General features: G+C 36.2%; 1 protein-coding gene, 1 long non-coding RNA gene and 4 pseudogenes across 4 annotated transcripts; 1 reads left to right on the plus strand and 5 right to left on the minus strand.

Annotated features, from left to right (window-relative positions):
- Positions 1-19344: 19344 nt before the first annotated feature.
- LOC145112500 (uncharacterized) lies at positions 19345-20348 on the minus strand. Its single transcript, XM_079048668.1, has 2 exons — positions 19976-20348; positions 19345-19865 (listed from the first exon to the last, which is right to left on the minus strand). Exons 1-2 carry the CDS (start codon positions 20346-20348, stop codon positions 19345-19347), a joined length of 894 nt encoding a protein of 297 aa, XP_078904794.1.
- Positions 20349-20573: 225 nt separating this feature from the next.
- LOC145112501 (protein ROOT HAIR DEFECTIVE 3-like) lies at positions 20574-24515 on the minus strand (annotated as a pseudogene).
- Positions 24516-24539: 24 nt separating this feature from the next.
- On the minus strand, positions 24540-28161 carry LOC145112502 (glucan endo-1,3-beta-glucosidase 11-like; annotated as a pseudogene).
- Positions 28162-28340: 179 nt separating this feature from the next.
- LOC145112503 (glucan endo-1,3-beta-glucosidase 11-like) lies at positions 28341-30374 on the minus strand (annotated as a pseudogene).
- A 19062-nt stretch (positions 30375-49436) lies between these two features.
- LOC145112504 (glucan endo-1,3-beta-glucosidase 14 pseudogene) lies at positions 49437-55099 on the minus strand (annotated as a pseudogene).
- Positions 51709-53633, plus strand: LOC145112461 (uncharacterized). Of its 3 annotated transcripts, none has more exons than XR_013710530.1 (4): positions 51709-51917; positions 52044-52891; positions 52980-53070; positions 53360-53633. It is a non-coding gene; the product is annotated as an uncharacterized LOC145112461 (long non-coding RNA). The 3 variants fall into 3 exon arrangements; XR_013710531.1 differs by lacking the exon at positions 51709-51917 and having other exon boundaries at positions 51931-52276; positions 52364-52891; XR_013710529.1 differs by lacking the exon at positions 51709-51917 and having other exon boundaries at positions 51931-52891.
- Positions 55100-72089: the final 16990 nt, after the last annotated feature.

Consider the following 72089-nt stretch of genomic DNA (forward strand, 5'->3'; position numbering starts at 1 on the left):
CCGATCTCACAGCCTCTGCCTGGGCCTATCGAATAGTATCTAACATCGGAGTCATCACCGTCATCCTCATACATACATCTCGAATCGGGACACTCTCCGCCCTGCGGCTCAGAGCATTGGCTACCACGTTAGCCTTGCCCAGGTGGTATAGGATCTCGCAGTCGTAATCCTTTACCACATCCAACCATCTCCGTTGGCGCATATTCAGGTTGGGCTGATCCATCAGATACTTCAAACTCTTGTGGTCTGTGTATATGGTACACTGAACCCCATACAAATAATGGTACTATATATTGAGGGCAAACACCATTGCCTCCAACTCCAAATCGTGGGTGGGGTACCTCACCTCATGAGGCTTCAGTTGCCTCAAGGCGTATGCTATCACGTGCCCTCTCTGCATAAGCACTGCGCCCAACCCCGTTATGGACGCATCACAATATACCACAAAATCCTCCATTCCTTCGCATAGTCTCTGGCGAAGGGTCTCAAACGAGGCCTACTGCACTGGACCCCAAGAAAAAGCAACGCGCTTCTGGGTCAATCTGGTGAGAGGAATGACAATCTTGGAGAAATCCCGGATAAATCTCTTATAGTAGCCGGCCAACCCCAGAAAATTCCTGATATCGGTGGGGGATCTCGACATCGCCCAATTCATCACAGCCTCAATCTTGGCCGGATCGACCAATATCCCATTCTGATTAACGAGATGTCCCAAGAACTGGACCTCTCATAACCAGAAATCACACTTGGAGAATTTGGCATAAAGCCTCTCCGATCTGAATACTCTGAGGATCTCCCTCAGGTGCTCATCATGCTGCTCTATGGTCCTCGAATAAACTAGGATGTCGTCGATAAACACAATCACCGATCGATCCAACATCGTCCTGCATACTCGGTTCATGAGGTCCATGAACGCCACTGGTGTATAGGTGAGCCTAAAAGGCAGCACCACGAACTCGTAATGCCCATAACGAGTCCTGAACCCCGTCTTCTGGATATCCTCGTCACGCACCCTCATCTGGTGATACCCAGACCTCAAATCTATCTTGGAAAACCAAGATGCACCCTGCAACTGATCGAACAGATCGTCGATCCTAGGTAATGGATAACGGTTCTTGACCGTTAATTTGTTTAACTCCCGGTAATCAATGCACATCCGGTGTGAACCATCCTTTTCTTGATAAAAAGGATCGGCGCTCCACACGGCGAGCTACTCGGTCGGATGAATCCCTTCCCCAACAGCTCCTGAAGCTGCGAGGATAAGTCATGCATCTCCGGTGGCGCAAGGCGATAGGGTGCCTTGGCAATAGGTGCTGCCCCCGGAATCAAGTCGATGCGAAACTCCACCTGCCTCTCGGGAGGCACACCCGACAACTCCTCGGGGAAAACATCCGGAAACTCTCTCACTATCGGTACCTCACTGACAGAACTCGGCCTCTCTGCGGCAACTCGTGTATCCATCACATAGGCTACAAACCCTCTACAGCCCTGCTGTAGACTCTGTCTCGCTCTGGCGGTCGAACAAAATGCTGACCCAGATCGGGTACCCTCGCCATACACTGTAAGTACTCCCTCGTGATATGCCCCTCCTTCCCACAATTGTAGCACACTCCCGCTCTGTACGTCCCATCATGAGTCTTGCCGCACTTCCCGCAGGTGCGACCCTTCTGGCCCACAGATCTCGAATCAGTGGGCTTTGCCCGCTTGGCTGCCGGTTGAGACTGAACCGGCCGCCTATCCCTCCTCTGAGACTCGGCCTCCTTCCTGGCCTGAGTCTCCAGCTCAATCTCCCTCTTCCGGGCATTTTCCTGAAGCTCAACAAATGTCTGGTACGTCGAGTTGGCCACGAAATCACGAATGTCCCTCCTTAGTATGCTCAGATATCGACTCATACGTGCCTGCTCGGTAGACACGTTCTCAGGGCAAAACAACGCCCTCTCATGAAACATCTGTGTGATCATCGTCACGGACTCCGTCCCCTGCTTGAGGGACAAGAACTCCTGCGCCAACCGTTCGCTCTCCACCGGGGGAACATACTCATCTCAGAACATGGTGGTGAACCTCTCCCAGGTCACCGCTGTAATCTCTGCAGGAGTGAAGTGTGTCGTAACAAACTTCCACCAATCCTTCACTCCCAAGCAAAGCTGGTTCAGCGCGAATCGAACCCTCAGATGCTCCGGACAAGAACAGGTGTAGAAGCATCCCTCAATGTCAGAGATCCACCTCATCGCGGCTATCGGATCCTGAGTCCCATCTAACTCTGGTGGCTTCGTGTTGCTGAACTCTCGGTACAGCAACGAGTCACCCCGCTGTGACCTGGCAGCGGCGACGGCTGCGGTGGCTGCAGCAACAGCAGCCTCGGTAAGAGAAGCATACCCCTCGTCAAACGTCTCAACATATTAAAACTCCTAGAATATTCCCTGTTGGAGGTTTTGTAGACGACATTCCTGCCAGCTCCGCCTGTAACGACGTAAATTTTCAAAACAATTTTTCATTTTTCAACATATTAAAACTCCTAGAATATTCCGAAAAATCTCACGTATATCAAATGTCATCACAAATAAACAATCCCAGAATCTCAAATATAATCCAATGCCAGTGTGTACAAATCATGCCGACGCCTTCCCGCGATCCTCGCTGGTACCTAAAACACATAACACATAACACGGTAAGCATAAATGCTTAGTGAGTTCCCCAAAATACCACATACAGCACATAAGCCACTCGAGACTATAACTCGGTATGACCCTCCGGTCAATGTGTCTCAGCGGGACCCTCCAGTCCCGTAGCTCGTTGGACCCTCTGGTATGGTCTAGTTCGTTGGACCCTCTGGTGCGGTCTAAATCGTTGGACCCTCCGGTCCGGTCTATATAACACATAGCATACATATATCACAATGCACATAAACTCAAGCATACACATAACACATAGGGCCCTCCGGTCTACACATAGTTACCACACTAGGTAATGTATAGTGAGAAGACTCACCTCGGATAACTCGGATAAACTCGAACTCGAAATACTGATCTAGCCTCCGCCTAATCACACCAAATAATGATCTCTAATTAATATGTGTAACGCTCGTGTTTCTAGCCTAGGCATTAATATTGGTGTGATAGTCTAGGTTAACCTTTGTAACTCATTTTGAAGAAATGAAAAGGAATTATGTGAATATTATGTGAAAATTATGTGTTTTATGCTTAATTATTAGGGTTTAATTAATTAAGAATGAAAATGAGCGTCGAAAATAGATATTAGATAAAGCCGATATTTATTAAGAAAGTTGTAGTGGTCGTGACAAGGATTATGGATATATAAAAAATGCCGAAATCCGAGTTATAACGAAGAAGTTATGACCTGTCGAAGTTTCGCGACAAAACCGGCACGGTGCCGAATGTCGTAAAAAGTGAGTTTTTGATAAACTACTTTTTAGCCTTAGTGATCTAAACGAAAGTCGTAGTGTTCGTTAAACCGAGAGTAGGTATAAAAAGAACACCCAAATCTGATTTCGTATGAGGAAGTTATGATTTTTCGAAGTTTCAGCTTAGTAGTAGACAGCTAACAACTCGAATTTTAGATCGAGTGATTTTTAGCCGATACAACCTAAACGAGAATCGAAGGTCTCGTCAATAGTAGCACAATAGTAAAAAGACAGACGAAAACGAACGTCGGATGAAGAAGTTATGGACTTTTAACGGATTTCCTGTCCCGGTCTGTTAAAAATAATAATATAAAAATTAAAGTCAAAATTAGCCGACGAAGTCTAAACGAAAGTTGTAGAGCGTAATTTTACCTACGCGTGCATATAAAGAACGTCACCCTCGCTTAGAATGTGTCATGTGTCCGAAATTGTTGTGTCATTAGAAGCGTATCCGAACCAGAGAAGCCATCCGAAGTGGTCCAATGAAGTTGCGACGCGTGCCCCTTTCCTCGTGCATCCGAGCTTCGCAGGGTGCCACAGACCCCCCCCCCTCCTCGGACCCGGACTTCGGTCCACTTAGAAGCTGCCAGCGAGACCCTCGCATGCGCAGCCCACGTGACCTCTTCTCGCATCTGATGCCACCTGGAGGCTTCTCAACCCTTGGATCAGCAGCCTCGGCCTATAAATAGGAGGGTGTGAGACCTCCCGGGGAATATTTGAAAATTTGACACTTTTAGACCCTCGCAGAGCCCGGTTTCTGAATAAAACTCTCGGTTATATTAGAAACGAACGTTTTAGGAAACGAATTGCTGCCCGATTATCATCAAATCAAGTGAGTGTGTAGTTACTTTCACCTTACACATAGATATGAAGTATTTTATATAAAATACGTGCTGTGTGAATATATACTGTTTGTTTATTTGAGATGGATGTTGAAGGAATGATTTATACATATTTTTAAATAATTTAAACTGTATATGTATTTTTATTTACAAAAATGTTGGGTAAAACATGGGTAGATGAAATAGTGAGTATGTGATGAAAGGTGAGTTAGATATATGAGATGATCAGTGATATAAATCATGAGTTGAGAGTGAGTGGTGAAATGAGATTATGAGTTGAGAGTGAGTGGTGAAATGAGATTATGAGTTGAGAGTGAGTGGTGGAATATGAGAGAATCACTTACCCAAACGTGGCCCCTGTCATTCAGCAGAGTATGGATGACAACCATGGACTATTCTAGATGATCTGTGGAACACTAGCAGGCCCGCAACCTGTAAGTGTGTGAACTATATGTTCATCAGCTATACTCTAAAAACCCATTGACATGTATTGCGGGGAGGATTCCCATGTGAAATACTATCGATAAATAAGAGCTATGGACTTAGCACATGGCGACGATGTGACTTCGTGCCTATTTGACATAAATTGCTGAGGGAAAGCAATGTTGTCACCCCGATGTTTGTCTTATTTGACATAAATTGCAGAGGAAAGCAATGTTGTCACCCTATTGGTTGTTTTATGTTAGGTTGTCTTATTTGACATAAATTGCAGAGGAAAGCAATGTTGTCACCCTATTGGTTGTTTTATGTTAGGCTGTCTTATTTGACATAAATTGCAGAGGAAAGCAATGTTGTCACCTTATTGGTTGTTTTATGTTAGGTTGTCTTATTTGACATAAATTACAGAGGAAAGCAATGTTGTCACCCTATTGGTTGTTTTATGTTAGGTTGTCTTATTTGACATAAATTGCAGAGGAAAGCAATGTTGTCACCTTATTGGTTGTTTTATGTTAGGTTGTCTTGTTTGACATAAATTGCTGAGGAAAGCAGTGTTGTCACCCCGATGGTTGCCTTATTTGACATAAATTGCTGAGGAACCCCCGAAGCAATGTTGTCACCTCTAGTGAAAATCCTTAGGCTAGGTCCCTTGTGATAGTTGTTTTAGGGACGTAAAGTAAGGATAATGGGAATGGGTAATTAGGATTATTTTTGGTTGATGAAATTAATAAATTTATTGTTGATTGAGAACTTAATAAGTTTATTATTTATTGTGGGTTGAAAATCCTATATGCTCACCAGGCTTCCAAGCCTGACCCACTCAGCTCTTTATATTACAGGTAGTGGACCCCGAGCATAGTCGGATGATGATGAGTGATAGTTGGATTATAGGTCAGTAGTTGTAAATAACTGTTGTACGGCTTATAATGTCTTGTTTATGCTTTTGATCTGTATCGGAACATGACATCCTGAGGTTTGATATGAAATGAAAATATACATTTCTTAAAGAAAGGTTTTGATAAACTTCTATCATGTTTTGTTTTGGGAACAAATTCCGCAACATCTTTTAAAAGGATTACTCTGATTTTATTTTAAAAAGCATAAAATAAATCGTTCTTTTCTGGCCGAGAAATTAGGGGATGTCACAATACGGCTCTCAAAGGCTAGACTAGTCCCTCCATATATTCACTCGGAAGGGTAAAAGACCATTTTACCCCTCAAATGGCCCAAAGGTCCAAATGTTGGGAAAACCCTAAAAGTCAACGAAAGTCAACCTTCCGGAGTACGCGGCGCGTACCAGCTCTGTACGCTGAGCGTACTCGAAGGCTTCACAGAATCGGGGAGCTCGACCCCCTACGCTGCGCGTACTGGGATTACGCCTACCGTAAATCCCAGTTTCACACTACTCATGATTTTGGTCTTAAATGGTTAAGACATAAGCTCATATTTCAGATCTGGCCATTCTAATACCTCTTAACCTATAAAGTCGAAACCTTTAAGCCTTTGCATGGCTGTAAAGGTCACCAATCACTCCAAACACCTTTCATCTTTCCTTATTAAGCTTCTATCTCATGCATGGCTTAACCTTAACGTCCACGATTGAATTTTTATGGTTCTATAACACAATATACACTGATATGGACAGATCAAGGTCTTATGGAGCTCCTTTACTCATAAAGTCTCCACCTTTGGGGACAAAAACCCTAGAAATGGTCCATAAAGCACAAATCCAAAAAGACTAGGAAAGCTTTGAGCTTTTTACCTCCAAGTGGTGCTCCAACCTCTGTAGAGCTTAGATCCAAAACTTGCACTCCAACTCTAGCTTCCACAATGGCCCTCTCTTCTTCTTCACAAGCACACAATGATACTTTTAAGCCTAAAACACACACACACAAGCTTAGAACGAAGGTTAGCTTTCTAGGGTTTCACTCTCTGGAAATGGTGGCTGGGATGGAGGCCATAACATCCCTTTTATAGTGCTCATGAGTAAAATAGGGTTTTGAGCCTAGGCCCAGTACGCTCAGCGTAAAATAAGGTACGCCCAGCGTATTGGGTTGAATCTGCGTCAAAGGCATGCTAATGGGTACGCGCAGCGTACTCTTGAGTATGCCCAGCGTACCCACTTATCACCATTTCCTATTTTTGGGTAAATTTTGACAACTTGGAAAAGAAGAAGGATTAAAGAGATATACCTGCATTTTGGGGTGTTACACCGCCTTTCGACTAAGGGTATCGGTGACAACGTTCGTTCTTCCTGGCTTGTACATCATTTCATAGTCGAATTCGGCTAGGAAGTCTTGCCATCGTTCCTGTTTCGGACTTAAGCGCTTCTGTGTCTGGAAGTAGCTCGTGGCAATGTTTTCGGTCATGATGACGAACCGACTCCCCAACAGGTAGTGTCTCCAGGTACGTAAGTAATGTATCACTGCAGTCATCTCTTTTTCTTGTACGGTATAACGCCTTTCTGTCTCGTTCAGTTTTCGGCTTTCATATGCTATGGGGTGTCCTTCCTGCATCAGCACACCCCCTATAGCAAAATCAGAAGCATCAGTATGGACTTCATAAGGAATGGTGTAGTCCGTCAGTTTCATGACTAGCTCTTGCATCACGACTGCTTTCATCTTGTTAAAGGCACCTTCGCACTCCTCATTCCAAGTCCAGGTCCTGTTCTGCTTTAGTAATTCTGTTAAGGGAGTAGCTATGGCGGAGTACCCTTTAGAACATCTCGGACCGCCATGGGCAGCTCTTTAGATGGGCAACTTTTGGGTTCTTCGAGTGTCTCTCGGATTGCTTCAACATAACACCCTCCATCTTTCGCCCTCTTCTTGAATTGCAAATCCGACAACAAGGGCATGGATTCTTTGGCACCTTTCAACCATGTTACTTGGATGTGCTTCTTGTCAAGAAAAATAAGCGAGCTCACAGAGGGGATTGGGAATATGTTGGCTTTCCGAAAGAAGGATAGTCCCAAGACAACCCTGAAATCATCCATCAGAACAATGGTAAAAGTCAGATCATCTGCCCAATTGTCGATATGTACCTTGACAGTGGTTGTCCCTATAATTTTTCTTGCTCCCGAGTTGACTGCTTTGATGGTGCCACTTACAGGAAGGCATCGAACCCCTAATCTTTCTGCATCTTTCTCATCCAGGAAGTTGTGTGAGGCTCCGGTGTCTACGAGGGCCACCGAGTCTTTCCCGTTTATCGATACATCTACAAACTGAATACCTCTCTCTTCATCTTCCTCCTTTGATAGCAGCTTTGTCAAGGCTGTAAGATGTCTCATCGCGTCTAACTCTTCTTGGGTAGTTGTTTCTTTTTCGTTTTTGTTTATCATCTCAGCTACAAACGCGTTCATTTCTTTCAGATTGGGAGATTCCCGGGTCCAACGAGGACCATCACAAATAAAGTAGAGTTTGTTAGGGGTTTTCAGGGGATCGCGTCTGAATTGATTATCAAACTTTGGCCTATTCGTCCTTTGATACTCAAATTTTCTAGAAGCGTTACAGTTACCACCTGTTTTTGTGGCAGGTGTGTTCTTCTGCGTGGGTTTGTAATCCACGAGTGATTATGCCATTGATATTGCTTTGTCCAATGCTTGGACGTTCCTCCTGTTTAGTTCTGCCTTAGCCTAGACATGCAATCCGTCTTTGAAGTAGAACAGGGCGTCCCCATCCGAATGGTCTTCAATTTCTAGCATAATATTTGTAAATTCTTTGATATAGTCAGCGATAGTACCTCCTTGGAGTAACCGCCTTAGTTTACCCATAGCCTCTTCAGTGGCATTGTGTGGGACAAAGTGTTTCCTCAATTAAACTTTGAACTGCTCCCAAGTATCAATGCTGAAGGTACCCTTCTCATGTTCTGTGTACTTTGTCCTCCACCAGATTTGGGCAGACTCTCGCAGAAATGTTGGGGAATTTCTGGTTTTTGCAGCATCATCAACCACCCCACTTGCCTCAAAATATTGCTCCAATCCGAACAGGAAGTTTTCGACCATGGCATCATTCTGGGTTGTTGTGTAAACATCAGGTTTGGGAACCTTAATGCTAGGGCTGGGAGTATGACTCCCGAGTTTCCCTAACATAAGGTGTCGCTTCTTGATTTCCTGCTTTAGGGCCTCCATCTCTTCCCGTATGGAACGAATTTCATCACCAATATTCTTTTTATGGGCCAGCAACTCTTCCGAGATGGTGCCAAGTTCTTGTTTGAATTCAATAGCTGCATCATCGATCAAAGACTTGGATGCTTGTGACATTACTGCATTCTCTTCTGTTAACGCATCGATCAGTCCATACAGGTCACTGATTTGAGCATGCATGCCTTTTATGGACGATTCCACATTTTGGACACGATTTTCAACAGCTTCGTAAGAGTTGCTGGGTGGAATGGGAGGGGGTCTGGACTTGCTTCAATATTTTGATGTTTTGGACTTTGCTTTCTTAGCTTCCCTGCCACGGTCATCTACATTATCAGGAGTAATAACGAATTCTTCGCCTGCCACCGTGTTGCAACCTTCAAGGAAGTACCTAGGATAATCCTTCGCTATGATACCACCTGTCACGGAGTCGATTGCAGACCCATGCGACCTTGGCGATCCTGCTGTCAAGGAAGGCCAAGTAAGCCGAAAAGATGACGAGAGGTTACTAACAACAGTTGCAAATCAGAATCTGGGAACTTGTATTGATTGAAGAGAAAATTTCGTGATACAAATGAGAGGGAGAAGGACCTTTTTATAGGCTCCTCCTGGAATACAAAGGGTCAAGTAATCTAACATCCAAGCTAACTAAAAGACAAGGAAACTAAGAGACATGTTCTGGAAGGTACAATGAAGGGACATTTCCAAAAAATATCTAAACTATGGGCTGGACTATACCCATCATGATAAAAAACGAGCTTCCTGGATTTGGGCTGTAACAATTGTACCTCTAATGGCCCACAAACACACTAGGGAAACAAAATGAATATGAGAGAGAGAGAGAGAGGAGGGAGGAGTAAATTTCTCAGAGATTTGGCTCTTCTAGGCTTTCAAGGGGGTGCACGAATTCAAGAGCCAAGGGGCTCTATTTATACTTGTGGCTAGCTAGGGTTTTGAGGTAGAAACCCTAATTCCTTAGCTTAGGGCCTAAGTAAATCCATGGACCCATTCCTCAGGGCATGGATGAAAATATCTAGAACCTTCTAGGGATTTTCGGACCTCCCTATTAAGGGTGATCCAATGGCCCAAAACCTCAACTATCAAATATTTACAAAATAGCCCCTGCACTTTCAATCCGTTCCTTTAATCCCAAAATTATTTTTTGATTAAATACTAATTAATAATATTATTTATAATTAATATATTATTCTTATAATATATCAATACATCATTTTTATGCCCCAATTTATTATTCCAAATAATAAAATCAGCCTCTCTCTCCAATAGTCATCCTGTGTAGTTGTCAGTGTGAAGGCAACCCAAAAGGACAGGAACATTCGTTGCATTAGAGGCATGATTTTCCTTCATTCCCGACTCAGAAGTTTCCAACAAATTATTAAGCTCAGTCAATTTCTTCTCCGTATTGTTCTATTGAGAGGTCAGAACGAACTGATCATAACTATGAGGTAAGGAGTTCATGACCATATCAGTGGCCAACTCATCATCAAGTGACACATTGAGCTCATAAAGTAGCTCCACGTACCTTTAGATCTTTGTACGTCAGGGAACACAGGCTCTCCTTCCTCGAACTTGCACACCATGAAGGCTTTGACTACTTCGAATCGCACTTTTCATGCGTTCTTGTGGAACTTTCCAGCAAGGTCGAGATCCATCTCGTATGGCCAGTAGTCCTCATAGAACATGGCCGACTCAGGTGCCATAGTGGCCACCATGATGCAAGCGACCTTTTTGGCATCATCAGAATGTTTGTTTAATGAGGCAATCTCCTCAGGAGTAGCGGTAGATACATCAATTTCGACAAGAGGCTTTTCGAGTACATATTCATTGCCCTCATAACGAAGAGTCATCTTCAAGTTCCTCATCCAACCCTTGTAATTGGGACCACTGAGCTTCTCTTTCATAAAAATCGATAGTAGAGAGAAGTTTGAGTGGGAGGAGCCGACTTTAGTAGCAATGAGTTCACCGTTTCCACACATCTTTTTAATAGACATAGTTTTAGTTAGTTATATAAATACTTAATATTTTAACCCAAAATTAATATTTAAGGCTAGGATCCAAAATACAATTCACAACAAAGAAGAGGGTGTCGTAATCTAATTGTGAATTTATTAAGGTAGCTAATACAAAATTTACCAATTTTAATCTAGAATGAAACTCCTAGATCGTTTGAGCTTCATTGAATCTTATGAATGACAAGTTTAATCTCAAATTATGCTCTTCAAAATTATGACTGGGATGCCAAGGATCACAACTAAGATGTGAATAACAATGCAAACCCACCCGAACACCCTTAATCGATTTATGATCTCACATTGATGTGTCGATTAACCACACATGCTCCATCAAGAATTATAAACATGAGTTTTTTTTTACTATTTCACCTTTATAGTCCTAAATTAGTGTGTCGGTTAACCATACACGCTCCACTAACGACTTATAAAGAAACAATGTGTGTTTTCTTGATTTAGCATACAATTTCACATTTTTGCTAAAGTATCTAGTGTGGGAATTGTAAAAGGTTTAGTTACTTTATAATATCATACTTTTAGGAGGTTAAGTCCTATCAAATCCGTTCGGCTAATGACCCTCCACCATATAAGGGAGCGTTGGGTAAGAATGGACACCCATTCAACGATCATTTTATAGGCCACTTCCTTATACTCCCCTTAAAGTATGGCTTTGTGAATGAGGCAAACTAGCAATTTGACTGACTTATCTTATACATATAATATATTAGACATTTAATCATATATATCGTATAAGGTGTACTTTAAACCTTTTAAAATACTAAGGTTTAAAATTAATCTTTCGAATTAAACAATTAATAATAATTAATTTTAAACTAAATAATGATTTAATCTTTATCTTAATTAAACAATTAATTAAATAATTTAATGTCATGTATTAAATAATTATTTACCAATTAAACAATTAATTTAATAATTCATATAAAATCCTAATCCCTTATACTTCTTTTGATTAATTCATTTTAGCGCACAATCAAATCGAAAACCTATGACTCTGATATTACTGATGCGTTTTCTAGGTTCTAAACAAAAATTACATGTGGAGGAAAAACTTAAAGCCTTAAGTTCACATGCAACCTAGAAAGGATCTATGTTTTCTCTATTGATAGCAACTAACTGAATATCAAGAAAACCCTAGGAGAGACGCTATGAAATTGAAATTTATTCATAAAATTAGGGCTACATACATTTTGATTATTATTGTAAATAATCAAAGTAGAATACTTTTTTTTCTAGATGTTGGAAAGCTAGCACCAAAGGAATGGATGCCTCTAATGGCTTGTACCCAAAAACCTAGTAGTAAGAAGACTCGAGGAGAGAGGAGACTAGAGCATACATTCAGCTCTATGAAAGCAAGTAAAGGTTGGACGAAAATAGGCACCTATTTATACTTGCTTAAGGAAACTCCTATTGAAACCAAGAGTCCTTTGAATGATTAATTCTTATTAAACTTAGAATTAATTCCAAATCAATTCTAATTAATCAACTAATAATTACTATTTCCAATTAAAATATTAATGATATAATATATTAATAAATTATATATTTGAATTTACAATTAGTTTATCATTCATATAATAAACTAACAAATTAAACTCTATCTCCAACTGTCATTCTAATTAGTTAATAGTTTTGAGGGGAACCAAAAAAGGACTTTGCTTCTAATTCCAGAATATATCAATTTATTAATTGGCTTATACACCTTAATCCAACAGACGAAGCATCATGATCCATAGTATCACATCATGATGCAGAGGTGGTGCGTCAAGAACACTAGTGACACTTCATCCATCATGGTGGTGTATCAAGTTGTACTCCTTGAGCATCTTCAACTTCATGGAATCCTTGAGCAATATTGAGCATTATAAAGGACTTCATATCATACATTTCATTAAGGGACACCTTTCCATATCAAGGAACCAAGTGGCTCATCCTTGTATCAAGATGACACATCATGCATGTGGATGGCACATCTTGATTAGAGGATGACACATCCTCTGCTAGGATGGCGTACCCACTTCCAAGTTGGCACCCCTCCTTCATAATTGGCACATATGGACTCCTAATTGGTGCATCCTCTCTATAATGGTGCATTCTCCTCATTAATATCATATCCTGTCATTTGGTGGCATATCATGTCACTTGGTGGAATATTAAGTCACTGAGTGTCATATTAAGTCACCTGGTGGCTTATCAAGTTTATTCGTGGAATTTACTGTCACTTTGGCATATCCTATCTTTTGTCAGGAGATCCATTCCTTTTAGGAACAAAAATCTTTCCCTTTGATGGTAGCCAAAAGTATGGCTAAAAAAACTTTAAAGTACATTTTCAAATAAATTATCTTGAGAACAAAATGAGGGGTCAAGCTTTTTGGTATATATATGCCAACATCATTACTGCATAAATGTAAAATTAACATATAACTTCAAAAATTGGTGAGCTTGAACAAAATGCTAAGTTATAAAATAAAAAGAATGGGAGCATGCCACTGTATGTTTTTTATATAGATTTTGTTATTCACCTTTCATTTTTATTTAACAAATCCAGACAATTTGCAACATATATCCATTATATACAAACATTCAATAAATATTACCAACACATATTATTCAAATTCTAGTCAATTACATACTAACATGAGATACAATAAACTAATATTGTTCAAAATAACAAAAAAAAATCGTCATAATCTTCTCCCATCCCCTCGGGTTCCTCGGTCTCGTCTGTTTGTTCTAGGGTATTTCCTCAAAACATATTGGGATTGAATTGAAAGTTAGAAATTTGCGGTGGTTGGAGATTAGGAATTGCGGCCGCTAATGAGTCATCATACATTTTTTTGTGTTTGTTGCAAGTATTCTTGCACTTAGTGGGTTATTTCAACAAATTGGGAATCATTCGTATTTTGGTATTAAGATTGGAAGGATTTGGAAGCCCATTGATTTGCAAATAACTTATGTTCATGGTTGGATTCCTTCCCACTTCGTGAGTATCTTAGTGTCTTGTCCCGAGGGCACGAATCAGATATTAAAGCTCATTTATATCTTCGCCCTCCGTGACCTCTTTTTTCATTTTCGTATACTCTTGTTGAATCTTTTCGTAAAATAAAGAAAACAATGAACATACATTAATTAAAACAAGGAACTAAATTAAACATTAAAATAATAATAATATACCTTAAACAAAAACTGTAATAATAATAATAACATATTCAAACAACGTATTAATTTCGTTCGGTACTTACCCAATCTTTTTGTGCTCGACATGTACACCAACCCGAGCCTTCCTTGTAGAGCATCTGTCTTCAACTCTCAATATGTTATGGCTCCTGTCCTTTTTGTTCCTATAATAAGTCGAAAACAATAAATATAACCATATAAGTGTTAATAAAAATTTTATATAATACAAATAAATTTTGTTACCTTTAAATGACTTCTTTGAGCATATGAATTACAACCATGAGCACTTTTGTGTAGAAAATTCTCCCTACCACTTTTTTTTATAGAATATTCACGAGTATATAAAGAAATATGTACATAAGAAGTAAAAATCGGATAGAATGGATAGATTATTCAATATTGTAAGCTTTTAAACCCACTTTTTAAATACCTTGTCTCATATGTGAATGTGTATTGCATGATTGTTTGTTTGAGAAAAATTCAGCAACATTTCCTCTTAGCTCCCAAGTATATAAAGAAAAATATACCCGAGGAGTAAATAGAAAATGACAACCAAATTTTTCTTAAACAAACAATCATGCCATACATATTCATATCCTAAATGAGATAAAGTATTAAAACAAAACAATCCCAAAAAGGAGACAGCCCAAAATTAATTTCTAAATCAATTTCGGTTGCGTATTCCTGATGATTTATAAAGAAGAGAGTTAAACTAAAAATCAATGATTGAACGTGTTTTCATTCCTTTTTTATTTTCTATTATAACGTTATACTTTTAATAACAACATATTTTTATTAGTTTTTTTCTGTTATAAATATAAAAAAATGAAAATAGAATGCTTTAATAAACAAACTAATACAAGTACGTTGCTATTAATCACCTTCATAGTTAGGTTTGCTTTAATAGCAATGCACATTTATTAGGTTGTTTATTCAAGTTTTATCTTTTCACTTATTTTTCATATTTATATTATTTATAGCATCTTCTTTTTGTTTTTTCTATTATAACATTGTACTTTACATACTTTTTTGTTTTTTCTACTATAAAAATTTACTTTTTTTCAATTATAAGTTATAACATTTGTACTTTAAAAAATCATGTTACCTAATTAAGCCAAAGTTATAATGAGTTTAATTAAGTCATTAACAATATTAAGGGTTTTCAAAGCATATTATCATGAAAATAAAAACATATTAGGCAGTAACCTATTAAGTACTTTACAGTTCAAACCAATAGCAACAGTTCATTTAGCATTCAATTACAAAACAAATTCAACACTTTTCATGAAAATAGAAAGATATTAAACACTAATTAAGTAAGCACTTTTTCAATTTAACATTTTATCAATATGTAACTAAGCACATACCATGAAACTAATTAGAAACACTTTAAACACTTATCAATTAAGCACTTTATCACTTCATCTTATATGCACTCAAAATAGTAAACCTAAATAAATAAGACAACAATACATATTATACGTTTTATACATCCAAAACAACAACTTAACATCAGAATTACCTAATAAAAGATTCTAAATACATTAAAACATCACTAAATCGAAGAGAAAACGAAAACAAAAGTTAGAAACAATACATATTCTTCCTGCTGTGGTGCCCATATTATGGTGGTGGCTGGCAACGGTGGTCTTCCAGTGGTGACCCGTGGTCAACAGAAAAAACCAAATAAGAAAAAACTTGTGAAATAAAAAACGTTACCTTTTGTTGGCTGTAGAATTTGATAATCAGAGAGATGGAATAGAACGTATTTTTCTCATTATCACCAAGCCAATAAACAGTTCTTTAAATACAATCCAGGAAGGCAAAACTAAACTATTCTTAATAAAAGAAAATCATAAAAGATAAATACAAAAAACTGATAAATAGGATAATGACTATTCGCTAAGAAATATCCGTTCCAATATTCCCCCTCAAGTTGGAGCGTGTAAATCTTTCATGCCCAACTTGACAAGTAATTTTCGAGGGTGTTGAGCTCCCAATGGCTTGGTAAGAAGATCGGCTATTTGACCCGTGGTATTAATGTGCATAGGTCGTATTTCATCCGACTCAACTCGCGCTCGGACGAAATAACAATCCATTTCTACATGCTTCGTTCTTTCATGTAAAACCGGATTGTTTGCAATGTGTTTGGCAGCAAAGTTGTCACAAAATAGAGTAGTGCCTTCCGTAGGTGCTTCGCAAAGTTCCTTTAGCAATGATCGATCCCACAATACTTCGCAGACTGTGCTAGCCATTGCCCTATACTCTGCTTCTGCCGATGAACGGGAAACAACCGATTGTTTCTTTGACTTCTAAGATATGGGAGCACCACCGAGGAGGAGTAAGTACCCGGTGCGAGAACGTCTTGAAAAGGGACATCCAAGCCAATCGGCATCACAGTAAGAAACTAGTTTCATGCCTCCTTGGTGGGATACCAAAATACCTTGACCCGGGGTGGCTTTTAGATATCTTAAGACACGAGTAACCGCGTTCATATGATTTTGTCTGGGATCGGAGAGAATTTGACTTAATACATTAACAGAGTAAGTAATATCCGGGCGTGTAGCTTGCAAATATAACAATCGTCCAACCAGGCGCCTGTATTTACCAACATCAACCTTTTCTTCTTCTTCATTCTTATCGAGTTTTAGATTTTGTTCCATGGGAAACCGACTTGGACGACAGCCCTACAAGCCACTGTCCTCCAAAATGTCCAAAGTATATTTTCGCTGACTAAGGACTAAACCCTCCTTCGTGCGATCCACTTCGATTCCCAAAAAATACTTCAAGGTGCCGAGGTATTTAATTCTAAATCTGTGGTGGAGTTGAGACTTGGTGTATTGAATCATGTCCATATCATTGCCAACAATGATCACATCGTCAACATAGATCAAAGCTTCTAACAAAAACTGCATTTTTGTTGTATATGAACAACGAATAATCTGCCATGGATTGAGTGAAACCATGCTCTAACAGAGATTGGATGAACTTATGATACCAATTACGTGACGCTTGTTTGAGGCCGTATAGGGACTTCTTGAGGCGACAAACACGTGTATCATTGTCTTTTGAGAACCCTTGTGGAAGCTTCATGTACACTTCTTCGTTGAGATCACCATGTAAGAACGCGTTGTTGACGTCTAACTGGTGTATAATCTAGTCCTTCTTCACGGCTAAAGTAAGAAGAGTGCGCATCGTTACTAATTTTGCAACAGGCGCGAAAGTCTCATGGTAGTCCACTCCTTCCATCTGGGTGAAGCCCTTTGCTACGAGCCTGGCTTTGTAATGTTTGATCTCCCCATTTGGTTTATACTTCATCTTGTACACGCATTTAGAATCTATTGCTCTCTTTCCATCAGGTAAAGGTTCCAAGGACCATGTTTGATTTTCTTCAAGTGCCTTGATTTCACGTTTCATGGCATTTCACCAATTTTCATTTTGTAATGCCTCAAAGAAAGTCTTAGGCTCATCATGTGACATGATGGCCGCTAAAAAGATTTTGTGTTTGTTGGAAAAGTTGTCATAAGTTACATAATAAGCAAGGGGATGTACCGTGGAGGAAGCTTGATTGGAACTTGGGTGTGCATGATCGACCAACGGTGGGATGTTAACTTCATAATCCATGAACCGTGAGGGTTGAGTTTTGGTCCGTTGAGAAGTACGGCTTGAATTGTTCGGATGTTGAGGGTCACCATTATTAGGTGACGGATCGTTATTGGCTTCGTCAGCTCGTGTCATATCTTCTGGTGGGCCATTGGGCTCATTATTTTGCATGGGAGAACTTATGTCATCGGCCTCTTCTCTTACAATGGATGCGCTGAGATCGAGTTGTATGGGCTTTTCCTTATGGCATAAATAAGTTTCCATGTCGAGTCCAGGCCCGTCAGTTGGTTGAGGCTCACCAACGATTTCATTCTCTACCTGGTTCACATTCTCTTTGTGACTGGAGAATGGGAAGACGTTTTCCAGAAACTTGACATCACGGCTCACGACTATTTTTCGTTTTTCTAAATCATAGACTTTGTAACCCTTTGTACCAAAAGGGTATCCTAAAAACACCCTTCCGTTTCCTCGTGGAGCAAATTTATCTCCCTTTCTTTCGGTGTTCCAGAAGTAAGTCAGCCCAATACACGCATGTGCTCATAAGGAGGCTTTTTTCATATAATATCTTATATGGCATTTTGTATTTGATTACCTTGGAAGGTAATCTGTTGATGATATAGGCAGCTGTTAAAACACATTCCCCCCAAAACCTTATGGGTAACTTCCCTTCGAATCTCAAGGCACGCGCTATTTCCAAGAGGTGTCTGTGCTTTCTCTCCACAACCCCGCTTTGTTGAGGGGTGTGTGGACAGGTTGTTTCGAGCTCAATGCCGTGATTAGCATAGAAGCTTTGCATGTAATTGGAGGTGAACTCTCCTCCATTGTCACATCTGATTCGTTTAATGTTTTTCTAGAATGGTGTTTGGATGAGATTGTAAAAACTGATCAAATAATCACTTGCCTCGTATTTGTGCTTGATTATGTAAATCCAAACAGCCCTACTATAATCATCGATTATAGTGAGGAAATAATTTCCATGTGTAAGTGAAAATGTTGTGTAACCACCCCAAAGATCACAATGAATCATGTCAAAACAATCATTCATTTTTATTGTACTTGTAGGAAAGGGGAGTCTAGTTAATTTAACTCTCAGACATGAATCACAAAAAAATTCCTTAGAGTTATTACTAAAATCCTTACATAAAGAAATATGAGATAACTTTTCATTTGATGGGTGACCAAGTCTTTTATGCCATTGATTTGTGGTAGTGACTTCCATAGCTCGTCGGCCTTCTTGTATGATCCCCATCCTGTAGAGTCCACCAATGCACTTACCCAATCCAATCAAGCCCCTCGTCCTCAAGCCCTGTATGACAAAGAAATCCGGAAAAAATGTAATGGCACAATTCAAATTTCTCATTAGTTGGCTGACATATATAAGGTTGCATTTGAAATTTGGTATATAAAGGACTCCTTTAATTTTAATCCCTGATTTAAAAGTAAGTTCACCGTTTCCTTTGACGGGAACGGTTTCGCCATTGGGAATAGTGACCGGCAATTCTCTACCACCTGTAGTGAGGTTTTCTAGAGACTCCCGATTGTAAGTCATACATTCGGTTGCCCCTGAGTAAATTATCTAGTCACTTTCATCATTGAATTACCTGCCATGTTTGCATCCGGGGTGTTGTTGGATTTGTCGTTGCTGCTCTTGCCGAGAATCTTTAGAAGCATTTCATATTATTGGTCGCTCAATCCTGGCATCTTGTCAACGCACGTTTCTGCCAAAGCTGCCTTTGGCTTCACCATCTCCTTCTTTCCTTTCCCTTGCCACCGGTCTGGGTATCCGACAAGCTTTAAGCACCCGTCTCTACCGTGTCCATCTTTGCCACAAAAAGTGCAGTGTCCGGATTTTTTGTTAGAGCTTGTCTTGTTGGTCTTTTGCCAGCCCTTTTTGTGATTTTGATTCTCACGGCTGACTTGCTGTGAGGCTTGGAAGGCATCCGCATCCGGAGTGGTCGTGATCTTTCTTCTAGCAACAATATTTCGCTGTTGTTCGTCTTCCGCTACCAGATGGTAGGCTGTCCCGAGGCTTGGCGTCGGCTTGGTGGCTAGTATTTGGGTCCTCCCGACTGAAAATTCGGCATCAAGACCCATTAAAAACTCATAGAGTCTTTCTTTTTCTTTGAGTTCGGTAATTTTCTTTCCGATATTACACTTGCAGCCATCGTATTCACATCGAGGAGTCGGCAAAACGGAATCTATTTCATCCCATATATACCTCTGAGTTTGGTATAGTAGGCTGAAATAGAGGTCCCTTCTTGACGTGTCTATGTAATGGATTGCTTGAGTTCATATCCTCTTGGATCACTTTCCTTCCCAAATATTTCGTGTAAGTCATTCCAGATTTCGAGAGCAATGTTAGCATACTTCACACTGCTTCGTATCTCCTTGTCCATGGCGGTAGTGAGCCATCCTTTGATCATGGCATCACACCGCATCCACGCCATATACTTCTCGTTACTTTTGTCGGGTTTAGGGAGGGTGCCATCGACAAAACCAATCTTATTCTTTGTGAACAAAAAATTGGTCATCTCTTGGCTCCAATCATTGAAGTTGTTGTCGGTGAGACTCTCGTTTATTTGGAGCTGTTTCGGATAGTCAGAAGGATGCAGGTAGTATTCTGAGTTTGCATCGATCGGTTCTGAATTGGTTTTTGATTTGCCTGGGTCATCGCCTGCCATGACGACGATGGCTGTTTATGGTTTTGATGTTTCTGAAACCTGCTCTAATACCATGTAGAATTTGATAATCAGAGAGATGGAATATAACGTATTTTTCTCATTATTACCAAGCTAATAAACAATTCTTTAAATACAATCCAAGAAGGCAAAACTAAACTATCCTTAATCAAAGGAAATCATAAAAGATAAATACGAAAAACTGATAAATAGGATAATGACTATTGGCTAAGAAATATTTGTTCCAATATTGGCGGCGAAGGAGACTGGTCGGAAGGAGATGGTCATTGTTGATGTTCTTCCGGTGACAACCTTACTTCTTCCGGTGACAGCCATACTGAAAAACAAAGAAAAAACCAAAAATCATTTACCCAAATCTTAAAATCCAACCAGAAAAAGTGTGAAATCGAAAATGAGGAGTGGTCTAGAACTTACTTGTGGTCGCCGATGATGGAGAGTGGCTGAAGGGGTGGTCGTCGGCATCGATCGTCGTTGAGTGATCGAGAGAGAAAGCTTGGTGGGTGCGGCTATGCGGATGAACTTGAATGATCCTCCTTTTAAGGTTAAAACCAATGCCGACGACAAGTCGTTGATATAGGGTTAAAGAAAACTACGTCATATTGTATTTCTCGCAAATAAAAAAATGATTGATTTTTTTTGTGTCGACGACTAATCAATGGGATAGAGTGTGCGCGAATTGCCACGTTCTATGCCGACGACTTGTCTTGGGGATTGCTTTACAAAAACGACATCGTTTTTGTTTTTTTGCACCACATAATATAAATAAATGGAAATTATAATTTATGCAAAATATATCGACGACATGTCATCGACATAGGTTTTGAAAAACCACGTAAATACTTTACATTCCCGCGTCGACAAGTCGTCGGCATAGATACCCAAAGTTTGACAACCAAAGTTGGTGAACTCTGACGACTTGTCGTCTGCATAACTGTATTTGTAGCAACGACTTGTGTCGTCGGCACATGGGACAATTATTGTAGTGTATAATTGGAATTTCTCGTAGGAAAGATCAAAAAAAGTTCTTTTATGTAGCTTTTACATTCTAATGGAGCTGTCAATTGCATTATTTAAAAATTCATATAAATACGTGAAAAGCATACCAAAATACATAAAAGTATGTAAAAATACTTAAAAGTTCCTATAGATACGCAAGAATACATAAATACATGAAAAATATACCAATATACATAAATGTATATAAAAATACTTAAGAATTCGTATAAATACATAAAAAAAATTCATTAATACATTTAAAATTTATAAAAACGTAAAAGAAAAAAAAAACGTTAAAAACGTTAAAAAACTATATAAAAAAAACTTAAAAAGGTACATAAATACGTAAATGTATATTAAAATACATAAAAAATACATGGAAATACGTTTATATATTATATACAAATTTTGAAAACATCTATAGAAAAATCCAATTATTTTGGAAAAGTTAACAATTTCGTCTCATAACCTGTTGAACATGTTAAAAAGAGCTAAAATAATGAAATTAGCTGATTTTTTTGGGCATTTCTATTACAAAGCTTGGGTTTTAATTGTAAATTTTTCCAAAATAATAATCATAATAATATTTTTCTACATATTTCCGTACATATAATCTCAAAATGGATCAAAATTAAGTTTACACCAAAGATGTCAATCGATCTTTCTTCAAATTTCCCCATAAAAGGCAATATGTTTATTAGCTTCTTGTCCGTTGAATAGTGACGTAAACTTGTAGGTACTGAAATAACATACATTCAGTGAGTAATTGATATTGATAATTAAGGATTCAAATGCGCATAAATGTTTTAGAAATACAATGAAAACATGATGACGGAAAGAGAGATTCTTGTGGGAAACAAAAAAATCTTTATGAATCACATAATCAAACATGGGAGATGATTTGTACACAACAATTTTTCTCCATACACAACAATTGGTGTTTTAAAATGTTGTATTATACAACTCTATAATGCATAAATTATTGTGTATGGCAAAAAACTGTTGTGTACGAATCACTTCCCAATCAACATAGATAAGTACATTACATCAGGAGTAAGTACATAGTTATAGGTTGAAACCATCGCTTCCCATCATAAAAACGACACACCCTTTCAATGAAACGGCAATGCCATCTTTCTACAATGAATGTTAAGAAACTTATGTAACTGCCATAATAACTTCCAACTTGTAACTTCCATTAGCAAGAACCGTTACTCCATTGAGGCAAGCTTACATCTTCAGCAATAAATAGAGGGAACTTGTGTGCATGAAATAAAGAGAAAACTCTTCAGAAACATGAGGTCTTCTACAATTCATAATTTTTTCGCCTTTCTCATTTTGACTTACCCAATTGCTTCAATAGCATTTTCATGTCCGTTTACTACAAAATGGAATGTTAGCGTTATTAGTGCTCTCCGTGAAGATCTTGTTGTTCACATAAAATCAGGAGATGATGATCTTGGGAACCATACCATTCAATATGTAGGAAATTAGTCCTGGTCTTTCTGTGAAAAGGTTGGTGGTCACACTCTTTTTTACGGTTACTTCTGGTGGGGTTCAAAATTTCAGAGCTTAGATTTGTTTAATAAAGCCATTTCTGACAAATTAGCTTTAAATGCGGATCCTGAACATTCTTACTGGTTTGTAAAACCTGAAGGGTTTTTTGTAAATAATATTCCAAGTGGAGGTGGGCAGTTCATTAAAGGTTGGGACTAAAACAAATATATATCATCTTTTTCTTATTGTAGCTTCATACAATATATGATTAAAAATTAATTGATGACATTAGTATGCTATGTATGTGTTTATTTCTTCTGTCAGCACATCTGCAAATGAATACAAATGTGCTTTCTTAGTTACAATTGTGCAAGTTCACAAATACTTTATAACAAATGTTTGAATAGTAAAACAAAATCCTCCGTGTCATTGGTTTGCCACCCGGTCTACCAGGTAAAAATGTTGAACTTAGTGTCATGGGCGGCTGTCCACCTGGCGTGGATGGCAAGTAAACGCTTGAAGCATTGCCCGACTTTCCATCCTGCATAAATAAACGAGTTTTGCATATATATTAAAAAATCCATAAAATGATATATACATGTGTAAATAAACGAGTTTTGCATCTATGTGCACAAGTATGTGATCAAATAAATGAATGTGAGTGATAGGTGGAACATATTGCTCTTTGACATGTGTGGTGGGACTAGTGTACTTGGTTCTATTTCCATTTTCCATGGTTACACCAGATGAGCCAGATGACGAAACTACCCCTTGAAAACTCCCTAATACTTGTGGTTGGGTTGCAACAGGCTTTTGCCCCTCTTCGACTAGTTTTCTAAGCAGATTATTGACTGTAGGAAGAAACTTCATGGATAAAGACAGAATTCCTGGAAGCTGTAAGCATAAAAAAACGTATAAGAAACAGGAAAATGAATAAATAATAAATAAATAAATTGTCAACTAAGTGGGACAAATTGTGAAGTATGTTGCTATTATATGACTTTATGATTCGATATATTTAGAAGGAATGGAACTCACCATGCCATTGCTAAATAAATTCACCGGATTTGTCTAGTTGGACCCACAAAGCTTTGAAAAGAAGATAACCCACAAAAATAACAAGCAGCCATAATGGATTCCTGCAAAACAAGACAATGTGTATTGTGAATTTTCGATTTGAGTATTAACAAGTTACTTAGAAAGACAAGAAAACAAAGAAACCTTAAAAGTGTCATAAACTCGTTAAATCCTAGGATGAACATAACAGCTATTGCCCATGGAGGTGGTAACATATTGTTATTTCGGTTATTAGCTTCCTGAAGAATTTTAGGTAAGCCACAAACTAAAGCAAATAACAAGAATTAAAATAACTGTTCTTTCATAATATTTTCAAAGAAATTGGGATCTGTCAAAGGGACTGGAATTTAAAGGAGTTGATTTTTTTTTTAAATAAAAATAAATTCTCTCACATGTTCAGATAATTCACGAGTAAAAAAAAGAAACGCATACAGAGAGGCGATAGGCGTTTTATGCTTACCTGTTTTTCAGCATCTGAGCTGCATTCAATTCATAAGTTAATTGTGCATCTACTCTGGAGTGCATAGCAGCTAGCTCCTCAGGTGTTGCATTGGCCATCTTCTCACCAATCTCTGCCATCTCATCTGGTCTAGTTGACTTCAACTATTCTCCAGCATGCCTCAAGTCCTCAACTTTCATGTATTTCATGCTATCTGTCGCCATTCTTATCAATTCCGGATTCGACATCATCTGCAATCACCATTTTCAATACCACAAAAACAATCACTATTAAGGAGATTAATGGGTATCAACACAAGCATTTTCTAACATACAAAAATGTGTGTCCAATAGAGTTCAAAAATAAGAATATTGATGTGGAAAACTAAGCCAACCAACATTGCTTAGTGCTTACACAAACAAGTTTATAACCTAAATCTAAAAAGCAAGTTAATAACATAAAAATTAATAAATAAGTAAGTTCATACTTTGTAATACAACACTATGTAAAGAAGAAGAATAATACATATAAAAGTAATCATTAATAATTAAACATAAAACTATCAATTTGTCGACATCATTTGGGAATTTGACGTGAGTAATCGATTAGGAATTTAGGATTTAGGGACAGAGAAAAGCTAAATATTTTAAATAAGAAAGTAAGGTAATTGACAACATAACCAAATATGAAGTATGTAGATTCAATTAAAAAGTCATGATCAAATATAAGTTTCCAATCCCCCATCCGGCCTGTCATCGCCATTATGATATGTTAGATATGTTGCATGGCCCACAACAATTCTTAAAGATTGATCTACACAACGCTTATCACCAACTCCATGACCAGAAAAACATGGTGGATCAGTCAACACTAAAGACACAGCATTAACTGTGAATATTATTGACTACAACGGATATCATTCTCTCAACTGCAAAACTAATGCTTCCTGTTTTCTGACTTGATGTTTGTGGAAATCAGTGTGGTCCTGAAATGGCGCTCGATGCATACAGGTGATTGGTTTTGTAAAGGAAGGAGTTTTCTCCTTGAATATAGGACAATATTCTCCTAACAACCCGATAGACCCTAAGTAGAGAATACCCTTCTCGGACATAAAAAACGCTTTGACTTTCACAAACACTCCAACTTAAAAGTTGTAGAGAACTGATGGCAACAAGAAGCCTTCAGGTTTTAATTTATTGATCTTGGTTGGCTGGAGAAACTGCTAGAATAATGCAGTTAGGCTGCAAGACAATGTCACAATGCAATTGAAAATAAATATTAATATTATTCTTCAATTCTTTTCAGCATATAATAAGATTTGGGTACATTTGTAAATAAATATATATACCTTTTGAATGTATGACCTCACCATGTTTTCAATATCTTGCACAATGCTATTAGATTGCCCCTCTACATATATCACATAGGTGAAAATAGATTACATAAATCACTAATCAAAGACAGAAGTTAACCAAAGTTGCAAAATATTATAAATGGTGTAATTGTGTAAACTTACCAACAACTATTTTTGTCAAGCCAGGAAGATCAATGAGGGTAAAGTTCACAACTATAAAAGATCAGAAATTCAGACATAATAGATTGATTAGTAACTTATTATGTTTTCTAAAATTTGATGTTCATGAAACATCTTTTGTTTATAATTATATCATACCATTTGGAGAATAGATAATGAGATATATAGGAACAGATGAAATCTATTTGGTACAACCTGTCACTCTATCAGTTTTATCAGCAATCTCCTTCCTCACAGCAGCTAAAAAAGTACATAAACTTGTAACAAGATCATGCAGAGAGATTGAGAATTACAAAAGGATCATAAGCTTTTTAGTCGTAATACCAAAATCAGTGAACCACTTTCGTGGAAGGTGAGCAAACTCTGCCTATTCTTTTCCTTCTTCGATCTTATGAAGTTGTAGAACAAGAGGACGCCGAGTGACAATTCCTGCAAATAGATGTTAATCATATTTTATATCCAACAAATTGAATCAGAAAACTTTGAAGATATAATAATTACCAGAACCACGCGGCAAAAAATCCTTGTCAACTACACTCTCCAACACAGATGATTTTCCAGAGCTCTGAAAACAATTTATGGGAAGTGATTAGAGTGAACTGTGAAGTACATTTGCATGAATAAAAACTGCTTACACAAACAGTTTTACACTTTTATCTAAATCAAGAAGTTAAATGTAGTTGTGTCAATAGATATGAACAGCCGTTATCAGGGGTTAGAATTACAGATACATATCATTGTGTTGAAATATGAAATAAAGATCAAAGACACACAAACACCATAAACTAAAATTGAGAACCTAAATGCTTGCAAGAAGATTAAGTGAATTAAGTCATTGATCGGATGAAAGAACGCTGAAAAGAAAAGAAATTATAATCGGCGATTAATATCTGCATATTTATACCTGACCACCGACGACGACGATTGTAGGCAAGGCGTCCCAGAGAGTAGGAAGAGAGGATTCTTCACCGAAGTCGCCTAGGGCTGTGCATGCTTTCTGTAGTTTGTTGACGAGATTAATTAGAGTGTCCCTTAACAATTATGATCAATAAGAGATGACAGATTAATCAAATACAATTAGGTGATTAGGGATTTCAGAAATTGCAGATGGACAGAAAGGCGAGTCTCTTTCTGAATTTGGTCTGTAAGGTGTACCTTTCTTCTTCAGTAGTCTTTTACATAAGTTGAGATTATACATTCTCGCATTACTCAACATAGCTCCGGCTTCATTCGCTTCACCATTTGAAGCCCATCCGGTTTCCAATACTATAACCTCCATCTTCTCAAATCCAGCTTTTTCCAAAGCCGTGTAAGTGGCATCGATTTGTGCTTCGAACATGTTATCATAATGTAGTTTCGTTTTCGAGTCTTCTATTCCTGCGTTATTTTTGAAGATTGCATATTTGATATCGATGTGTTCGGGATCACTGACGGTAGCAGGACCTCCCAGAGTTCCTGATCGCCACCGCCTAGCAAACCCACCAGCGGAATGTGGGCTTGAAACCTCAACATCGTCGGCTAGGTGGAGGAGGTCGAGATCAGTGTGGATGTTTTTCACCGACGGTAGCAGGACCTCCCAGAGTTCCTGATCGCCACCGCCTAAAACCTCGTTTCCGACTACAATTCCACGAATACGGGTCCCGGGACGACGGGTTCAACATTGTTTTTCATCCAATCAATAGCTCAATCGGCTTGTGCTTATTTCACAGGAATTCATTTCCTAGCCCAATAATGATCTTGATTCCAGATTCTTTGAACGCTTTGAGAACTTCATGATCGGCGTCATAGATTCTTGTTGTGCAAGAAAAGAGGAGTAGTGATGATGTTAGGGTTTTTTTTGGGTATTGATCACAGAGACAAGAAGGGTGAAAATAAGGTAGAGATTAAAAAGGCGGCCTTTCAAACTTTTTGGATTTTCATTTCCCCCAAGCTAAATGCGCGTTTCATTAAATAAAATAGAAAACAACATCTCTACAGGACAATCATTTTAACATAGGTGCCCTCTGTGTTTATAATTTTTTTTATTGGACACTAATTTTAGGGCACGCAAAAATGCGTGTCCTCTATGCTTCATTTTTTTTAAAACGGACGTTATTTTTAGGACACACAAAATATAAGTATCATAAATCACTGCGTGTCATTGTTTGCATGTCAATAAAGGGCAGTTCTCTAGTAGTGATTTATGCAAAATATTCCAACGACCTGTCATCGGCATAGGTTTTGAAAAACCATGGACTTAAATACTTTAACATTTCCGCGTCGACAAGTCGTCAGCATAGATACCCAGGTCAAACAAAGTTGGTCAAACAAAGTTGGTGAACTCCGCCGACTTGTGTCATCGACATAGATGTTTCGGCATATGGGACAATTCTTGTAGTATATGATTGGAATTTATTGTAGGAAAGATCAAAAAAAGTTCTTTTATGTAGGTTTACACTCTAATTGCTGCCAACTGCATTATTTAAAAACTCATATAAATACGTGAGAAATATACCAAAATAAATAGAAGTACGTAAAAAAACATAAAAGTTCATATAAATATGTAAAGATATATAAATACACGAAAAATATACCAAAATACATTAAAGTATATAAAAATTCTTAAAAATTTCATATAACTACATAAAAAATACATTTATACATTTAAAATATATAAAAACATAAATGAAAAAAAATTAAAAAAACGTAAAAAAAACTACATAAAAAAACTTTAAAAAGTACATAACTACATAAATATATATTTAAATACATAAATAGTACATATAAATTCATAAAAATACGTAGTACACAAATTTTGAGAACATTTATAAAAAAATCTCATTATTTAGGAAGAGTTAAGAATTTGGTCTCATGACTTGTTGAATAAGTTAAAAATGGTTAAAATAATGAAATTAGTTGTTTTTCTGGGTATTTCTATTAAAAAGATTGGGTTTTAATTGTTAATTTTTCCAAAAAAAAATAAGATTTTTCTACATATTTCTGTACATATAATCTCAAAATGGATCAAAATTAAGTTTACACCAAAGATAGTCAATCGGCCTTTCTTCAAGTTTCCCCATAAAAGGCAATATGTTTATTAGCTTATTGTCTGTTGAATAGTGACGTAAACTTGTACGTAAAGAAATAACATACATTCAGTGAGTAATTGATATTGATAATTAAGGATTCAAATGCACATAAATGTTTTAGAAATACATTGAAAACATAAAGACGGATAGAGAGATTCTTGTGGGAAATAAAAAATCTTTATTAATCACATGATCAACATAGATAAGTAAGTTACATCAGGAGTAAGTACATAGTTATAGGTTGAAACTTATGTAACTGCCATAATAACTTCCAACTTGTAGTTTGTTGACGAGACTAATTAGAGTGTCCATTAACAATTATGATCAATAAGAGATGACAGATTAATCAAATACGATTAGGTGATTAGGGATTTCAGAAATTGCAGATGGAGAGAAAGGCGAGTCTCTTTCTGAATTTGGTCTGTAAGGTGTACCTTTCTTCTTCAGTAGTCTTTTACATAAGTTGAGATTATACGTTCTCGCATTACTCAACATAGCTCCGGCTTCATTCGCTTCACCATTTGAAGCCCATCCTGTTTCCAATACTATAACCTCCATCTTCTCAAATCCAGCTTTTTTTCCAAAGTCGTGTAAGTGGCATCGATTTGTGCTTCGAACATGTTATCATAATGTAATTTCATTTTCGCGTCCTCTATTCCTGCGTTATTTTTGAAGATTGCATAATTGATATCGATGTGTTCGGGATCACTGATGTATGTGAGAAATGGATACGTGTTTATGTAGAAATGGAGGGAACGAACTAGCGAACCCACCAGCTGAAAGTGGGCTTGGAACCTCAACATCGTCGGCTAGGTGGAGGAGGTCGAGATCAGTGTGGATGTTTTTCACAGTCGGTAGCAGGACCTCCCAGATCGCCACCGCCTAAAACCTCGTTTCCGACTACAATTCCACGAATACGGGTCCCGGGGACGACAGGTTCAACATTGTTTTTCATCCAATCAATAGCTCGATCGGCTTGTGCTTATCTCTCAGGAATTCGTTTCCTACCCCAATAATGATCTTGATTCCCGATCCTTTGAACGCTTTGAGAACGTCATGATCGGCGTCATAGATTCTTGTTGTGCAAGAAAAGAGGAGTAGTAATGATGTTAGGGTTTTTTTGGGTATTGATCACAGAGGGAAGAATGATGAAAACGAGGTTTTAAGCCCGCGCGTTGCGCGGTAGTTTAAGCAATAATTAATTTTTTTGATGCAATGTTCTTTTGAAGTTTAGGTTAGATTCACTTATAATGCCTTACCTACAATATAAATGTACTTTTCATATTTTACTAATAATAAAATATAGTACAATGACCAAATTGCTAGTAAAACTGTGACAATCTCACAAAAGTTATTGTCATCTGCCTCTTAATTTTGTCCCAAATAAGTTCTCTCATGTACCTACATCACTTTCTTTATTTGGATAAATTATTTGAACGCATTCCACATGAAGTTTTCCCCTACCAAATGTGTCAAATGGGTAAAACACTTAATTTGGACAAATATACATGTTTGTTTCTTTTGACTTAGTTGGACATAATAGCTTAACGGGTTAAGCCATAAAACTTGGCTTAACGGATTAAGACGCTAACCTTTTACCTATTTGATTTCTTCTTTTTTCCTCCTAACTTCTTTCAGTTTAAAATCGACAAACATTATGAATTCGTTATTTGGAATATAAGGGTATAATGGAAATATGATTTCATTCATACACTTACCATTACCCAAACATGACTTAATGGGAGTAAAAAAGAAACATACCCTTAATTTCAAGTCCAAATTTAAATTCTAAATTTACTCACAGGTTTAGGGGTTTTGATTCCAGCTACCAAGCCACAAAATGGTTGACCGACTAAAGGCATGCCATCATTGTCTATTTTCTTTTCCGAGATGTTGAAGTACTTGCTAAAGGTAATGATCGGGACTCCATCTCATGTTGCATCATTGTAAAATTTCCTTATAAAATCTAAAATTTTAGTAAAAGAATAAACAAATCAAATAAAAATTGTGGTATTCTATTTTAATATTATATTAGATTGTTTCTTTAACTCCTAGAGAGTTACTACGACTTGTTTCTTTTTTTCATCAGTACATAAGTCAAAAAAAAGGGTTAAAACTCATTAATCATGTTATCTCTATCTTAAATTCAAAGCTGAAACTCATTAATATCATTTTGTTACAATAAACAAAACATTTCACTTTTATGTGTAAGTTAATTGGAATATTTATCTGTTGAGAAAATGTATAAATTATTTGTTTATCAAGAAAAAGATAAATCAATTTTTTAGGCAGGAACCAAAATCAAGAATGATAAAAATATTTGTTTGATTGAAAAATATGAAAAAGTTGCATTTTTGAATTGATAATATGAAAAGTAAAACTCAATTAGATGATGTAAGAAGTTATAAGATGATGTAAGGAATGAATGTTTGAATTGATAATATGAAAAGTAAAACTCAATTAGAAGATTGTCCATGGATGGTCCCTCTCTCACAAAGCATAATACTCAAGAGGCAATACAAACATAACAAATAACATCATGATGCATAAATGAAATATTCCTTCCCTTTTATTCTATTCTCTCTCAGTAACCACCATTAGCCACTTTCTTGATTTGCCCTCCTGATTCTTCTAGAATACTTCAGTAGTGGTCTAGGTGTGTTCTCTTTTGTGGTTATTAGATTTGTATCCATATCACACCATCTCCAACAACTGCTCGTTATCTTCTCTTTCTCTTCTATTTCTTCTTTGCATTGCACCTGCATACCATCAAACCTTATTTTTCCTTCATTCAATTTCATCATCAACTTCCCACTGTCTATGTAACTTTGTTACACACACATTCCCACTGTTAAATTACCAAAATGCCTTTTGTGGGACCCAAAAGATTCAAGATTTCATACCGGAATAATATGCTTTAACATGGGATTGTTAAATCATCATGTTTCTTCATCTCAAAATACAAATGTAATCTCATATGAAACCAAAAACCCAAGAAAGTGCCATCAACCAAAATCAAGAAAACAGAAAAAAAAAACTAAGCTTATAAAATTTCACGCTTTCTTTATATATATTTTTTCTGTCTTTTTAACTTTTATAAGCTCTTTTAACATTAATTAATCGCGTGATATAGTTATTTATTTATAAAGATATGTAAATCATAATTATCTTTTCCAGATATATGAAGATGACTTTTCCAGCAATTATCCTAAATTTCTCATTATCAAAACCATCCATGCAGAGCCTCCAGTGGCGATGGAGGTGCCAACTGTACCGCCAATAGTGAAAGTTACGGCAGTGGTGTAATTGCCCATCAGGAGAGCCTAATTGATGACCATCTTTGAACTTTTAGGATTAATGATCTTGGAATCTTGGGTCAATAAAGAAACAACATATGAATTTGAGGATGGAAGTCTTCATTTATGAAGAAAAAAAAACGATATTTCTAAAACTGATAATAAAAAAACCATTTAGCATTTTGTAAAATACATATAAATTGCAGAAAATTTACCGAAAGTAGATAGATAACTCACCTGCAAATGTTTTTTGACTTCATCATTGGTGAGACCATTAACTCACATAAGACCACAAATTTGCTTGGGAGTAGCAAATGCAAGAAAAATGGAACAAATATTGACTTATTATTATCTTCATTAATCATATTTATTTCCTCTTATGAAAATCAAATTTCGTACGGTTTTCATGAACTACCGATGATTAACAATTATGTATGCAAGAAATATTGATCCTAAAGCAGCATATAATCCAATCTTTAGACAACTAAGTACCGATTCACATATTGCAACTATGATCCAAAAATCATACCCTATGAAATGTCTCTAAACAACTTTAAAACAGTTAAAATCTAACATTTTAGCATAAAAAATACTTACTTTTCAAGAACTAACATTTTGAACCTCTACCTCCACGCTGTTGAAGATCATTTAAAAACAGCATCTTCTTCGCTTCCTAGACGTTTGTTGTTGTCGTGGCTGAGGCTGACGGGTGCAATGTTTACATTTGATTGAATAACATTAGTAACCATTTCCCTTCATTGGATTCTTGATTCCAGGGGTAATAAAGGAAATCCCCAAAATTGGTAATTCCTCCTCATCTTCATTCCTTGTAAAGTATCCCTTAAATGGGATAAACCAATATATAAGTTTCTATTCCAATAAAAATGTTTCAGTCATGTAATTTGACAATCAGTCATCAAATAACCCTAATAGGTGGAGGAGGTCGTTAAATCATAGGATGAACATAACAGCTATTGCCCATGGAGGTGGTAACATATTGTTATTTCGGTTATTAGCTTCCTGAAGAATTTTAGGTAAGCCACAAACTAAAACAAATAACAAGAATTAAAATAATTGTTCTTTCATAATATTTTCAAAGAAATTGGGATCTGTCAAAGGGACTGGAATTTAAAGGAGTTGACCAACAAGACAATGTGTATTGTGAATTTTCGATTTGAGTATTAACAAGTTACTTAGACAGACAAGAAAACAAACAAACCTTAAAAGTGTCATAAACTCGTTAAATCCTAGGATGAACATAACAGCTATTGCCCATGGAGGTGGTAACATATTGTTATTTCGGTTATTAGCTTCCTGAAGAATTTTAGGTAAGCCACAAACTAAAGCAAATAACAAGAATTAAAATAATTGTTCTTTCATAATATTTTCAAAGAAATTGGGATCTGTCAAAGGGACTGGAATTTAAAGGAGTTGATTTTTTTTATTAAATAAAAATAAATTCTCTCACATGTTCGGATAATTCATGAGTAAAAAAAAGAAACGCATACAGAGAGGCGATAGGCGTTTTATGCTTACCTGTTGTTTCAGCATCTGAGCTGCATTCAATTCATAAGTTAATTGTGCATATACTCTGGAGTGCATAGCAGCTAGCTCCTCAGGTGTTGCATTGGCCATCTTCTCACCAATCTCTGCCATCTCATCTGGTCGTGTTGACTTCAACTCTTCTCCAGCATGCCTCAAGTCCTCAACTTTCATGTATTTCATGCTATCTGTCGCCATTCTTATCGATTCCACATTCGATATCATCTGCAATCACCATTTTCAATACCACAAAAACAATCACTATTAAGGAGATTAATGGGTATCAACACAAGCATTTTCTAACATACAAAAATGTGTGTCCAATAAAGTTCAAAAATAAGAATATTGATGTGGAAAACTAAGCCAACCAACATTGCTTAGTGCTTACACAAACAAGTTTATAACCTAAATCTAAAAAGCAAGTTAATAACATAAAAATTAATAAATAAGTAAGTTCATACTTTGTAATACAACACTACGTAAAGAAGAAGAATAATACATATAAAAATAAGAGAAAATGACAAAAATAGCCAATTATCCTAATCACTTTGCGGAAAATAGCCAAAAAAAATCGAATTTGCAAAAATGGCCACAAAAATCGCAGATGGGAATGGTCCATCTGCGATTTGCACATTCCAAGTGGCTAAAGCACAAGTGTGCTTTAGCCACTTGTACATTCGCAGGTGGATTGAATTTTTTTAATTTTTTTTCCTGTATATATAGGGCATTTCAGGCTTAAAATCGCAGATGGACTGTGTCCATCTGCGATTTCCTCTGCATTCCATCTGCGAATTTACGTTTTTTTATTTAAATTTTTTTTTAATTTGACTATAAAATCAATTGGTTTGACTACGAAATAATGTTACTATATATAAACTTTTGTAGAAAATTATCAGTTTAGTTGTTATTTGTTTAGGAAATTTCTCTAAAATCTCTCTAAAAAATGATTGAATATTTGGTTTGTCTTGTAACCGGTGGGAGATGGCAAGTTATTGAAACAAATCTGGAATACGTATGTCCACAGGGAGGTATTTCTGAATTTGCTTTGATATTTTCTGAGTATATTAGTTATAGTGATTTTGTATCTTTGGTGAGAAGCAAAATTGGTTTGTTAGACAAATATAGAATTAGTCTTCGTTTCCATCATCCTGAATTGAATTATTATATAGCTATAGTTGAAGACCTGAATGTTAGAATGTTGATAAATGTAATCAAATGTAGTGGAGGAAGGGCTGTCAAAGTGTTTGTGGTGGTTGATGAAGGAGATGAGGTTAATGAGGCTGGTCACAGTGGAAATCAGCCGGTTGGTAATTTATGCAGCTATAAAGGGAGCAACGATCTGATAGGTATTTTCAATACTCCTAGTGTACCTCAGTTTCACAGTGTTGCTGAAAATGTTAATGTTAGTTATTCACCTATTAACTATGTGAATCCTAAGAATTACAAGTATGTTGGTGATGATGATGTTGGTACATATCTTAATGATGTGGGTGGTCGTTGTGATGATGTTGCCGAACAAGAAGTTAAAGTTATGAATAGGCGTGTAGTAGATAAAAGTAAAAAGAAAAAAAATTCGAGTCAAAAAAATGAAAAAAAGTATGTTTACGGGGATTATGTTGATGTTGCTGATGTACGTTTAGATATAACCGTCCTACAAAGCAATTCAGATAGAGATGAGTTGGGTGATGAAGTTAAAGCTAAGTTTCCCAATAACCTTTTTTACGGTATGCCCCATGTACCAGCATGTAAAGTTGATATTAATGAAGATATCCCAACACAGATGGTAGAGATGAATCTTCAAAAGATTGAATGTGAGAGTATATTTAAGAACAAAGAACTTTTAAAGCAGTGTATTGGTAAAAAAATGTCTTCGAGAAGGTTTTCAGATGAGGACAAGTAGATCCACCAAATCAAGGTATGAAGTTGTGTGTGTTTCGAAAAAATATTCTTGGTTACTAAGAGCAAAAGCAATTAAAAATTCTGATGGACTTTTCCAAGTGAATAAATTTGTTGATGTACACACATGTTCTTCAACAATTTTGCAACCTAATCATCGACAAACAAACAAATATGTTTTGGGTGAATATCTTGCTGATGTTTTGGCTGAAGACTATAGTAGAGTTTATCGGGGAAAAGATATTATTAATGATATGAATGCTCAATTGAATATCAATATCTCATACCATCAGGAATGGCGTGCGAAACAATATGCATTGTTGTTGTTAAGGGGTACGAAAGAGGATTCTTTTACCAAACTTCCGGCTTATTGTCACAATTTGGTCAAACATAATCCGGGTACGGTGACACATATTAAAATAGATGGTGATGATCGCTTTGAGTTTTTATACGTCGCACTCGGTTGCTCGGTTAGTATTATAATATTTTATTAATTTTTTCATTTTTATTTTGGTGTATTTGAATAGATATACAATGTATTGTAGGTACGCGCTTTTGTCAAATTTTGTAAACCGACCCTAGTAGTAGATGGAGCCCACCTAAAGGGCGAGTTCAAAGGTACCATGTTACTTGCAGTTACTAAGGACGGACAAAACCAAATATTACCGGTTGCATATGGTATATGCAAAAATGAGTGTACCGATTCTTGGACATGGTTTTTTCAAAAACTACGTGATTGCATAGGAAATATGCAGGAGCTTACAATTATATCTGATAGGTCTCCATCTATAGCAACATCCGTTGCCAACATTTTTCCTCACGCTCATCATGGAATATGTGGTATCCATTTGTATTTCAACATAGTATCTAGATTCGGGAAGAGTAACACAGTTAAAGGAATTTTTTGGGAGGCTTGTAGGGCGTACACAGTTGATGCTTTTGACGCTGCCAGGGATGTTATGAAAAAGACAAAAGAACCAGTATGGGAGTACTTAAAAAGTATATATCTAGAAACTTGGTCAAGGGCACATTTTAAAGGGAACCGATACAATCTTATGTCGTCGAACAGTGCGGAGTCTATAAATGCATTATCTAGACACGCACGTAAGGTGCCGATACTTACGTTGATCGATTTTTTTCATGCAACAATGCAACAATGGTGGTTTCAAAGACGTAACTTTGCAGGTATTAAGTTAATTTTTAATATTAATGTTTTATTAATTCAATGTTGTTGTTGTTAACTTCTTCATTTTGCCTGTTTTTTTAGCGGAAGCAACAACAATACTTACCCCTTGGGCCAATGAAATTGTAAAAGAAAACAAAAAAACTTTTACTAAGTGGGATGTTCGCATGATCTCAAATATGAAATGCGAGGTCAAAAAGGGGGCACAAAATGTGATTGTTGATTTCCAACATATGACATGTACATGTAGGCATTGGCAACTTGATGGGATACCTTGTGGTCATGTCATAAGATGTTTAACAGTGAACAATTACCAAAACTGCTCGAGGTATGCATTAAATGCTTACTTTACCGAAACACTGAGGAAAACGTATGAGGAATCAATAAACCCTTTGCCAAAGCCATCCGAATGGGATATCCCCGATGATTTGATGATTGTTAAGCCACCTATAATGGATAAACGTCAGCCAGACAGGCCAAGAAACACAGACCGCATTCCATCCCAAGGCGAGGGTCCAATTAGAAAAGAGTGTTCTACATGTGGTCAACTAGGACACACGAGAAACAATTGTACTGGAAGGGCGTCCGGTAGTGGAGCACGTCGCACAATTTCTACTGTAGAAATGGCATTTAATATTGGTGGTTCAGCGAGTTGCTCACAAACCTATGACGCTGATTTTGATATAAAACAACCTTGAAATGAAGAGTTGTTAACTTATTATGTATTGTAATTTTTTTTATTAAATCTTACAAGACATTGCTATGCTTTCATATTTTAGTTTAGTTTGTAGATTATAACAATTAATGAAGCTTTTATATTATAAAATTTAGTTTGCAGATTATAACAATTACAACATGTTATTTAAAAAAACAACAAACGATCCTTTTGCAACCTAATCTGTATCATGATAATATTACAACAATTTTGTAACTAATTTTTAAACTCAGGAACTGCAATGGGTACTTCTCTTTCTCCATTGTTATATAGTCATCCCTAATTCTCATTTTGTCTTCCAAACGGTCCTTTTGCATCATAATGTGTATCAACTGCTCGTCCTTTTCAGCAAGCCATTTTTCAATCGTTTTGATTGCCTTCTTAGTCTTTTTTATCCAGTCTTCATGCTCTTTGATTTTGTTTTTATTGAGGTCTATCCATTCTTGAGCTCGTTTGCATTCCGATGCAATATCATTACCACGTTGAGTGAGAAGTCGAGATGACTCTTTGTCCTCTTCTTGTTGTTCTTCAGCCTTCTTCAATTCTTCAAAATTTTCATCTGACATATATGGCCCGGCTGAAGAGGGTGTAAAAAAAGGGTCGACTGAATCACAGTAGTAACAATGTACTTCGTTGCATGAGCAAACTTCGAATTTGTGTGAGGAACTCATAATAAAGTCGAGATTATAATAAACTAGTGCTATAATTGGTATTTATACATACTAGTCTAAATGCTACCATTTCGTAGTTAGAGTTCTAATTCATAGTCCAAATTTGAAATGACTAGACATTAATGACAAGTCACTGCAGTAACCTGCAAATCGTAGTCAAACTCTTAAGTGACAAGACATAAATGACTGTTTGACATGATAAGTCACTGTAGAAAGCTGCAAATCGTAGTCCAAATGCAACCATTTCGTAGTCAAAGTTGTAATTCATAGTCCTGTATTTATTAATATAAATAGATGTTTAAGATCTAAAAACCAAACACCCAAATCACCTAAACGAAACGAACTCCCATATTTAGAAATGTCATCGAATGCAGCAAGTTCTTTGAATGAAGTACCTGGTTCCAATTCTGAAAGGCCATGGGCGACAAACGAGGTGTTGGTTCTTACACGATGCTGGCTAAGTGTTAAGGATGATGTATCGTTACTTGCTCCCCCGCATTGCTTAGTAGGTGATGAATGGACTCGCATAACAGCTTTGTTCAACCATGAGATGGGAGAAGGACAACAACGAGAACAATCAGATGTTGTTACTAAATGGATGGATGTAAAGGAAGAAGTGACATGGTTCAATCGAGCGTGTAATTATGCGAAAAGTACCAAACTTCGTTGTCGGGACGAAGAAGAATTCTTGGAAGTTGTTACAAATTTTTACATCTGTGAGCGTGACGGCAGAGACTTCGAATATGAGGAAGTTTGGAAGGTTGTAAAAAATAATCAGTATTTCATGTAGACCGCTGTAATTTCCGTTAATAATAACCCATGGACTTGTTTTTTATTTTAATGCTTTGTTTGTAGTATGTCGTTGTTTTTCATGTAATTGTTGTAATGTTTGTAATGGTTCATGGAATTCTTGTTAGTAATGTATTCTAATGTATTGTGAAAACTAATGGAATGGGCGTTTATTAATTAAAATTAAACATAGAAGATGCATCGAATACATACGTAATACATGAAAATAACCTAGTACTCACCTAATAAACTGAAATAGAATTTAAATAAACGGGATATATTTCAAAATATTCCAAGGGGCTTCAAACTGGAATTCCAACCCGTCACTTAATGACTTGTATTCCTCCTTAGCAGCTTCCAAGATGACCTCCTCAGTAGCAATTAAACGAGTGTCGTCAATTTTGGTATAAACATCGTTGAATAATAGAACTTCGGTTTTCATTTCATACCATCTTGCTAAGATGTCTAGTTCGTCACGATCGTTTCTTGTAGTCATTCGGTTTTCAGCGTTGAAAATATTGGTTAAACGACTCCAAAACATTGGATCGTTCAACTTACTGGTCTCGTACACATGAATATAAGCACGTGTAAGAACCAAGAACTCGTCATTGCTCCATGGTATAGAACTCATTTTGATTGAAACAAAGAGAGTAAAATCTCAAAAATAATATATGAACAGCTGTAACATCGTTTAGTAAACTATTTATTGAACTTAATGTCAATTTATAGTAGTTTATACACAATATCGCAGTCCAATCCTCTAATATGTCTGCAATTCATAGTCAAACTTAACTGACGAACGCAGTGTACTAAATGATAACACAACCGATCACTGTTCGAGTTGACAAGTCATTCCGTCGAATGACAACACAATAGACTGCTACTTGAGTTGACAAGCCATTGCACCGGGAAAATAAGGAGTCGCTATAAATAGTTGTTAATATCCATTTTAATTGTATCGTATTACTTCTCCCCTTGCAATTATGGACTCCCCTGGACCACATATATGGAGGAACGAAGTGGAGGTCGCTTTGGTTCAAGCTTGGATTGTAACTGTAGAGGAGGATTTTCTACCGGGTCCCCCACAAGTTCGCGCTGGATCATTTTGGTCTCGTGTCTGTCATTTGTTTCACCATTTAATGGGGCGTACTCAATATCGAAGAAGAATAGATGTCAAAGCGAAGTTTCTGGATTTGAAAATAAAGGTGAAACAATTTCAACGTATTTATAACGAGTTGGATAATGAACATGCAAATACGGATGAAGACATTCTGCGACAAGTGGCTTTGGAACTATACTGTTTTGAATATGATGGTAGCGAGTTTACCCAGGCAGATGCATGGAATCTTTTAAAGAATGTCCCTCATTTTTAATATGCATGTTGGTTAAGTTAATTGTTTTTCGTTAGTTAAGTTGCTTGTTGTTGTACGTGTGTTTTGTGACTATTTAATAAATGTCCCTTACTTTTAATGTATGTTGTTTCCTCAATCGCAATTAAAAAAGAATGAACAAAACAGGTACATAAATAACTAATACATAATACGGCATAAAATGCAAACGGGGTACATGAATAAGTAATACATAATACGGCATAAAATGCAAACGGCGTACATGAATAACTAATACATAGTACGACATAAAATACAAACGGGGTACATGAATAACTACTTCATTGAGGGAGGTAACAGGACCACCGTTTCATTTGGGGTTTTCCAGAGCACATGTGATGGTATAGAATTCACCAACTCAGATCCATATGCAAGTCGATACAAGAAAGCAGTGAACTTGTAATCAACCATTTCATGAATGGCTTCAGACGTACGGGTTCTTAGACATGCTATAGCGTGGCCACATGGTATACCACTTTTTTGCCATTTCCCACAACTACATACCCTTCGTTCAAGTTGTACTTTGCTAGTGGAAAAATTGTCATCGACTTCAAATGTATCCCCATACAAACGTCTTGCCATCCAATTATAAGACTTGTTGACACGTTTTTGAACCTTACTCTCAACATAAGAGGTCAACCCACCAGACAACCTCCCTGGAAAATTTGATAATTTTAGAAAAATAATAACACAAGAAAAAAACTAAATATAACAATCTCCCTTACCCGCCACTTCAGCCCGTTCACCATACTTTGATTGTATCGACGTATTGATTAACTCAATTATCGTTGTTATAGGAAACTCACGTGTGGATATAAATTAGAACATTTCAGGGACATCAATCGATTTAACATTGTAACGTACTTTTGGGAAAAAATGCTCGTGTCAATTTTGAAATTGCTATATCGTCAAGCCAGTAAATTGGACTCCTAAGCAAGGTGCAGAAAGATGGTTTCCTACATGCACTTTGCAACCTTTCCAGACACAAGTAAAAATCATGAACACTATATGCATTGCATGACTTCCAAAACAATGATTCGACTTCCGTATCGTTATGTCCGACAGACTCACGTATTTTTCGAGCTATATCTTTAGGACAATATCCATGATACGAATCCGGGTAGGCACTCTGAACACCAAAGTCTATTTTATCACATAGGTTGCTTATGAAACCAACCTCTGTATCCTGACCTAAACACTCTTTTAACCTCATCATGAACCATCTCCATGATTCTTCACACTCTAAGGTTCCCAAACCAATTGCTAAGAGTAGGGTTCATGATTTCCATCCAAAGCCACTGCGAAGTACATTGTTGTCAGATAGCTCCCAAGAAGGGGTAAATAACCCACATATATCAACGGTATCATGCACCTAAGGAAGGTACGAATCTGCATAAAAAAACAAACATAAATTAGTAATAAGTAAAGAGTACACGAGATACATTAGCAAGAAATCTTAATTAAGTCAATAAAACTAATATGTTATACCACGCAACCTAAAGCCACAAAACAGAATTGAAAGCGGTTGGTATCCGTTTTCTTGATGGCTGTGAAGGTATTAGGATTTGTTCTTTGTAGATTATGCAGGAATAATGGTAGTTGAGTAAAGCTTCTTTCAGTGTAAGTACTCATTTTCACAAGCAATGAAAGTGTATTATAATCATCACACAAATACAATTTTAATTATATACAAATTGGTGTTTCTCTACAGTTCATATTTCATAGTTCAAATTTTTAAATTCGTAGTCAAACCAGTTCATTTCATATTCAAACATCACTGACCGACAAGACAAGACAATGTACTTGTATGCAGTTCATAGTTCAACTTTTAATTTCGTAGTCAAACCAGTTCATTTCATAGTCAAACATCACTAACCGACAAGACAAGACAATGTACTTGTATGTAGTTCATAGATCAACTTTATGAATTCGTAGTCAAACCAGTTCATTTCATAGTCAAAGATACTTGTTTGTAATAAAATTTCTTCTATAAATGGGTGTAATGTAACTCCATTAAATTTATATGTGAAATTAATTCATATTAGATAGACTAAAAAAGGCGAATGGCATACTGTAATTGCGGAGGTGAACGTATCATTAGGATTTCGGGTACAACTAAAAACCCAGGAAGATTATTTTACGCTTGCCCATACATGGTATCATGTTCTTAACCTCATTCATATTTACACCCTAATCATTATATAGCAACAATTCTTATTGTCAATGTTTAAATTTACAGGAACCAAAATGCGGGTTTATCAGTTGGGTTGATGAAGAGAAGGACCAATCATCTATCATAATAGCTAAAATAGCTAACAGTAACAAGCTCTTTCAATTAGAAAATAAGCAGTTAAAGATAGCCTTGGTTTGTAGTTGGGTGTTGTTTTTGGCAATTATTATTTACAAGTTGTAAGCTTTTTAGTATTGTTTTGATAGTTTTTAGGTTGTTACATCAATAAATTGTTGTATTTGTTGTTATGTTGAGAGCATTGTACTTGTTACTTTAAAACAAATGGTGGTGTCGTTCTTATGTTGTAAGTATTTAAGTTATTACTAGGTCATTAAATCCAACATACAATTACATATACAAATATATAATCCAACTACATAGGACCAAGACTCGACCCCCAATAAATTTTTGCCATCTGTTGGCGAAACTCTAAAGTTGCGTTCCTTGGGTCAATAAGTTCACGTATTGGTTGGCCTGAAACTAATTGTTCCATAAACATACAAACAAAAACACCGCAATCTCCCAAATGGCTACTTTGTTGGGGAACATTTGTTTCGAATATGAATTGCATATTCAATGGAATCCTTGGGATGTTCCTCCGGGCCCAATATCTAATCTTGTCTAAATAATCTGCCACCCGAGCCTCAAATTTGGTAAAGGTTCCATCAGAGTTGAATTTTTCATAAGCCCCTCTACCGAGACTGTCATACATATGGACTTCCATATTCGCCAATCGTAGTTCCCCAAATAACCAGTGATTAGGGGCTGAGTGAATCGGAAATAGGACTTGTATAAGGATAAAAAAGAAATAATTTTTGTTTAGAAATAAGAATACAAAAATATAACGACAATAACGATAATATTTTCAAAAATACAATTTAGTTTACCGTATCGACATCCCAGCAAGCAACCATGAAGTTGGGGTATTTAGCAATACCAACCACAAACGCCCTCCAATCCTGCCCTTCCTCCAGAGCATGGCAAACAAAAAAATTTGGCGGCATTATTGAATGTCGGTCGCTATCAAAACGTCTCTCCATCAGTAGTCTATACCAAAGGGTGATATGCTGCACAAAATTATGATACTTTTGTTAATAACTAAAAAAGAAAATACTTTAAAAAAATAAATTAAGTATTATTTTATCGATACCTCCAACCATCCATCGTGTGTATGCCCAAACAAGGCGCTCCAAAATTCTCTATCTAACACCAAATTAAACAAACAATGCTGCACGTCATATGAATGAAATAAATAATTCTGGATCACAACCTCACCGCCTGCTACGTAAGGTTGCAGGCGCAACACGGAGAAGTCGTGAGCAACAGCAAATGATGGAGGAGAAACGGGGCTTGCTGATTTCATATCAACCTTCATTTTTGCTCTTCTTTTTTGCTTCGGTGTTGTGTGCAGCTAAAATAATATTGAAATGTTTAGATCTCTATTATTCAAATAATTCACATAAAAAAAATTCTATTATTACGATATAAGTTTTTAAATTAAACGAATACCTCGGTGTACGGAGGGCACAAATACTTTGATGGATTTCGAGCCCTCGGTCTATCAGGTGTAACTTCTTTGCCATCAAAACCATAAGCATCATAATAATTTACATTTCCCGTAATTTGTATTTCATCTTCCTCCGACACCTAAATTAATAAGAAAAAATCTCTAATTAAAACATGTTTCAATCTAGTAAATAAAAATTAAAATAAATGTAAGTATAACAACCTCTTTAGCTTCATTATCATTTACATCAAACACATCATCATCAAATTTGTTCCTACTACAACCCGCATTTTCATTCCTCTCCTCCAACTCCTACATTAAAATTAACACATTATAGTTATTAACGAAAGACACATTAAAAATTAATTATTAAAATCGTAAATGTAATATCTATAATAACCTTGTCGTCTTCAATATCACCAAAAATATTTTCATTTGTATTATTTTTATTCATCACTTCATCTTCTACAACCTAAATTTGCAAATATAAAATATGAACACAAATATTAATATATGTTAATAAATTAAAAAAAATAATGTAGCGTCTAACTAACCCGTTCATCAAAATTTGTTTGGAATACTGCAGGCTCCTCAAAACTGATGTTATTCCATAGATCTTCATTATTCACTTCTTCAACAAACACCTCTGTAGGTTCTCGGTTCGTAAACACATGTTGCTCCAGTGCATGTAGCCGTTTCAACACCTCCTCTAGGTTGGGTTTTCCACTGCGCCCACCTCTACCATGAGAGCGACCGCTAGACGACATACTAGACGAAGATTCGTCTTGTCTCCTAAAATGGTCCCGTACTGGGGATGGAACTGATTTCCGTTCACCATATACATACTCTTGAAATGACATATAATAAAAAGATGTCATCTCATCATCACTCGGTGACATTTTATTTCTTGGTGGTTGTCTCTCCTAAAAAATTGAACATATTAAAAATGCATATAAAAGTATAATAATGAGTTTTATTAATAATTAAAAAAATTTATAAACCTGTATCTTGGAAAAAATCTTGCTCACATCAACCCATTTCAATTTTTTTATCCCACTCCATCGTTTCATCCGAGGCATGTCTCTATTTTTTCTCAATACAAATCCACAGGCACGAACAGCCGGAAGCATCTCATATATCCATATCTACAATTTTTACAATTATAGTAATAAAAGTTAAAATTAAAATAACTAACATAACAATAAAACCATTTAAATATAAGTAAATTTTTATACCCTAATTGGAGCCGTAAATCCTGAGACGGTGTATTTTAAAGTTTGACGACGCTCAGGAAGTGATAAATATTTATTTATCTTGTTCCATGTATCGTCAAGGTCATCATACGTAAAATCCCATAAATAGCTACCCCAAGCGAAACTAACAAAACAAAAAAAATTTAGTTATAATATAAATTAACATTAATAATATAAAACTTTCAAAGTAAACAAAAAATACCTGTTTCAAACATCCAAATTCTCCGCCAAAAAAACCAATCTTGTGGCACGCGATCATATATTTCTTTTCCCAAAAAACCTTCACATAAAATGTAAATCAAACATACTCTAACTGCATCCGCATTGTCAACTTCTAAGAATGGTTGATTTAAAATAAAACTTTTCAGGTCACCGATTTTCACCGAACTATTTGTATGATTCGGAAATAGCCGCTCACGCAATAAACATCTTTTTTTACTACTAACTGTTTTTTCCGACACTTTTTTCCCGATGTTTTTTGGATATTCCGCAAATTTCAACCCGGTTATCAAACAAAACTCTTCCGGCCCATAAACCATTTTCGTATCGCCTACTCTAAAATATAACTGTTTTATTCCATCTGGAGATAAAACACCGTTCGACCGTATCTGATGAAGGAACATTTTGTGGAACAGCAATCCGTCCCCTTGTAAACAAGGGACGTCCAACAAGTAACCAAATACTGTATCTCTAAATATATCACGTCTCACACCATCTAACACTTCAAATACTTCCCATATGTTACACCCCGATCCCTTTAAGTTTACAATAGCTTTAACATCGAAGTTATTATAATTATGCTGCAAAAAACACAATAACATATTAGAAAACTAAATAACTATTTCATTTTAAAATATATTATTAGAGATTAAATGCAATAATAACATAAACAATAATAACCACGCAAATACAAATATTTTATAAATAATTTATATATTTACGTTCAAAAACAATAACATACTATAACAATTTTTCAACTTAAACGGCAACTATATAAACAATTTTCCAAGTTATACGACAAATATACAAACGATTTTTTTCTTTCTAATTATATCAAATAACATTTTCTAACCATATAAACAAACAAATTTTCAACTAAAACGACAACTAAATTAACAATTTTTCAACTTATACGACAAATATAAAAACAATTTTTAAGTTTCAAAATATATAAAATAACATATTCTAACCAAACATATTGTAAACAACTAACCAAACATATTGTAAACATTATTCTAACAATTTATTTAACTATTAACTTAAAAAAATAAGCATATTCTAACCATTTTACTAAATGTACAACTACCCGATGCACACTCTACGCAGTCTCTACTTGTACATTCATACAACCACTAACAAAATAGCAATTAAACTTCAAGTTTAGTAATAACAAATATTATAACTATCAAATACAACAAAATTACCCTATCACAAACAATATAATTTCTTTTTTTTACACTAAGTAATACAATAAATAATAAAATAATAAAGACATATACTAAATAAATGTTAATTAAAACTTAAAAAGAGTTAAAATCTAACCATATTTTCGGGATTGTTGAAGTAATCATCCATTTTCTTCAAAAATCGTCAAAAGGAATCCCCGAGAGAGAGAGTTTTTCTATATTGAAGAGTGAAAATTGAGGAAAAAAAAATCCTTTTATAGAATTTCATCATGAAAATCGCAGATGAACAGTGTAAATCGCAGATGGACTTTCCCATCTGCGAATGTAAAAGTACCTAAAGCACAGTTCTGCTTTAGGTACTTGTACATTCGCAGATGGAAAAGGGAAATCGCAGATGGACCATTCCCATCTGCGATTTTCGTGGCCATTTTTGCAATTTCAATTTTTTTTGGCTATTTTCCGCAAAGTGATTAAGATAATTGGCTATTTTTGTCATTTTCTCTAAAAATAATCATTAATAATTAAGCATAGAACTACCAATTTGTCGACATCATTTAGGAACTTGACTTGAGTAATCGATTAGGAATTTAGGATTTAGGGAAAGAGAAAAGCTAAATATTTTAAATAAGAAAGTAAGGTAACTGACAACAGAACCAAATATGAAGTATGTAGATTCAATTAAAAAGTCAAGATCAAATATAAGTTTCCACTCTCACATACGGCCTGTCATCGCCATTATGATATGTTAGATATGTTGCATGGCCCACAACAATTCTTAAAGATTGATCTACACAACGCTTATCACGAACTCCATGACCAGAAAAACATGGTGGATCAGTCAACACTAAAGACACAGCATTAACTGTGAATATTATTGACTACAACGGATATCATTCTCTCAACTGCAAAACTAATGCTTCCTGTTTTCTGACTTGATGTTTGTGGAAATCAGTGTGGTCCTGAAATGGCGCTCGATGTATACAGGTGATTGGTTTTGTAAAGGAAGGAGTTTTCTCCTTGAATATAGGACAATATTCTCCTAACAACCCGATAGACCCTAAGTAGAGAATACCCTTCTCGGTCATAAAAAACACTTTGACTTTCACAAACACTCCAACTTAAAAGTTGTAGACAACTGATGGCAACAAGAAGCCTTCAAGTTTTAATTTATTGATCTTGGTTGGCTGGAGAAACTGCTAGAATAATGCAGTTAGGCTGCAAGAGAATGTCACAATGCAATTGAAAATAAATATTAATATTATTCTTCAATTCTTTTCACCATATAATAAGATTTGGGTACATTTGTAAATAAATATATATACCTTTTCAATGTATGACCTCACCGTGTTTTCAATATCTTGCACAATGCTATTAGATTGCCCCTCTACATATATCACATAGGTGAAAATAGATTACATAAATCACTAATCAAAGACAGAAGTTAACCAAAGTTGCAAAATATTATAAATGGTGTAATTGTGTAAACTTACCAACAACTATTTTTGTCAAGCCAGGAAGATCAATGAGGGTAAAGTTCACAACTATAAAAGATCAGAAATTCAGACATAATAGATTGATTAGTAACTTATTATGTTTTCTAAAATTTGATTTTCATGAAACATCTTTTGTTTATAATTATATCATACCATTTGGAGAATAGATAATGAGATATATAGGAACAAATGAAATCTATTTGGTACAACCTGTCACTCTGTTAGTTTTATCAGCAATCTCCTTCCTCACAACAGCTAAAAAAGGATATAAACTTGTAACAAGATCATGCAGAGAGATTGAGAATTACAAAAGGATCATAAGCTTTTTAGTCGTAATACCAAAATCAGTGAACCACTTTCGTGGAAGGTGAGCAAACTCTGCCTATTCTTTTCCTTCTTCGATCTTATGAAGTTGTAGAACAAGAGGACGCCGAGTGACAATTCCTGCAAATAAATGTTAATCATACTTTATATCCAACAAATTGAATCAGAAAACTTTGAAGATATAATAATAATTACCAGAACCACGAGGCAAAAAATCCTTGACAACTACACTCTCCAACACAGATGATTTTCTAGAGCTCTAAAAACAATTTATGGAAAGTGATTAGAGCGAACTGTGAAGTACATTTGCACGGAGAAAAACTGCTTTCACAAACAGTTTTACACTTTCATCTAAATCAAGAAGTTAAATGTAGTTGTGTCAATAGATATGAACAGCCGTTATCATGGGTTAGAATTACAGATACAGATCATCGTGTTGAAAAATGAAATAAAGATCAAAGACACACAAACACCATAAACTAAAATTGATAACCTAAATGCTTGCAAGAAGATTAAGTGAATTAATTCATTGATCGGATGAAAGAACGCTGAAAAGAAAAGAAATTACGATCGGCGATTAATATCTGCATATTTATACCTGACCACCGACGACGACGATTGTAGGCAAGGTGTCCCAGATAGTAGGAAGAGTAGGAAGAGAGGATTCTTCACCGAAGTTGCCTAGGGTTGTGCATGCTTTCTGTAGTTTGTTGACGAGATTAATTAGGGTGTCCATTAACAATTACGATCAATAAGAGATGACATATTAATCAAATACGATTAGGTGATTAGGGATTTCAGAAATTGCAGATGGACAGAAAGGCGAGTCTCTTTCTGAATTTGGTCTGTAAGGTGTACCTTTCTTCTTCGGTAGTCATTTACGTAAGTTGAGATTATATGTTCTCGCATTACTCAACATAGCTCCGGCTTCATTCGCTTCACCATTTGAAGCCCATCCGGTTTCCAATACTATAACCTCCATCTTCTCAAATCCAGGTTTTTCCATAGCAGTGTAAGTGACATCGATTTGTGCTTCGAACATGTTATCATAATGTAATTTCGTTTTCGCGTCTTCTATTCCCGCGTTATCTTTGAAGATTGCATAATTGATATCGATGTGTTCGGGATCACTGATGTATGTGAGAAATGGATACGTGTTTATGTAGAAATGGAGGGAACGAACTAGCGAACCCACCAGCGGAATGTGGGCTTGAAACCTCATCGTCGGCTAGGTGGAGGAGGTCGAGATCAGTGTGGATGTTTTTCACCGACGGTAGTAGGACCTCCCAGAGTTCCTGATCACCGCCTAGAACCTCGTTTCCGACTACAATTCCACGAATACAGGTCCCGGGGACGACGGGTTCAACATTGTTTTTCATCCAATCCATAGCTCGACCGGCTTGTACTTATATCTCTCAGGAATTTGTTTCCTAGCCCAATAATGATCTTGATTCCCGATCCTTTGAACGCTTTGAGAACTTCATGATCGGCGTCATAGGTTGTTGTTGTGCAAGAAAAGAGGAGCAGTGATGATGTTAGGGTTTTTTTTGGGTATTGATAACAGAGAGAAGAAGGATGGAAATAAGGTAGAGGTTAAAATGGCGGCCTTTCAAACTTTTGGGATTTTCATTTCCCCCAAGCTAAATGCGCGTTTCATTAAATAAAATATAAAACGATATCTCTACACGACACTCATTTTAACACAGGTGCCCTCTGTATTTTTAATTTTTTTTATTGGACACTAATTTTAGGGCACACAAAAATGTGTGTCCTCTATCCTTCATTTTTTTTAAAACGGACATTATTTTTACGACACACAAAATATAAGTATCGTAAATCACTGTGTGTCATTGTTTGCATGTCATTAAAGGGCAGTTCTCTAGTAGTGATTTATGCAAAATATTCCGACTACGTGTCATCGGCATAAGTTTTGAAAAACCATGCACGTAAATACTTTAACATTTCCACGTCGACAAGTCGTTGGCATAGATACCCAAGTCAAAGAAAGTTGGTCAACCAAAGTTGGTGAACTCCGACGACTTGTGTCATCGACATAGATGTTTCGGCATATGGGACAATTCTTGTAGTATATAATTGGATTTTATTGTAGGAAAGATCAAAAAACGTTCTTTTATGTAGGTTTTACACTCTAATTGCTGCCAACTGCATTATTTAAAAAATTCATATAAATACGTGAAAAATATACCAAAATAAATAAAAGTACGTAAAAAAACTTAAAAGTTCATATAAATATGTAAAGATATATAAATACACGAAAAATATACCAAAATACATTAAAGTATATAAAAATTCTTAAAAATTTCATATAAATACATAAAAAAACATTTATACATTTAAAATATATAAAAACGTAAAAGAAAAAAAATTAAAAAAACGTAAAAAAAACTACATAAAAAAACTTTAAAAAGTACATCACTATATAAATATATATTTAAATACATAAATAGTACATATAAATTCATCAAAATACGTTTATATGTAGTACACAAATTTTGAAAACATTTATAAAATAATCTCATTATTTAGGAAGAGTTAACAATTTGGTCTTATGACTTGTTGAATATGTTAAAAATGGTTAAAATAATGAAATTATTTTTTTTTGGGTATTTCTATTAAAAAGAGTGGGTTTTAATTGTTAATTTTTCCAAAAAAAAAAAAAAAAAATTTTCTACATATTTCCGTACATATAATCTCAAAATGGATCAAAATTAAGTTTACACCAAAGATGTAAATCGGCATTTCTTCAAGTTTCCCCATAAAAGGCAATATGTTTATTAGCTTATTGTCTGTTGAATAGTGACGTAAACTTGTAGGTAAAGAAATAACATACATTCAGTGAGTAATTGTAATTGATATTATATACATATATTAAAACCCAACACATCTTAAAACAGTAAACTTCCAATGTTTCAGACTTTCACCACATCAATTTGGACAGAATTATTGTTTCGTCCTTCTACGTTTACATCTTAATATCCTAATCCACAAAAACATCGACATCAGTTTGTAACCATCCACATCACTTTGTAATTTCTCTACCCCTTTCTTCTTCATTCGTCTCACAATATCTTCCTTTCTTCTTGAATCGTCTCCGACTGTTACTTTGATTCTACCGACGACTTCATCCAAGAATATAGAAATTCAATTGCTCTCACCAAAAACCTTCTGCGCTCTATTGTCACCACATAACGCCTGCAACCAAGCGCCTGTACCTGAAGGAATTTCGGTATGTTGTTGGTTGTTTCACTTTTGTTTTGATTTTCATACAATTGGTCTTCTTTCTAATCCTATTGCGTTTCCGATCAATGTCTCCGACTTCTTTGGTTTGACGGTCGACGATTTGCCGTCCAAGAAATAAGGATTTCGATTGCTGTTGCCAACCAATTTTGCGCTCAATTGCCGCCACGAAAAATCAGCCACCGATCGCCTGTTGTCTGTTATTTTGTTATAATTACGGTATGTCATATGTTTCTCCAACATCTTTGAATCTATCATTCTTCCATTCCGACTTCCTGTGTTTGATGTTATCGACGTCTTTTCCTCTGGGAATTTAGGGCTTCAATTCCATTTGTTCTCATTGATAAGGTATTTCAAATGCAATATGTATATCTCTCTAACGCACACAATAAGCGCACTTCTGAATTAATTGACAAAATTGGGTCTTCTAATCAGGCGCTGTTTTCTTTCTCTCTGAATTTTACAAAAATAAAGACAAATATGGTTTCCTCGCTTTCACCATTAGAATAGAAAACTCGATAAAGAGAGACTTCTGAGACTTAATTTCAACTTCCTACTGTTTCAAGTAAGTCTGATCCTCAAAGTTGAAGCAATTTCTGCATATTCACATGAATTGCAGTTGTTTGCAAATATCAACCACATTGACAGTCAGAGAATCATGTAATCCATTTATTATCTATTTTTCTTTCAGTTTTCTTGTGATTATGTGATGTAATTGATAATTTAACGGTTTTACATTTATGTAGACAAGGTGTTTGTTGTTTTGTTTGTATGAATAAGGAACTAGTTTTGTTATTTTGTTTCATAACTTATAAGTGGTTGTGGATATAATATGTATGGTGACCGATACAAAGATGACAAGCATGGCGTTATTTGGCTGATGTTTCAAGAACTTTATCAAGAATGTTTCTCCTGTGACCAATTAGATTGTAAATTTCATGCTAGACAGGGGTTTTCCAAACGGTAAGTATTGGTTTTTTAGTTTTTAAGTAAATTGCTACCATTATTTTTGTTTATATATTAATGAAATATTATTATTTTCTTCTTTCAGCAATTGAAAACACAAGGAATAGTCAACCCATCATCATTGACTCACCAACCTGTTTCTTCACGAACACTTCTTCTTGCTGCTAACACTTCAGGTAACTTAATTAATTTGTTTCTTGAATCTTGATAATGTCTCATTTTAAGCATAGAGTTCATGATTAAAATTGAAATTGTATATTCTGAGCATACCTTAAGGAGGGCAAGGCCTTTTGGGCTGTAAGAAGGTATATTTTTATTCCATAATTCCCATTAACATGTGTAAGAGCATGCTCAAATGTGACAAAATCTATAAGATTGTGTTAGTTGAAGAAAACCAAATCTATAAGATTACGCCACCTCTACATTGTCATACTCTAACTTTGTTCATCTATTGATACATGGCAGCAAGGCACTCTAACTTTGTTCATCTATTGATAAATGGCAGCAAGGTTGAAACCTGTTTTTTTTTCCTTATTGAAGAGATATCCCTTTTGGGTCTTTTTGTTTTCCTCATGTTGTGTATAATTTATCTGAATGAATTTTTATTTGATGGATTTGGCAACCACATATTGATTTGAAGTTCGAACTTGAGGTTGATGTACCCTTCAAAAAAAATAATTAAATTGTAATTGCCGGTTTGAAGGTCGAATTTGAGGTAAACCAATTAGGTTTTTTTTCACCCCTCACCTTATTGCTTTTGTTTATGACTGGAATAAACCTGAATCATTCCAATTCCTAAGGACCCCATTCGTTCCAAAAAAAACTAATAGTTAGTTATGTTGATTCCAGTGGATATGACGGAAATTGAAATCCTTGATTCCTTTATGCTAGACCCAATTTTTTTGCTTTATTAATGGTCAAAAAAGTCAATGAAATAATCCGGCTTGCAAAGTCTAGTGGGCTTTTAAAGTTGGCTTATAAAGAGCCGGAAACTGTCCTAGTCTTTTTTTTATAAAAAAACCGGATTAATTAGTGGTAAACGGTCCAGTTTTAACTATTTTTTGACCAGTCTGCTGGTTTTCAATGGTTCAGTACACATCCGGTTTTTAAGACTTATAGAACCAGTGACTCAGCCGATTCCTGGTTGAACCGGTTTGACCGGATGAATCGGTTTGATTTTCAAAATAGTGGTTATATCTTCGACTTCATCTTTTAAATTCAGAAACCAAAGCCATAATTTGTCAACCAAAAAACCATGAACTGGAATCTAGAATTCCAGTTCCATCAGGATTGAACGAAACACAATGCAATACTCATGCCTCCACCCAATATTGAGAATTATGGAATAAGTCAAGATTATTTATATCATACACAATAACTCCCACCGTCACACATCAATAATAAAGTGGAGCCAAAGCTACAAACCTAGAAAAATAAAAAAACATATTTATTTATATATTTATTTTATTTTTCTATAAGAAAGTATGAAAGATGGGAATCATGTACACCAAGTCAACAAACAGACGTGTGAAAGATGGAAATAAATACACAAATAGATAATTCAATATCTTTGCCTGAACACCCACAAAGAATTGTTCTGATCGCATTTAAAGAAACACCATGCCACATTTAATAGCCATGTTCAAAAAACCCTAGAAAACGACTAATAAAAATGAATTTTATTTATTTATTTATTTATATATATTGAGGGTATTTTGGTCTTTTATTACAAAATGTTACATTTAAGGCATCACCAAACGACAGCAATGGCCAATTACCAAAAACCTAGGAATCGACTCTCTTCATAACAAAATAAAAGTTCTGTACATTAGGTCGTTATGTTAATCTCCATGTTTGGTAAACTTAGATTGTATCTACGCACACTTACTAACATTTCATTAATCATATTAATACATTACTTTCTTTGTTTCAGACCTCTACGTCCGTCGTCATTTCCTCTAAGCACTTACAGTTTGGACTCTAACAATTCCAACTCAAAATTTGAAGTCTGGGTATGTTCTCTATCCTTTGTATTTAATATTGATTTTCTATTCCTTACTCAATTTCGATTTTTCTCTATTTCTTCCTTTCCAATTCTTAGGTTTGACATTTTAAAAGCCTTCTCGATTTCTCATGAATTTGTGTAAATAAAGAGTTATATAATTTTTGTGTTACAGGAATCTGATATTCAACTCTACCTTGCATCTACAAATATTGGGTAAGTTATTTTTAACCCTTTCATTAGATATGATTTGTGTACATAATGACTACATGGATTAATACAATCATAGAGTACGCTATTACTCTGTTCTAAATTTCTGTTAAATATATACCAAAAATTAGTTACGAATAATTAGAATAGTTAGTTTCAAATTTACCTTTTTAGAATCTAATTTTCCATTTGGATTACATATAAACTATGTTAAAATTTGATGTCACACCCCCAAACCAGAACGGCCGAAACATTCGGGGGCGGAGGACTTCAGGTAAGTATCACAACACATGCAATATAGTAATCAAAGTACAAACAACCATTGCATTAATAAGTATAAGTTTTACATAAGTGTTTAAACATTACATATTCAAACACAAAAGTAGGTATAGTAGAAGACAAGAGTCGCGGTACGGTACTAGGTAGTCTTCTCAAGCGCTTCGGGAGTGTACCTGTCTACTGGATTCCTGAGAATACAAGTTATTTGGAAAGAGTAGATCAGCATTTAAGCTGGTGAGTTCATAAGTATTTTAGTTCTGTTAAGTATACTCTAAGTTCTTTGGAAAAGTTCACTGGTTCCTCTAGAAAATCCTATATTTCCTGAGGTGATAAACTGATAACCTCAATAGTTTCCCTCTGTAATTACTTAGTTTATATTAATTATATATAACCTAATATCGAACGGAAAGTTAAATGGGTGTATCTGCCCTAAGCTCACAACCAAACAAGGAACAGGAAGTAAGGCGGAAGTCACACATTTCCCTGTCAATCGGATATTACTTATGTATAACTCTGATGTAATAACTAAGGAATTATAGAATTAACCACTAAAGGTCCCTTTATGTTATATTAGTTGACTAAGTTCCAATTGTAAAGGTAGTTTAATCCCTAAACCGTTTCATTTGTAAAAGTGGTTTAATCCCATAAACCGTTTTATTTGTAAAGGTGGTTTAATCCCATAAACCGTTTCATTTGTAAGAGTGGTTAATTCCATAAACCGTTTCATTTGTAAAAGTAATTTAATCCCATAAACCGTTTCCTTTGTAAAAGTGGTTTAATCCCATAAACCGTTTCATTTGTAAAAGTATTCTTAGTTTTATCCGTTCTACAGTAAAACATTAGTATTAATCCTGGAAAATATTATATTATCCGTAATACTGCCTTGTGGTTTTAAATGTTCCAAAACCAGAAGTACAAGTATATTTGCCATACTTGATTTCATGATACGTAGTTTTTACTGTAAGTAAAAACTAACAGAAGGTATATTTGGTCAGGATGTAATTATCTTTTCCTACTGTTTTAAGAGAAGTATATTACTTAGTAATTTACTCGTTGTTTTATCCATGTGAGTTCTATTAACCATACTAATATGACTGATGTGCCTGATGCGACGTTCTTCAGGCGTCAGAAACGATATGATATTTGACACCCTAGGCCTGCCGGCCAAACTATAGCGAACAAGAAAAGGTGCGGGATTGTCAGTCCCATATAGATCTATACACAAATTCACCCCCTCCCTACATGAGATTCTGGTTAATAAGTCAGGAGTTAAGGTTGTACTTAGATAAGTACACCATGAAGAGTCTCACAAATTTATTGTTTCAATGAGATTTACGATGTATTATTACCTCGTGATTGCTAACCCTGGTACTATGTATTGTACCCTTGTTAATGCAAACCCGGTATGATGTATTATTACCCCGTGATTGCTAACCCTGGTACTCTGTATTGTACCTTTGTTAATGCAAACTCGGTATGATGTATTATTACTTCTTTAATATGTTATCCATATTTTAAAAGTATTATACATATCCTGGTATAGATAAATGAATTGTGGTAATTTCCTTGGAAAGTATACAATCGTGAATCATACTTGTGTATTTAGTTTTGAATCATAAATTATACCTATTATAATTTATATGTTCTATCTGATTAGCATGATTTCTCATGGATGAACACCTTTGCACAACATGATACAAAGGTAATGATACCGAATGGAGTAACCTTTTATACTCATATATGTTTAATATATATATATAATTAAGAAGGAAACGTCCTTCGTACAAATAACCCCACCTTAATTCCACATCCAAACAAGGAAAAGGAAATAAGATAATTCATTAGTCCTAAGCCCTTCAAATCTTATTTATATATTTATACATATATAAACATGATTTTGGCAATTATAATTCGAAATAGTTTATAAAACCTTTTTCAAAGAATTTAACTGAGTTTACATGACTTTAAAGATTTAACATGGCTTTAAGTCATTTTGGAAGTATTTGGTAATCCTTAAAAGCATAAGAAAAGCCTTTGTGTGATTATTATCACACACAATTATTAACACAATTTAAATTGTGTTCAACTTGTATTCCCCCCTAAAAAGCATATAAAACCATTTAAAAATGTATATTATAGGGGTATGAACTCACTTTGATAAGTGGTGATTTGGGCAGCGTTTCGTTTCTATGGATGATCTTTCTCGTAGAAACCGCGAGTTTTTGATTAAAAATCGGGCATTATGCGGGCAACACTTCGACTAGAAAGAGTCTATCTTCTTGAGAATTCCGGGGCTTCGGGGCTAGCTTTGGGTTTTAAATAAGATGGCGGGGCCTTGGGGGGTCGTAAGAAAGTTTAGGGGGTGAAAAGGTGAAAAATGGTGAAATTTGGGGTGAAAAACCTCTCAAATCCGAGAAGTCTCGCACCCTTTATATAGGGGTGCGAGGGTTCGGCTGAAGGGTGAGTCATCAGAGAGGTGGCGAGGGTTCGGAAAGCTGGCGAGGGCGAAGGCGAGTCAGCAGACACGCGTCAGAAGGAGAAGCGAGGAGGGTGGCAGCCTTGGATGCGTGGCGGACCAGGAGAGGACCGGACTTCGGTCCAATCAGGAGGCGCCTATGACGACTTCGGACCAATCAGCGGGTGACATGCGTACTACGGTCCAATCAGCAGTGAACACGTCTTCGACACGTGGAAACCTCACATGCGAGGGTGACGTGGCCGAAGAGGGTCCATGCGAAAATTCTCGGTTTTCAACATTTCTTGATTTTCGTGCCAAAAACTTGCAAAAGTTATAACTTTCGCATACGAGCTCCGTTTTTGGCGTTCTTTATATGCACGCGTAGGTAAAGTTATACTCTACGACTTTCATTTAGACTTCGTCAGCTAATTTTGAGTTTATTTTTAATATTATTATTTTTAACAGATCGGGACAGGAAATCCGTTAAAAATTCATAACTTCTTCATCCGACGTCCGTTTTCGTCTATCTTTTTACCGTTGTACTACTTTTGACGAGACCTTCGATTCTCGTTTAAGTTGTGTCGGCTAAGTATCGATCGATTTATATTTCGAATTTTTAGATGTCTACTGCTAAACCGAAATTTAGAAAAATCACAACTTCCTCATACGAAGTCAGATTATTACGTTTTTTTTATGAACGTTCTCGGTTTAACATATTCTACAACTTTCATTTAGATTGTTAAGGCTAAAAAGCCTTTTATCTAAAACTCACTTTTTACACTGAATAGTGTTTTGTCGGTTTTGTCGCTGATTTTCGATTGGTCATAACTTCTTCTTTATAACTCGGATTTCAGTGTTCTTTATATTTTTGGAAACCTTGTTACGATTTCTACCACTTGGTTCATCCCAATCATGATTATTGATCAATTTATTTTTGACCTAAATTTGACTGGTGTCACATTATCCCCCCGTTAGAGGGAATTTCATCCCGAAATTAAGTCTAAAGTGATACTCATGGACCAGGTCTAATCTTCCCTTTCCCAAGTGAATTCAGGTCCCCGGTTTGTAATCCAGCGAACCTTCACTAACGGGATAAGACTTTGCTTGGTTCTTTTGATTTCCCTATCCATGATTTCCATTGGTTCTTCAACAAAGTGTAGACTTTTATTTAACTTGATTTCATCGAGTGAAATGACAAGTGTTTCATCGTATAGACACCTCTTTAGATTAGATATGTGAAAGGTGGGATGAATGTTATTAAGTTTTTGTGGTAGTTTAAGTTTATAAGTACAAGACTGATTCTAGTAAGAATCTCAAATGGTCCTATGTACCTTGAATTTTGTATTCCATGCTTTCTCAAGCGTATCTTGTCCTTCCGGGGTGAGACCTTCATATGACATGGTCATCAACCTGGAATTCCAAGGGTTTTCTTTTATTCAAGCCGTAGCTTCTCTGATTAACTCTGGAAGCTTTATGTCGCTTCCTGATTAGTATTTTGTTTTTGGTAGTTTCTCGGATGAATTCCAGATCAGCGAAGGTGCTGTGTGGAAATTGGATCTCTAGCTAGTTGCGTATTACCGAATTTAGTCCAGTGCAGATAGGATCTGCACTTGCGACCACATAAGGTTTTGAATGGAGCAACTTGAATGCTAGCGTGATAAAGGACTCGACTAATTCTAAATGGGTATCCCATACTTTACCATAGTCGATCACATAGGCTCATGACTACTCTAGTTCCCAGAGATTTTTGAAGTGACTGCCTGAACTGGGAGATGATTCTGTTATCTCAGCAGAGATAGCAGATATTGGAATACCGTGCACTCACACGTTCTAGTTATGTTCTCTACTTGCCACATTTTCAGGTTTCAAGGCTTCTTGTTGAGCCTCCTTACTTTGTTTGGACAAATTTGAATGGGTTATCATAGTTAATGATTGGCTCTATGACCTGAGTACTCTTTCCGACTTAGGGTGTCAGCTACTATATTGGCTTTGTCGGGATGATAACGAATTTTGAATTCGTAGTCATTTAGTAGCTCGACCCACTGTCGTGGTCTCCCGTTGAATTCCTCCTGGTAAGATATATGATGAAGGTTTTTACTCCGAAGTTCATGATAAGACTCATACTTGGCTCATCCACCATCACTTCGCGTATACAAGTCATATATAATTTAGATTTCACAAAACGTTCGGATGGGTGACTCTGCCCCAGGTCTACAACCAAACAAGGAACAAGAGATAGGGCAGAATTACACGTCCTTAATCTTGTTAAGTCTAAATTATATACCACTTTTGTGTGTACACTTAGCAGTGATAGATTAACCTAATGAGTTCTTAGTCTCTATTCTTGAACTTGACCTGCGGTACAATGATTATCCTATGAGATCTATTGGTGTACTTCGGTGGTTACTGACTTCTAAGACTACTTTGGTTCTTTTCGTTTGAAGTTTCCTGTCTAATGAGTAGGCTAAAAGGGCGTGGTACCCTTTGTATGGGTACTTCTGAAGTTTTGAAATGAGAGACAACCTAAGGGTTTGCGTTATGGATTGGAAGAATTTCATCTTACTGCTGATTAAGGAAAAAGTTCTCTTACACAACATAAACAAGGAACAGGAAATGAGGCGGGATTACTCACCCTAAGTCTACAAATCTTAATTATAAATGACCCTTATGTATACACTAAGTCATCATAGCTTACCTGTTAGGGTTTCAAATTTTAGATGAATGACGTGATTTAATTTGGACGGGAGAGTAATCATAATTATAGATAATTATCGGGGTTTGGAAGCGTACCAAAATATAGCAGGGTTCTTTGATGCCTTCCCGTGTATTGGGGTCAAACCCCTCCTGCTCCCCCGTCGTTCTTCTATGTTGGACAGTCCCTCTTGTAATGTCCTATTTCACCACAAAGGTGACATATGGGAATGGTTCCAACATTGGCAGTTGAAGTGATGAACTCAACCGGAGTTTTACAGATGCGGGCGGTGTGCCCGTTCAGGTTGCATCTATTGCAATGCAGCTCTCGGCAAACTCCATGGTGATAGTAGTTGCACTTGCTGCAGTGTGGGAGGTTTCCTAAGTACGACGTGGTCGGTGCTAGAATAACAGGGCTGATAGGGGTATTGACCGACCCAGTTCGTTGCCCTCTGTTAGGTTTTTGAGTTGAACAACTACCTTTCCTGTTTTTGAACTTTCGTTTCAGGATATTAGGCTTAAGGTTCGAAGTGTCCTTACAAATAGGTACTCGTTGCTGTACTTGGTCATCACCAAGATCGGGGTTACCGATGGCATTACTACTAACATTTGCATTGTTAGCATTAAGGTGTGCCATGACAGCTGCTACAGCTGCTGTGACTGCAGCTTGAAACGTAGTCGCATCTATTTGAAGGATTGGTGTTTTGCCGGTGGGTTGGTTACATTTCTTCGGAGGCATGATTATGTTTCATGATAAGAAAATGAGCTCGTGAGCGACTATAGTTGTCTGTAGATGTATTCTAACCATTTGTATCTATGTATAATTCTTTCGTTTTGTTATATTGTTCTCAATGATTCGACCTGCATCCCTATGATGCAGTCCTGGTAAGGAACATAAATTAGTTTCTAGAATGGTTATGAACCGAGTATCATCTGAACTAAGTTACCTTCGATTGGTGGATATCGTTTTCCAACTTTCGAAAATATTCGAAAACAATTCATAACAGTGTCTACATAAAATAGACTTATGAATTTGAGAAGTAATCACTATCAATTAAGATTTCGTGATCTGATTTATTGTTATTAGCCATGACAGGAAAAGAGGATAAGCTCAAAACCTAATGTGAGTAATGAAATCACTAACTCACTAGGTTGAATCGATTTACTAGTTATTACTTAGATGAAAAGGCGCTCAAACACTTCATATGAATCACACGTGGTATCTATAGGGTGTCCTTTTCCTCCGTAGGTATATTGAATTCCTGAGCTGTCTTACTTCCGATTCTGACACTGATCCCCATTACTTCGTAATGAAGATTTTGAATCTCGGAAGTTCATGTGAATCTCTCATTGGTGTCCTTAATAGGGTAAGGGCACTAAATGATTTCTATAGTTTATTTACTTATCATCTGTTTCTTTCTCGGAATTCTCCTAATGAAATTCTGTTGGGTCCTCCTTGACTCTTCTATTGATTGCTGGAGTAACTACATCTATCTAAGGGGTTTACACGAGAATGGGAATGTCTAAAGAATCTATGAGAAAATTTAAATTTTTACGAAGGTGATCCTTTCTGGTCCTTCTATAATCATATGGTGTGTACCGATTATCTATAATCCAGATCAAATAGACCTTCGAATAAGTAATCCTACTCTAAAACCACATCCATACAAGGAAAAGGAAGTAGAGTGAAAATCACATATTCTAAGTCTATAAAATCTCAACTATATATAACCTTACCATATCCATTTAGTAATTATAGACTTATCAGAAAAGATCTTTTTAATCATTTCCCCAAAGTTATTTATGGTATCAAAAATACCTCCATGGTATTTTAATTATAAGTTTGATTCTTGTACTTCTAGATATAAGAAGTTGATAAGTTTTCAGTTTTCTTGTTATAGCATCCTAAAATACTCCTATAGTATTTTAACCTTTATGTTTGGTTCTAGAATTCTTCTGGTACCTGGGTAAGTTTTAGACTTGTTGCAACACTACAATCACTCCAAAACACATGTTGGTCATATCTCAAATGAATATAGTTGATCAGGCTATATTAATCTCAGATATGATTACGTCACTGTCTAGGTTTAACTGTAATGTCCAACATCCAAATACTTTTGTTTTGTTCTTCTTGTGATACTCATTCTAGTATATATTCTGCATGTACTTATACTTTTATAAAATATTGTAATATTTTTAAAGTATAACTCTTGGTCAGAGTGTTTTTATCCTAATGGGTTTTTAGTTGTATATCTTTTATGACTGATATACTGAGTTCACTATAAACACTGCTCTGATACCAATCTGTCACACCCCCAAACCAGAACGGCGGAAACGTTCGGGGGCGGAGGACTTCAGGTAAGTATCACAACACATGCAATATAGTAATCAAAGTACAAGCAACCATTGCATTAATAAGTATAAGTTTTACAAAAGTGTCGCGGTACGGTACTAGGTAGTCTTCTCAAGAGCTTCGGGAGTGTACCTGTCTACTGGATTCCTGAGAATACAAGTTATTTGGAAAGAGTAGATCATCATTTAAGCTGGTGAGTTCATAAGTATTTTAGTTCTGTTAAGTATACTCTAAGTTCTTTGGAAAAGTTCACTGGTTCATCCAGAAAATCCTATATTTCCTGAGGTGATAAACTGATAACCTCAATAGTTTCCCTCTGTAATTACTTAGTTTATACTAATTATATAAAACCTAATATCGAACGGACAGTTAAATGGGTGTATCTGCCCTAAGCCCAAAACCAAACAAGGAACAGGAAGTGAGGCGGAAGTCACACATTTCACTGTCAATCGGATATTACTTATGTATAACTCTGATGTAATAACTAAGGAATTATAGAATTAACCACTAAAGGTCCCTTTATGTTATATTAGTTGACTAAGTTACAATTGTAAATGTAGTTTAATCCCATAAACTGTTTCATTTGTAAAAGTGGTTTAATCCCATAAACCGTTTTATTTGTAAAGGTGGTTTAATCCCATAAACCGTTTCATTTGTAAGAGTGGTTTAATTCCATAATCTGTTTCATTTGTAAAAGTGGTTTAATCCCATAAACCGTTTCCTTTGTAAAAGTGGTTTAATCCCATAAATCGTTTCATTTGTAAAAGTATTCTTAGTTTTATCCGTTCTACAATAAAACATTAGTATTAATCCTGGAAAATATTATATTATCCATAATACTGCCTTGTGGTTTTAATCAGAAGAGAACATGTGTCTGACACGTGGAAGCCTCGCATGCGAGGGTGACGTGGCCGAAGAGGGTCCATTCGAAAATTCCCGGTTTTCAACATTTCTTGATTTTCATGCCAAAAACTTGCGAAATTTATAACTTTCGCATACAAGCTTCGTTTTTGGCGTTCTTTATATGCACGCGTAGGTAAAGTTATACTCTACGACTTTCGTTTAGACTTCATCGACTAATTTTGACTTTATTTTTAATATTACTATTTTTAACAGACCAGGACAGGAAATCCGTTAAAAATTCATAACTTCTTCATCCGACGTTCGTTTTCGTTTGTCTTTTTACTGTTGCACTACTTTTGACGAGACCTTCGATTCTCTTTTAAGTTGTGTCGCCCTAATATCGATCGATTTATATTTCAAATTTTTAGCTGTCTATTACTAAACCGAAACTTAGAAAAATCACAACTTCCTTATACGAAGTCAGATTTTTACGTTCTTTTTATGAACGTTCTCGGTTTAACATATTCTACAACTTTCATTTAGATTGTTAAGGCTAAAAAGTCTTTTATCGAAAATTCACTTTTTACACTGAACAGTGTTTTGTCGGTTTTCTCGCGGATTTTCGATTGGTCATAACTTCTTCGTTATAACTCGGATTTCAGTGTTCTTTATATTTTTGGAAACCTTGTTACGATTTCTACCACTTGGTTCATCCCAATCATGATTATTGATCAATTTATTTTTGACCTAAATTTGACTGGTGTCATAGTTGATGGAATTTGGATTTCTATTTCAGTAAACGCTTTCTTGTGATGCCTCCAAAAAGGCAACAAATGGCTTCTACTTCCAATACAATAGTCCCCCGTCGTTCACGTAGGAGTTCCCTTTTAGTAGAGATATCAACGTTGCCTGTTTATTATGAATGTGGGAATTGTTCCTGTATGGGTGAGCATTGTGGGGCGTTTTTTTGGTATCATGAAAGAGTTGTATTTATCCCGTGCCAATCATCCGCGATATACGAAATGTTTTGTAAGTAGGGTAATGTTGTTCTTCCCTACCCTCTTCGTCCGCCTGATGTGCTTCTACAATTTTACGAAGATGATCACTTTATGCATAACATAAGAGAATATAATTCCATGTTCTCTATGCCGTCTTTTGGTGCAAACGAAGATGACTCAATCAATAAAGGTCGTGCACCATATGTGTTTAAGGTCAGTGGTCAGATTTACCATTGGATTGGATCCTTTTATCCTCAAGACGTTCATAAGCCCCGTTTTCTATAGTTGTATATGTATGATACTGAAAATGAGGTTGCTAATAGACTTCATTCTTTTCATGGTGATAATGAAGTACTTTTGTCTACAGATATTGTAGATTCATTAAGTCATATGTTGAACACACATAATGAGTATGTTCGTACGTTTAAGACTACGAAAGAAATAGCTCAGTCAATAAATTTAGATTCATATGGTGTACGGTAATTTATTCATGTGCCTGACAGAAGATATGGGTCACCAACCCCTGGAAGTTTGGGTTGTATCGTTGATGATGATGATGTTACTAGGCTTGTTTGATATTGTTGTTTATTCAAAGTTTGGGTTACCTCGGCGAGTTAGTAAGATTCATCCAATTTATATGCCTTTGCAGTATCCATTACTATTCCCAAACGGAGAAGAAGGATGGTCTCCTGCCTTGTGTCTACGTATTGACTCTATTAGAATCTTAACAAATAATATGTATTAGAGTTATCAGATTCACGATCGACACAATTACTCTCTTATTTTACATGCACGTCGCCTTTTCCAACAATATTTGGTGGATGCCTATACTTGAATTGAACAATCTAGGCTTGAATTTATTGAACATCATCAGCATCAATTGCGTTTAGAGTACATCAGCGGTGTTTATGACACTTTGTCCAAAGTCGATACGGACATCCGTGTCATTGGTAAGCATGTATTTCTACCTGCAACTTTCGTTGGGGGACCTAGATATATGTATAAACACTATCAAGACGCTCTAGCCATATGTAGGGTTCATGGTAAGCCACAATATTTCATCACTTTCATTTGTAATGTAAAATGGCCTGATGAGTATAGAAGATACATGGATGTTGTTGGTCAACGTGATATTCGACCAGATATCATTGCACGCATCTTTAAGATCAAAGTTCATGCTTTAATTAACCTCCTTAAAGAAGAAAAAGCTTTTGGAGATGTTAATGCATGTACGTTTACAACTTCAACCACTATGGATCAACAAACCACCACAAATATCGAGTCCCTCACCCCTACTAAATCACATGAAACCAGAAGACGCCTCCAATTGGAACATAGAGGTAAAAATAACATTTAGCAGTATACTTATATCCAAAACGGAACCAACATCTTTCTATTTCACAGATACTACACAGAAAACACAACGTCCCAAACGAATGAAATACAAAAAACACGGCAAAGCGAACGAAGGGACACATGCCAAAAGTAGTAAAACTATTTGATCTTTTCAGAACATACATAGACATAAACTGTACTCTCTTTGTTGTATCATTTTTCGTCTATCTAAGAACAAGATCTATCTGATGCGCAAGGATAAGGTTTGAGAACTCAAACCTTGAGTGAATGCTTAAGATCAATGTCTGCTTGCTAATAATTGTTCAAGTCGAGTATGGAAAGACCAGTCAAGTTTTAGATAATGAATTCAGCCAATGATCAAGTCATGTAATGAACAACGAGAGTAACTGACCAAGGTAAAGCTAATAAATGAAGAACAAGAAGAATGTTTGAAATAAACTTATTGAGAGTGACAAAGTGAGTGAAAAGATCCGTTGTTGACTTGTATTGAATACTCCTATAAATAGGAGTAAATATTACACCAAATTAACTGAAGTGCTTACATAGGACCGGACAAAAGACATGATTTTGACATTCTGATTGTCCAAATATAACTATAGACTAAGTCCTATGAAACGTTACATCAATACAAAGACATATACAATAAATGCACAAAAGACAAAACAACTTCATTCCGAATCAGCATCATTCCGGACATGAGAGACAACTCCAGAATGTCTTCAGTCTTCACATCTTCTTTCCTGGTCCGGACAGCTTCCGGACCACTCTTCACTTTGGAACATACACTTCGAAATTAGTACTTAGGATTGCTAGAGGTTCACTTTCAGGTACTAACAATCTCCCCCTAAGTGAACTTTGCAATCCAACAAGCTTAGTTCATTTCTTCCTTGATGAAGGTGTAGGCTCTGAACAACCATTCTCGGCCCGCAGTGTACCACGCCAACTGACTTACAAACTTTGCCTTGACCTGTTCCGGAGCATCATACTTGCATGCCCGAGATATGAACTTTTTTAGAGCTTTGGTCGGAACTAGGTGTTTGTCAAGGACTCGAAAGAAGTCCTTCTTTTTTGTCACTCTGGTTGTGTAGACAAACCCTAGAACCGGTTCTTCAATGGGACCATCTGCAAGAATTTCAGCTGCCAGAAGAACGAAGTCGATTTTGGCAACGAATTTTTCCGTTCCGTAGAGGAGTGCAAGCTCATAATCACATCGGCAGAACTCAGCAACATAATTTTTTAGAAAGCTCAGAGTTGGGTGGTAAGCTCCCATACTGATGTCATCCTTTTGATTTTCTCTGAAGTAGGCAGCTAAGATGAGGATGTCATTTGGATTCATAGAAGGAAAATCCGCATCAGTAACGGTCCGGGGTGTTGGCTTGTTCCGGAGAAGGTGAAAACGGAATAGAGGACAGTTCAGTTCAAATTTCACCAAAATTTTTCTTCTGAATCCCTAAACTTTGGTAATTCTCTTCTTCGTCCATATTTCCTTGAAAGGTTGAGCGTGCTTAGAGTAGAAGGTTTTGAGCCTTTCTCGCTCAGTCCGGATGATCACTTCCGGATTGTCTGATGGATGAAGAGGGGCAAATTTGGTATAAAATTTGCTGTAGGGAGAGAGAGGAAGATCCAGCTGATCGGAGTCATTGGTGGGAAGGTCGTAGTGAAGGCACGGAATGATTTCTTTAGCCTTAAGAATGCCTTCACGACAAAGAGGAGAGATGTCACGCATCAGATCAGGATTATCTTTTAGAGCTTGGATCCGGATGCTGTCCTCTAATGCCTGATTGATTTCCTCCTGAGACCATCCATGTTTTTGTTTGAGAGGAGGTATGGAGTGAAAGGCTTGTTGTTCGGTAGTCATTGGTTTCTTCCCTTTGTCTCTTTAAAGTGCAGATATAACCATCTTCATAGTTTCATCAATCGTGAATTCCGGAGTGGGAATTAGAAGTGGTTCTTCTGGAATTTCATCAGGGATCCGGAGGGGAGAGCCCTGGTCGATTGGAGCGATTTTTGGTTCCGGGATGGGGGGCTGCATGGAAGGAGTGGCTCGGAAGGCTTGAGCGGTTACAAATGATTTTTCCTTAGTCATTTGAACGGCCATTTGAAATGCATCTGGGAATGAGGATGGCCAAGAGACTGGAGACCATATCCTCTTCTCTTCCATAGTCAGAACCCTTGGAGTTGTTTTCTTTGGAGCTTCAAGCCCAAGAATTCCCTTAGGAGCTTCATCCGGAATATTTATCTTCATCTTCACTTCCTTCTTTTTCAGTGATCCCTAGCATTCCGGAGACGATTTGAACTTCTTCTTCTTCAGAATCTAGGTCTTCATCTCGGAGTGTAAATTCTGAGGCGGATTTCCAAGGTTGGCTTGGGCCTTCTCCCCCTCTTGCAACGGTGGATCTTGGAACCGGTGCAAGCAGCAAAGTCTCCTTGAGATCATCGAATTTGGAGAAAACTTTCTGAAGGCCTGTGGTAAGTTGAAGAGTGAGGGTATCATAGGCTTCAGATGTGGGGGCTTGAGCAGCAAGGTGCTTGAACATATTGCTGAGAATCGCAATTATCTTATCAAACTTTTGGTTCGGAACATCGACTTATAAACTCTTCACACGTTGGTTCTACGACTTTTAAACCCTTTGGATTTCCTTTTACACCAATCGCCTTGAGGAAGGTCGATTTGTAGATGGGAACGGTTCTATCACCGATGATTGTGGTCTCTAAAGTACCATCTTCGAGTCTGATACTGGTGAAAGCACGATGAAGGTGATGAAGTGGTAGTGGAGGTTCAGGGATTTTGGTAAGGGGAATGGAGATAGGGTGATTTGCAATAAACTCGATCATTACCCTGATTGATTCATCATAATCCAGTGGATTTAGGGAAAACAGTTAGGTAGTGTTGTAACACTAGTCAAAATAGGTCAATAGATAATCACATGTGATTATGCCAATCATGTAATGTGATTTTGTTAAACTAGTAATGTGATAATAGTGTTATGTAGTTCATGATAAATTCTAAAACAAATATGAACTTTCTTTATGATACAACTCAAAGTATACGTCCATACGATTCCAAAAATATAGAGAATGTCTGAATCTGACTTCGCAGGAAGAAGTTATGATAAACCAAACACTATAAATCTCTATAATAAGAGGAATTTAAAATAGACTTAGAATCAGCTATTGGAGTCTAAAAGAGAGTTGTAGTAATTGTAAATACCTATGCGTGCATATAAAGAACGTCAAAAATAGAGTTCGTACGTGAAAGTTACGACCTTCCAAAGATTCAGCTGTCAGAAACCCTAATCTGACTGAGCTCACGATGTGAGCACAGAACTCACGACGTGAGGAGTCATTTATCCACATCTCAGAATCTAGAAGGTGTGTGAGGAGGCTGCGAGGGGATAAGACCCAAACTCACGACTTGAACAAGGATATCTCACGACGTGATGAGTCACATGGCCACGTTCCGAAGCTAGGGACGCAAATGGAAAGTCTACGGGGATAGGATCCAAACTCACGACGTGAGCCTTATAAAACTCACGACGTGAGGGTCCAAAATCCTTACTATAAATAGCAGGTCCAACTTCAGCCATTCTTACACCTAAACTTCTTTCTCCTCTCTCCTTTGCTGAGACCATCTTGCATTCCGAGCCTCGACGACCTTGTATGCTGACCGTTTCTGCTTAGATTACATAAAATCACGCTACTAGGGCGAGTTTCACGGCCCCACTTTCTAATATTTCAGGGGAAAACGCATGCTAAATATTATATACACGTTATTATTATGTCTATATGATAATATATAGTTATAATAACCGGGGTATAGTTGCTCAAAATATAATATTTTGAATATATACTACTATTATCAACTTGTCAGCATGTTATTTTACTAATGTAGATCTTGAGTTATACTTAGGATTTTATATATATGTTGTGTGCGATATAGTTCAGAAGTTATATTCGGAAGTTCTATATGTTAAGTTATAAAGTATGTTGCTATTATTGGTTTTATGTCAAGATAAAACTTGGTATGTTATATGTTGTTATTGATTAGTTTTATGTCAAGATAAAACTAGGAACGTTATATGTTGTTATTATTGGTTTTATGTTAAGATAAAACCTAGTTTTACTTCAAGATATAGCTGTTATATTGCCTAAATGTTAAGAAGTTAGGAGTACTGTTTAAAAGCATAGTCTAGTAACTTAGGGTTTTAGACATGAAAATGCTTTTGTTGTTAGAGATATAGGAAGCCGTCGAAGTCTACATGAGTAATTGTATTCATCAACTAAGATTGGGGATCTTAGTGGAAATCCTCTGAACTGTAACCGTTAATCCCGTGTGAGCGAGGAAGTCGTGTATAATTAGTATACGGGTTGACCACCCCACTTGTGACTGTTAGCTACAGTCAACCAAAAGCGAGTGATGAACTATCCTTTTATTTGTTATTGTTCCGGCGTCGATGAAGCGTACGGTGTTGTTTCTCATGGTAAATCATGTGTGTGTTTGTTTCTCATGGTAAATCATGAGTGTGTTTTATCAGATGTATTATGTCACAGCAACGGTTACAGGCTCATGGTAGCAAATTGTTAGAAACATTATACTTTGTTGTATACAAGTATTAATGTTAAGTATAAGTTTCCCCCTACTTATACCTTAGGTTTAAGGAATGTTTAGGTATAAAACTTAATTGATAAGTAAACTATTATACCTAATATACATACTAAATGTTGGAGAGTCAAAATGATACTTTCAAAACTATACTTTTGAACGTGGAAAAATGTATTATTTTATGGAGTCAAAACCTGTGGACTCACCAACTTTATGTTGACGTATTTTAAAATGCATGTGTTTTCAGGACTTGAAAAGCTGGTATGTATTCGAACAGAAGAAGTTCTACTATTACCTTTCTGTTCATTAAGAAGTATGCCATAGTCGGATATTATGTAATAGGTTCTAGAAAAACAGTTATGTAACTTTCAATTATCAATAAAGGTATGTATTTTCTTGGTACTGTTCAATGTATGTTATATAACTGTGATACGAAGAATGACGTTACACTACCCGGCGTTTCCGCCGATGGCTGGGGGTGTGACCGAAATTGGTATCAGAGCTATTAACTATAGTGAACTAGTACTTTCTTAGGAAAGCACGAGTATAGTTTAGGGATTACTCTATTAGGTTTAGGTATATCCCTTAGCCTACAATCAAAAGTATTATTAATTATTCTACTGAAGGACTACTTACGGGAGCTGTGACAAGGATAGACATGTCGATTTGGGTTGCTGGATTCCAGAACGGCTATATGCTAAAATGATCCAGCCTTTTCGACTGTCCTGACTGGCCGGAGGCTTATCAGATAGACCTGAAGTAACAAACAATAGTTAAAGCGTGAATACAATAAATAAGAATATAGAGTCATATATAAAGACTCAGACCCGCGATGAGAATACACCTTAATACCCGGAATGTTTATGATCTCAACGATTTAGATCAAATATTCCAACTAAAGTTTATATGTGCGTATATCCTATCACAATTAGGTGTAGGTGCGCAACTATGTTTTATTATGATCAGATCATATGACCTATTTAATTTGGGAGTAATATTTGATAGACTAAAACTCTTGGTGATCCAAAACGTATAGAAATTCGACATGGCACATTCAAGAGAATGGATAATCATCGAGGATACGGATGAAGAAGAGGAAGTTTCATTCCCCATGATGGTAGGCGATCCTTACTACCCTATAAATCCAACCACCTTTCATCCAATACCTTCGGACGATGGATCACCTTTACCCTCTAACGAATGGGAAGAGAGTGAACCAATGGAAGAAAGCGAATCCATGGAGGAAACAGAGTCGGTGGCATCATCTTTACCACCACTGAACACTCTTTACCGTAAAGTTCCAAGAGGAGTAAAAATGAAACGCACGGCACGTAAATCCATACCGATATGGAAAAAGATTAAGAAGAAACAGAAGGCGACGTCTTCAGGAAGTCATAGAGTT

This window comes from Lactuca virosa, chromosome 5, assembly GCF_052849685.1.
Source record: "Lactuca virosa cultivar CGN04683 chromosome 5, Lactuca_virosa_CGN04683_v6, whole genome shotgun sequence".
NCBI lineage: Eukaryota > Viridiplantae > Streptophyta > Magnoliopsida > Asterales > Asteraceae > Lactuca > Lactuca virosa.

Coding starts and splice junctions, on each gene's coding strand:
- LOC145112500 (XM_079048668.1), bottom strand. CDS start 20,348: ATGGCAGGCGATGACCCAGGCAAATCAAAAACCAATTCAGAACCGATC. Junction 19,866..19,975: donor CGAAATATTTGGGAAGGAAA/GTGATCCAAGAG, acceptor GGGATGAAATAG/ATTCCGTTTTGCCGACTCCT.